The sequence below is a fragment of the Leptodactylus fuscus genome, chromosome 4 (assembly GCF_031893055.1).
Source record: "Leptodactylus fuscus isolate aLepFus1 chromosome 4, aLepFus1.hap2, whole genome shotgun sequence".
Classification (NCBI taxonomy): domain Eukaryota; kingdom Metazoa; phylum Chordata; class Amphibia; order Anura; family Leptodactylidae; genus Leptodactylus; species Leptodactylus fuscus.
The window spans coordinates 219,157,169-219,229,257 of record NC_134268.1 but is presented as its reverse complement, the minus strand read 5'-3'; the positions used below and the strand labels follow the sequence as shown (position 1 = coordinate 219,229,257).

The 72,089-nt window shown below is 44.6% G+C and overlaps 3 protein-coding genes across 3 annotated transcripts in view; 2 read left to right on the top strand and 1 right to left on the bottom strand.

The window, feature by feature from the left end:
• LOC142199964 (anterior gradient protein 3-like) overlaps window positions 1-9,537 on the top strand; it is a 13,160-nt gene extending 3,623 nt beyond the window's left edge. The window contains exons 2-8 of the mRNA XM_075269901.1: window positions 1-116; window positions 225-288; window positions 5,384-5,436; window positions 7,381-7,457; window positions 7,790-7,853; window positions 8,397-8,480; window positions 9,110-9,537. The exon at window positions 1-116 is cut by the window's left edge and continues 20 nt beyond it. Of these exons, the coding sequence (XP_075126002.1) occupies window positions 11-116; window positions 225-288; window positions 5,384-5,436; window positions 7,381-7,457; window positions 7,790-7,853; window positions 8,397-8,480; window positions 9,110-9,159 (498 nt within the window). The 5' untranslated portion in view covers window positions 1-10 and the 3' untranslated portion in view covers window positions 9,160-9,537. The remainder of the gene's footprint in view (window positions 117-224; window positions 289-5,383; window positions 5,437-7,380; window positions 7,458-7,789; window positions 7,854-8,396; window positions 8,481-9,109) is intronic.
• Window positions 9,538-31,424: 21,887 nt separating this feature from the next.
• Window positions 31,425-36,959, top strand: LOC142201018 (anterior gradient protein 2-A-like). The gene is made up of 8 exons (XM_075271824.1): window positions 31,425-31,497; window positions 33,421-33,546; window positions 34,260-34,323; window positions 34,479-34,531; window positions 34,786-34,859; window positions 35,429-35,492; window positions 36,400-36,483; window positions 36,798-36,959. The coding sequence occupies exons 2-8, from the start codon at window positions 33,429-33,431 to the stop codon at window positions 36,845-36,847; spliced, it is 507 nt and encodes a 168-aa protein (XP_075127925.1). The 5' UTR covers window positions 31,425-31,497; window positions 33,421-33,428; the 3' UTR covers window positions 36,848-36,959.
• Window positions 36,960-38,352: 1,393 nt separating this feature from the next.
• On the bottom strand, window positions 38,353-64,514 carry TSPAN13 (tetraspanin 13). Its single transcript, XM_075271823.1, has 6 exons — window positions 64,334-64,514; window positions 44,618-44,785; window positions 42,036-42,116; window positions 41,387-41,500; window positions 41,101-41,211; window positions 38,353-40,818 (listed from the first exon to the last, which is right to left on the bottom strand). The coding sequence occupies exons 1-6, from the start codon at window positions 64,394-64,396 to the stop codon at window positions 40,744-40,746; spliced, it is 612 nt and encodes a 203-aa protein (XP_075127924.1). The 5' UTR covers window positions 64,397-64,514; the 3' UTR covers window positions 38,353-40,743.
• Window positions 64,515-72,089: the final 7,575 nt, after the last annotated feature.

Below are 72,089 nucleotides of genomic sequence, written 5' to 3'. Positions count from 1 at the left end.
AGAAGCCATAATGTATCTGTCAGCGCTGGCCATGTCACTCGTCCTTCTTGCCTTCACCTCCAACCTGGCCATGGCGGTGAAGAAGGAGATCCGCTCACCGCAGACACTCTCCAGAGGTCCTCTGTCTCCAGACTCTACTGTCTGGGAATGAAAGGGTTAACATTAGCGGGAAATACGGAAACCTGAAACGTTCAGCAAAAGTGTTTATTATCTTTTTTTTTTAGGCTGGGGAGACGAGATCTCCTGGGTGCAGACTTATGAGGAGGGATTGTACAACGCAAAGAAGAGGTAGGGGGCGCCACTGTCATGGCAAGTCTGCTTATAGTAACTGTGAACTGTAAATACAAACTTAAAGGGAGTGTCACCAGAACCAGCAGATAGATAGGTTACTGTCACCAGAACCAGCATATCACCCCAGCCCTGCAGATAGATAGGTTACTGTCACCAGAACCAGCATATCACCCCAGCCCTGCAGATAGATAGGTTACTGTCACCAGACCCAGCATATCACCCCAGCCCTGCAGATAGATAGGTTACTGTCACCAGAACCAGCATATCACCCCAGCCCTGCAGATAGATAGGTTACTGTCACCAGACCCAGCATATCACCCCAGCCCTGCAGATAGATAGGTTACTGTCACCAGAACCAGTATATCACCCCAGCCCTGCAGATAGATAGGTTACTGTCACCAGAACCAGCATGTCACCCCAGCCCTGCAGATAGATAGGTTAGTGTCACCAGAACCAGCATATCACCCCAGCCCTGCAGATAGATAGGTTACTGTCACCAGAACCAGCATATCACCCCAGCCCTGCAGATAGATAGGTTACTGTCACCAGAACCAGTATATCACCCCAGCCCTGCAGATAGATAGGTTACTGTCACCAGACCCAGCATATCACCCCAGCCCTGCAGATAGATAGGTTACTGTCACCAGAACCAGCATATCACCCCAGCCCTGCAGATAGATAGGTTACTGTCACCAGAACCAGCATATCACCCCAGCCCTGCAGGTAGATAGGTTACTGTCACCAGAACCAGTATATCACCCCAGCCCTGCAGATAGATAGGTTACTGTCACCAGACCCAGCATATCACCCCAGCCCTGCAGATAGATAGGTTACTGTCACCAGGACCAGCATATCACCCCAGCCCTGCAGATAGATAGGTTAGTGTCACCAGACCCCAGTATATCACCCCAGCCCTGCAGATAGATAGGTTAGTGTCACCAGACCCAGCATATCACCCCAGCCCTGCAGATAGATAGGTTACTGTCACCAGACCCAGCATATCACCCCAGCCCTGCAGATAGATAGGTTACTGTCACCAGAACCAGCATATCACCCCAGCCCTGCAGATAGATAGGTTACTGTCACCAGAACCAGCATATCACCCAGCCCTGCAGATAGATAGGTTATACTGTCACCAGAACCAGCATATCACCCCAGCCCTGCAGATAGATAGGTTACTGTCACCAGAACCAGCATATCACCCCAGCCCTGCAGATAGATAGGTTACTGTCACCAGAACCAGCATATCACCCCAGCCCTGCAGATAGATAGGTTAGGGTCACCAGAACCAGCATATCACCCCAGCCCTGCAGATAGATAGGTTACTGTCACCAGAATCAGCATATCACCCCAGCCCTGCAGATAGATAGGTTACTGTCACCAGAACCAGTATATCACCCCAGTCCTGCAGATAGATAGGTTACTGTCACCAGACCCAGCATATCACCCCAGTCCTGCAGATAGATAGGTTACTGTCACCAGAACCAGTATATCACCCCAGTCCTGCAGATAGATAGGTTACTGTCACCAGAACCAGTATATCACCCCAGTCCTGCAGATAGATAGGTTACTGTCACCAGAACCAGCATATCACCCCAGCCCTGCAGATAGATAGGTTACTGTCACCAGAACCAGCATATTACCCCAGCCCTGCAGATAGATAGGTTACTGTCACCAGAACCAGCATATCACCCAGCCCTGCAGATAGATAGGTTATACTGTCACCAGACCCAGCATATCACCCCAGCCCTGCAGATAGATAGGTTACTGTCACCAGAACCAGCATATCACCCCAGCCCTGCAGATAGATAGGTTACTGTCACCAGAACCAGTATATCACCCCAGTCCTGCAGATAGATAGGTTAGTGTCACCAGAACCAGCATATCACCCCAGCCCTGCAGATAGATAGGTTACTGTCACCAGAACCAGCATATTACCCCAGCCCTGCAGATAGATAGGTTAGTGTCACCAGAACCAGCATATCACCCCAGCCCTGCAGATAGATAGGTTAGTGTCACCAGAACCAGCATATCACCCCAGCCCTGCAGATAGATAGGTTAGTGTCACCAGAACCAGCATATCACCCCAGCCCTGCAGATAGATAGGTTACTGTCACCAGACCCAGTATATCACCCCAGCCCTGCAGATAGATAGGTTAGTGTCACCAGAACCAGCATATCACCCCAGCCCTGCAGATAGATAGGTTAGTGTCACCAGACCCCAGTATATCACCCCAGCCCTGCAGATAGATAGGTTAGTGTCACCAGACCCAGCATATCACCCCAGCCCTGCAGATAGATAGGTTACTGTCACCAGAACCAGCATATCACCCCAGCCCTGCAGATAGATAGGTTACTGTCACCAGACCCAGCATATCACCCCAGCCCTGCAGATAGATAGGTTACTGTCACCAGAACCAGCATATCACCCCAGCCCTGCAGATAGATAGGTTACTGTCACCAGAACCAGCATATCACCCAGCCCTGCAGATAGATAGGTTATACTGTCACCAGAACCAGCATATCACCCCAGCCCTGCAGATAGATAGGTTACTGTCACCAGAACCAGCATATCACCCCAGCCCTGCAGATAGATAGGTTAGGGTCACCAGAACCAGCATATCACCCCAGCCCTGCAGATAGATAGGTTACTGTCACCAGAACCAGCATATCACCCCAGCCCTGCAGATAGATAGGTTACTGTCACCAGAACCAGCATATCACCCCAGCCCTGCAGATAGATAGGTTAGGGTCACCAGAACCAGTATATCACCCCAGCCCTGCAGATAGATAGGTTACTGTCACCAGAATCAGCATATCACCCAGCCCTGCAGATAGATAGGTTACTGTCACCAGAACCAGTATATCACCCCAGTCCTGCAGATAGATAGGTTACTGTCACCAGACCCAGCATATCACCCCAGTCCTGCAGATAGATAGGTTACTGTCACCAGAACCAGTATATCACCCCAGTCCTGCAGATAGATAGGTTACTGTCACCAGAACCAGTATATCACCCCAGTCCTGCAGATAGATAGGTTACTGTCACCAGAACCAGCATATCACCCCAGCCCTGCAGATAGATAGGTTACTGTCACCAGAACCAGCATATTACCCCAGCCCTGCAGATAGATAGGTTACTGTCACCAGAACCAGCATATCACCCAGCCCTGCAGATAGATAGGTTATACTGTCACCAGACCCAGCATATCACCCCAGCCCTGCAGATAGATAGGTTACTGTCACCAGAACCAGCATATCACCCCAGCCCTGCAGATAGATAGGTTACTGTCACCAGAACCAGTATATCACCCCAGTCCTGCAGATAGATAGGTTAGTGTCACCAGAACCAGTATATCACCCCAGCCCTGCAGATAGATAGGTTACTGTCACCAGAACCAGCATGTCACCCCAGCCCTGCAGATAGATAGGTTACTGCCACCAGATCCAGCATATCACCCCAGCCCTGCAGATAGATAGGTTACTGTCACCAGAACCAGTATATCACCCCAGCCCTGCAGATAGATAGGTTAGTGTCACCAGAACCAGCATATCACCCCAGTCCTGCAGATAGATAGGTTAGTGTCACCAGAACCAGCATATCACCCCAGCCCTGCAGATAGATAGGTTACTGTCACCAGAACCAGCATATCACCCCAGCCCTGCAGATAGATAGGTTACTGTCACCAGAACCAGCATATCACCCAGCCCTGCAGATAGATAGGTTAGTGTCACCAGAACCGCTTTAAAGGGGTGGCTTCAATTGGGCAATTGATACTGTGGGCTCTTGGAGACAAGACAAGTACAGGGAGATTAAATCTTCCACAATCACCTCTTGTTGGGTGCAGGTGTAACCATTGCTTAGTGTCCAATGACCCCCCAGAGCTGACATTACTCTCCAGGCCCGCCCCCTTACTTAGGCTCCTCCCGCACTAGCTACCTAATAATGTGATTATAATTGTTATGCCCTTGCTGTAATTATATCACCGAGCAGTGCTGCAGTGTAAAGCATAGCGGAGGAACCAAGCAGCAGCCTGAGCATCTGATGACACAGGAGGTGGTGGTCAAAATCTGTAAAAAAAAAAAAAAAAAAAAAAAAAAATATATATATTATATATATATATATATATATATATATATATATATATATATATATATATATATATAGTTTTATATAGGTAGGGGTGGGCGGGGGGACATTTGCACCAGGTACTGGGTGACAAGCCTTTGTTTAAAGTAGGAATTAGGTTCATAGTAGTTGTCACTCAGCTTTCCAGGTTGTAGTAGTTGTCAGGAGTGTAGTTAGCAGGTCATCCACCAGATGGCAACATTCTGCTGATTTTTACAGCAAACCAGTATATCTGGAAAAGTGACCGAAACTTCCAAATAAACTGGTTGTGACCTTATGTGATTGTTGTGTGCAGTCCTGGGAGCCGCCACCTCCCCTCGCTGATCTCAGAGCGAACTGTCATGTCACTAATATGGCCACCCCCGGTGATAACATCTGAAACCTACAGAAATACTTATAAAGCTCATCTCATGGATTTCCTAAGAAAAAGAGTTCCTTAAAATCAAGGATGTAGCCTCAAGTGAGGGGGGCACTTGGGTACACAATTATTCACTACATTGTCCCAGACCACCAAGGACGCTGTCATTAACCCCTTCACTAAAAAAAAAACCACTAAAAATAATTGAAATAATTATTGAAAATAAACCAAATTCAATTGTATTACCAATTATGACCATTAGGTGGTGACCAAGAAATAATAAACATTAATAATATTGTGTAAACAAGTCAACAAGATATTTTCTATTAGTTCTGGATACCAGACAGGAGGACAAGGACCCCCCCCCCCCCCCCCTCCCATTGCCAAATACATGACTGGTACAAACCATAGACACAGCAAAGATATAAATGGATACATGACAAGTTCTACTGAATCTTCTCCCCATATAACTGTATATAAATGCTCAGTAGATCCATATCCTGCTGTCTACAATTTCTGCAGCATTTGTGTCCGGATCCTATTAATTGTGGCTGGAGAGAAGTTATCCCTATAATACTGCACTTACCTGTTCTGTTCTCTTATAGTAACAAACCCCTCATGGTGATCCATCACCTGGAAGACTGTCAGTATTGTCAAGGTAAGTCACATAGGAAGTCGTCACCATACTGTACTGATCCTGAGTTATATCCTGTATTATACTCCAGAGCTGCGCTCACTATTCTGCTGGTGCAGTCACTGTGTACATACATTACATTACTTATCCTGTATTATATTCCAGAGCTGCGCTCACTATTCTGCTGGTACAGTCACTGTGTACATACATTACATTACTTATCCTGTATTATACTCCAGAGCTGCGCTCACTATTCTGCTGGTACAGTCACTGTGTACATACATTACATTACTTATCCTGTATTATACTCCAGAGCTGCGCTCACTATTCTGCTGGTACAGTCACTGTGTACATACATTACATTATTTATCCTGTATTATACTCCAGAGCTGCGCTCACTATTCTGCTGGTACAGTCACTGTGTACATACATTACATTACTTATCCTGTATTATACCCCAGAGCTGCGCTCACTATTCTGCTGGTACAGTCACTGTGTACATTACATTACTTATCCTGTATTATACCCCAGAGCTGCGCTCACTATTCTGCTGGTACAGTCACTGTGTACATACATTACATTACTTATCCTGTATTATTCTCCAGAGCTGTGCTCACTATTCTGCTGGTGCAGTCACTGTGTACATACATTACATTACTTATCCTGTATTATACTCCAGAGCTGCGCTCACTATTCTGCTGGTGCAGTCACTGTGTACATACATTACATTACTTATCCTGTATTACACTCCAGAGCTGCGCTCACTATTCTGCTGGTACAGTCACTGTGCACATACATTACATTACTTATCCTGTATTATACTCCAGAGCTGCGCTCACTATTCTGCTGGTGCAGTCACTGTGTACATACATTACATTACTTATCCTGTATTATACTCCAGAGCTGCGCTCACTATTCTGCTGGTGCAGTCACTGTGTACATACATTACATTACTTATCCTGTATTATACTCCAGAGCTGCGCTCACTATTCTGCTGGTGCAGTCACTGTGTACATACATTACATTACTTATCCTGTATTATACTCCAGAGCTGCGCTCACTATTCTGCTGGTGCAGTCACTGTGTACATACATTACATTACTTATCCTGTATTATACTCCAGAGCTGCGCTCACTATTCTGCTGGTACAGTCACTGTGTACATACATTACATTACTTATCCTGTATTATACTCCAGAGCTGCGCTCACTATTCTGCTGGTACAGTCACTGTGTACATACATTACATTACTTATGCTGTATTATACTCCAGAGCTGCGCTCACTATTCTGCTGGTACAGTCACTGTGTACATACATTACATTACTTATCCTGTATTGTACTCCAGAGCTGCACTCACTATTCTGCTGGTGCAGTCACTGTGTACATACATTACATTACTTATCCTATATTATACTCCAGAGCTGCGCTCACTATTCTGCTGGTACAGTCACTGTGTACATACATTACATTACTTATGCTGTATTATACTCCAGAGCTGCGCTCACTATTCTGCTGGTACAGTCACTGTGTACATACATTACATTACTTATTCTGTATTGTACTCCAGAGCTGCACTCACTATTCTGCTGGTGCAGTCACTGTGTACATACATTACATTACTTATCCTATATTATACTCCAGAGCTGCGCTCACTATTCTGCTGGTACAGTCACTGTGTACATACATTACATTACTTATCCTATATTATACACCAGAGCTGCGCTCACTATTCTGCTGGTGCAGTCACTGTGTACATACATTACATTACTTATCCTATATTATACACCAGAGCTGCGCTCACTATTCTGCTGGTGCAGTCACTGTGTACATACATTACATTACTTATCCTATATTATACTCCAGAGCTGCGCTCACTATTCTACTGTTACAGTCACTTTTGGGGTAACAAGCTGGTGGAATTATGTTAACCCTTTGTGTGACGTTATATTTGGCACATCTTGTCCTCAGCTCTGAAGAAGGCTTTTTCTTCAAGTCCAGAAGTGCAGGAACTGGCTAAAGATAAGTTCATCATGCTGAATCTCATGGTAGGTGGATCTCTGGGTCACTCTGGTGTGGAGGATCGGAGTTGTACATGACGTATTGCTTGTATATAACGCTGCTGATAATGGCGCCACCCTCTGCTTGTCACATCCTTTGATCTGCATTACATATAACATGTCACTTATATAGATATATATAGAGAGAGCGATAGATATACCATCACTTAGTATACGCTGTGTATATAGATATATACTGTATATAGAGAGCGATAGCTATACCATCACTTAGTATACAGGGTATATATACATATATATGTCACATTTGCTCCTGTGATGGAAACATTAAATAACATTCCCTATAAAATTCTATTTTCCAGCATGAAACAACAGATAAGAACTTGGCTCCGGATGGTCAGTACGTGCCCAGGATCTTGTTTGTTGGTGAGCAGGGCTCGGGGCTTCCTATTACACTAGCCACATTAGTCTTGGGCTATCCCGGCTCATGTATCCGGTGTCAGCCTGAGGTTTCTTGGGGCCACCAGATAAGATGATGCTGGGACCGACCCTCCAACAACCCCTTGGAAACAACCATTGTACCCTTCAAATTTGGGTGTTTTCTTCTGGACCCCTTTCCCCCTCCCTCATCCCTCTAATGGGCCAATCCGACACTCCGCATATCAATCACATCACATATGACTGACTCTGTGTATGCTGTGGGGCCGATGGATACATTTGTTGCACTATTGTTGATACATTTGTTACAATATTGTTGCAACTTTCTAGCCACTCCCCTTTTGTTTACAAATAGAAGTATTTAAAGGGCCAGCACCAGGAGTGATTTCTATCTCAGATGGATCCCTGAGCCTTGTGGTATCTGTATCCAGCTCAGGGGACCAGGGGTGTATATAGAGGGGCCCCACACAAGAAATAAAATTTAGGCCCCTTTCAATTGATTAATTGATTGCTCCTTTCTTCTTTTACCAGATCCCTCCCTCACGGTCAGAGCTGACATCACTGGACGTTACTCCAATCGCCTCTATACCTATGAGCCGCAGGATATATCATTGTGTAAGTCGTATCCTCTCCTATATCCTACGTGCACAACCCAAATTTACCCATAGAACACTGGGCCCGATGTTACTGTATAATACTCCAGAGCTGCATTCACAAATCTGCTGGAAACAGTCAACAAGCTTGTGGACAGACACCCCACTAACAGCCTGGCGGTGTTGGGGGAGGGGTAGTTACTCACGTCAGAGCTTTACCGTATGGGACAAATATTCCAGTATTCAATGGGCCCCTGCACCATATAGATGGGTCCGGAAGAATATTTTTTTGGAATATTTTTCATAATTTTTTGCCCAAGACAGAGGACACCTTAAAGGGGTTGTCCAGGGATGACTGGAGTGAGTGTAAAGCAAGAAAAAAAAAGTCATACTGTGCTGTGTGCAGAGTCTCCAGTGTATTGCACAGTTCTGGACTCCTTTCCCTCCCGTGCTGGGACTCGCCGGGACAGAATTGGGGAGGGTCACATGATCGCTGAGGGTGTAAGTAATGGGCAGTGACAACTTCTCCAAACACATCTTCCTCTGAATAAGTTGTCATTTGCTAAATCCTCAGCGATTGTCCTCTGTCCCCCCGATGGGCATTGGACAAGTATCCAAAAACTGTATCTAAATTTTTTTCTTTTTTCCTAGTGAATGAAAACATGAAGAAAGCGTTACACCTTGTTCAGACTGAGCTATGAACCACCACACGGGGGAGCAGCGTCCAAGGGCCCGCACCGTGATGGGCCACCATTATGGCCAAAATTCCTCCATATTGGATTTGGGGGTCATGTATGAGCCACTGGTGGGGAAAGCAATCTGAGGACTAGGGCCGGCAACGACACAAATCATATCCATGAATCTGATCACTCAGACAACACAAATGACTTTCCATACAAGACTTTGCTCATGTGGGTGTCGAACCTTCAAAAATCAGAATAGTTGTCAGGGCCAAATCTGGACACGTCCGGCCCTAAATAATCGGATTGTCCCGGTGGAGATCTCTGCATAGTCTAGACCTTATATCTTAGACTGCACCCCGTAGATTCTTTGCACCACTCGTAAGGGGGTTTAGAATAAAAGGAAAAAAAAATTAAGAAAAACAAAAATAAATAAATACAATTATATAAAAAAATCTACAAATGATTAGAACTGTTGGTTTTGCTTTTCCATCTTGATATCAGTCTCAGTTTTCATGGCCGGAGTTCTGGATTTCTTCTACAATTTACTTTCAAAAATTTGCTTTTGTTGAAGTGAATGGTTTTGGATTCGCTGCTGGATTCAGAACTGGGATCAAAGCAGAGGGGTCACTTGTAGGTCCTGGGCCCCAGTGCCAAATCTGTAGCAGGACCCCACCTAGGGTTTAGTATAATAGTGGGGACTTCTCTTCTAGAACCAAGTCCTGGCTGCCACTATGGGTTTCTTCCACATTAAATGAACACTAGAGTAAACTTTTTGTACATGCCATAGAATAATATCTCACCTGCAATATTGTAGCGTGGCAATCTGTTTCTCCCCACCTCACGTGTTCATTTCAACCACTTATTATGGGTAGAAAGGTCATGTGATCCCAGTCTGAGCCCCCGACAATCATAATAACTCACCTGACACAAACTACCTCTCTATACTATCTATGTGTGCTGTGTGCAGAATCTCCAGTGTATCCTGTTTTGCAGCTTCACACTGCTCTCCAGTGACTGACACTACATGTCCCCGTCTTTACAGTGTGTACGGTGTGCAGAATCCCGAGTGAATCTCGTTTTTGCAGCTTCACACTGCTCTCCAGTGACTCACACTGTCTGTCTATACCATATGTATGTGCAGAATATTCAGTGTATCCTGTATTATGCATTTTCACACTGCTCTCCAGTGACTCACACTATATGTCCCCGTCTTTACAGTGTGTACGGTATGCAAAATCCCCAGTAAAAATCCCATTTTTGAAGCTTCACACTGCTCTCCAGTGACTCACAATGTCTGTCTATACTATAAATGTGTGCTGTGTACAGAATATTCAGTGTATCCTGTGTTATGCAGCTATACACTGCTCTACAGTGACACACTGCTTGCCTAGACTATCTATAAGTACCATGTACACATTTTCCAGTATATCTTATGAGATGTTGCTTTGCATTACTCTCCCCTGCCTCTATATTATCTGTGTGCACTGTGTGCAGAGTCTCCAGTGGATTTATAGTTTTCCAAGTCCCCCGAACATTAAAATTTTCCCAGTTCTACAGTGATGCATATCCTATTACTACAGAATTAAGCTCAATATCCTTTCAGGTGTCTTGACAAGCTTAGTGACAACCCCCCCTTGGACCTGTAGACTGGCCATGTTGGTCGTCACCGTTTTCCCAGAACCAGATATAAGTAATTAATATCAGAATTGTAATCCCTGTAAATCTGAGCAGAATGTAGTTAATCTATGGACCAGTAAACTGGCGGAACAGGATCTCTGTCAGTATCCGCCTCGGCAGGACAACTGGGTGTTGGCCGCCCCAGCAGATGTTAACTCTGACAAACTCTATATATTTCCTATTAGGACACAGGCAAATATTTGTACAAGATGAGAACAAAGGAAATATTACCGGGGTGAGAGAGCCGTGCGGGGAGCGGAGTTTAGGACACCTCAGCACTCAGGCATAGACACGACACTCGGAGACTTCGGAACAATAACTTCGAGTCAGCATAGAAGGTTCAGGAATGTGATTTAGTAAAGCCGAGGTGTGCCAGGTCACTTCACCGCACCAACATCGCCTGCCGGTGCCAGCTATATACAGACGGGCATTGGCAGAATACAGGCTGTCATAAATAGTGCCTGCATTCTGCTGCCTGTAGGGCGGCGACAGGAGGCTTCCCACAACCCTGCTCTTGAGTCTAGACAATAGATGAGAGTGAGTCCATTTAAAGTCACCATTGGGGTGCAGAACATTTTGCGGGTGCATGGGGGGGGGGGAATCAGCAGCCCCCGCTAAAGGAGACACCCCAGAAAACCTGCCGCCCTAGTCTTGTGGCTACCACAATCCTCTATAATATTGGTATAGCCATATTATTAAAACGATGAATGACTTTATGTATGAACGTGTTGGTCACAGTATGGTGGTGTTATGTGAGTGCTGCATGGGGGTATTTACATTTTGTGGTACTGTTACATACAAGTCATACTGTGTATTATTTAGGGTTTCCGCACTGTAACTGATTTTAAGTGGTATGTAAGTGTAATTTGACCAATAATAGGCGGTTTTATTTATGGCTATTTCTGTGTTCTGATAGATTGCAACAATGTATCAGTTTGTTGTCCGGGATTCTCTAGGCCATATACAAATAAATGAAGCCGACTCTCACCACAGACCTTGTGTCATCTACTGGGCCAGGGAGAGAATCTGATAAGAGATCAATAATGGGCGAAGGAAATATCCACTGAACACCCCGTAATGTCACCACAGGATCTGATACATAAAACACACATATAGATTTCAGTATAAACTGCGCTGTGTTTGGCCAGAATCTTGTTAATCTCTGAAAAAGTTGTCAGAATTCAGCCAAAGTACACGATCAGTATCTAAGACAAATATAGTCAGGGCCCGAACTGTAATACAGCCATATCATATACCGCAAAGAGACCCATCACTGCCAGAGCAACCACATATTATAGCCATATTATATAAAATAACTAGCTGGTACCCGCGACTTCGTCTGCGGTGATTGTAGCAGTGGGTATATACAGGCGTGGGTAAGGTTTTCGTACTGTGTATAAGGTATGGGGTATGAAATGTAACTGTGTATCTTGTTGTTGCTGTAATTCTGAGAGCACATGAGACTTTTGTGTTGAATGTAATTTGTATTTCAGCCGCTATACGGTGTTGGTATAAACTGTACATAGTGACTTTGGGACAGAGGTATTTCAGGTTAATATACTTCGATATACGACATTGTATGATTTGTTATTTTCCGCCAGTACATGTAAGTTTTGGGCACAGGATACTCTTGAGCAAGCCACATAAAGTCTGGCCCTGTACATGACAGTTTAGTAACTCCATGCGCCTCTTATTAATAGCAATTAACCCCATCATGTCCCTCACATTAACCCCAGTGTAAGAGTTACTGATAGAGATGAGCGAGTACTGTTGGGATCAGCCGATCCGAACAACACGCTCGCATAGAAATGAATGGACGTAGCCGGCACGCGGCGGGTTAAGCGCGCTGGCTACGTCCAAGCGGAAGTACCAGGTGCATCCATTCATTTCTATGGAGCGTTCTGTTCAGATCGGCTGATCCCAACAGTACTCGCTCATCTCTAGTTACTGATATGTGAGAGACTTGGAGGTAATAATTAAGTATCTTCATTACTGAGGTCTTTTATTAGTACCTCCATATGTCTCACATAGTAGTAACCTTTATATGGGGCACACAGGGGTTAATATGAGGGACATGATGGGGTTTATTCCTATTAATGTGAGGCACATGGAGTTACTAACACTAAACTAATAACCCCATGCCTGACATTAATGAGAATAGGAAGTAAAGGAAGGTAGCTGCGTGTTTCTTACTTTCAGTTTGCAGGGTGCAGATGGCAGGAGCTATCACTATAGCAGGCAGAGACCTGAGCGACTAAGCTCCACCCCCTGGGTTTCCTGCACATCTCACAGGGGAGTGTCCTTATGCCTCAGCTCTAGCAGAGACTTCATTTAACTCTTGCAGGTCCTGTGCTGCTGGCATGCCAGTGAAATATGGCAGGAGTGCCACTCTTGGCATGTGTGCCAGGGGTTGCTGACCTCTGCTGTAGGGGGTAATATGAATTTTGTGGCTTGCTATGGTCCAAAGTGTGTGAGATTGCAGAGATAGTGATGTGAGTTTGGGTTTTGTGGGGGTCCTGGGAAAAACGTATGTGCGCTATTGTGACGAAAAGTAGCCTATTGTGCAATCGAGTGAAGGGACTATGTTTGTGGAAAATTTCAGCCAAATCGGGGTCCAAAGTGTGTGAGATTGCAGAGATGGTGATGTGAGTTTGGGGTTTGTGGGGGTCCTGGGAAAAACGTATGTGCGCTATTGTGACGAAAAGTAGCCTATTGCGCAATGGGGTGTATTAACTATGTTTGTGGAAAATTTCAGCCAAATCGGTCAAGCGGGTTTTGCGTGATTGACTAACAAACATCCGAACACACAAAGCCACAAACATCCAAACTCACAAACTTTCACATTTATAATATTAATAGGATACTAATCACAAACCGCATGGACTGATTGTACATAGGAGTAGTATTATAGTAGTTATATTCCTGTACATAGGAGGTAGTATTATAGTAGTTATATTCCTGTACATAGGAGTAGTATTATAGTAGTTATATTCTTGTACATAGGAGTAGTATTATAGTAGTTATATTCTTGTACATAGGAGCAGTATTATAGTAGTTATATTCTTGTACATAGGAGCAGTATTATAGTAGTTATATTCTTGTACATAGGAGCAGTATTATAGTAGTTATATTCTTGTACATAGGAGCAGTATTATAGTAGTTATATTCTTGTACATAGGAGTAGTATTATAGTAGTTATATTCTTGTACATAGGAGCAGTATTATAGTAGTTATATTCTTGTACATAGGAGTAGTATTATAGTAGTTATATTCCTGTACATAGGAGTAGTATTATAGTAGTTATATTCTTGTACATAGGAGCAGTATTATAGTAGTTATATTCTTGTACATAGGAGGTAGTATTATAGTAGTTATATTCCTGTACATAGGAGGTAGTATTATAGTAGTTATATTCCTGTACATAGGAGGTAGTATTATAGTAGTTATATTCTTGTACATAGGAGCAGTATTATAGTAGTTATATTCCTGTACATAGGAGTAGTATTATAGTAGTTATATTCCTGTACATAGGAGTAGTATTACAGTAGTTATATTCCTGTACATAGGAGGTAGTATTATAGTAGTTATATTCTTGTACATAGGAGCAGTATTATAGTAGTTATATTCTTGTACATAGGAGCAGTATTATAGTAGTTATATTCTTGTACATAGGAGCAGTATTATAGTAGTTATATTCTTGTACATAGGAGTAGTATTATAGTAGTTATATTCTTGTACATAGGAGCAGTATTATAGTAGTTATATTCTTGTACATAGGAGTAGTATTATAGTAGTTATATTCTTGTACATAGGAGCAGTATTATAGTAGTTATATTCTTGTACATAGGAGTAGTATTATAGTAGTTATATTCCTGTACATAGGAGTAGTATTATAGTAGTTATATTCTTGTACATAGGAGCAGTATTATAGTAGTTATATTCTTGTACATAGGAGGTAGTATTATAGTAGTTATATTCCTGTACATAGGAGGTAGTATTATAGTAGTTATATTCCTGTACATAGGAGGTAGTATTATAGTAGTTATATTCTTGTACATAGGAGCAGTATTATAGTAGTTATATTCCTGTACATAGGAGTAGTATTATAGTAGTTATATTCCTGTACATAGGAGTAGTATTACAGTAGTTATATTCCTGTACATAGGAGGTAGTATTATAGTAGTTATATTCTTGTACATAGGAGCAGTATTATAGTAGTTATATTCTTGTACATAGGAGCAGTATTATAGTAGTTATATTCTTGTACATAGGAGCAGTATTATAGTAGTTATATTCTTGTACATAGGAGTAGTATTATAGTAGTTATATTCTTGTACATAGGAGCAGTATTATAGTAGTTATATTCTTGTACATAGGAGTAGTATTACAGTAGTTATATTCCTGTACATAGGAGGTAGTATTATAGTAGTTATATTCTTGTACATAGGAGTAGTATTATAGTAGTTATATTCTTGTACATAGGAGTAGTATTATATTAGTTATATTCTTGTACATAGAAGTAGTATTATAGTAGTTATATTCTTGTATATAGGAGCAGTATTATAGTAGTTATATTCTTGTACATAGGAGTAGTATTATAGTAGTTATATTCCTGTACATAGGAGTAGTATTATAGTAGTTATATTCTTGTACATAGGAGGTAGTATTATAGTAGTTATATTCTTGTACATAGGAGTAGTATTATAGTAGTTATATTCTTGTATATAGGAGCAGTATTATAGTAGTTATATTCCTGTACATAGGAGTAGTATTATAGTAGTTATATTCTTGTACATAGGAGCAGTATTATAGTAGTTATATTCTTGTACATAGGAGAAGTATTATAGCAGTTATATTCTTGTACATAGGAGTAGTATTATAGCAGTTATATTCTTGTACATAGGAGTAGTATTATAGTAGTTATATTCTTGTACATAGGAGAAGTATTATAGCAGTTATATTCTTGTACATTGGAGTAGTATTATAGCAGTTATATTCTTGTACATAGGAGTAGTATTATAGTAGTTATATTCTTGTACATAGGAGTAGTATTATAGTAGTTATATTCTTGTACATAGGAGGTAGTATTATAGTAGTTATATTCTTGTACATAGGAGCAGTATTATAGTAGTTATATTCTTGTATATAGGAGCAGTATTATAGTAGTTATATTCTTGTACATAGGAGTAGTATTATAGTAGTTATATTCTTGTACATAGGAGTAGTATTATAGTAGTTATATTCTTGTATATAGGAGCAGTATTATAGTAGTTATATTCCTGTACATAGGAGTAGTATTATAGTAGTTATATTCTTGTATATAGGAGCAGTATTATAGTAGTTATATTCTTGTACATAGGAGCAGTATTATAGTAGTTATCCTATTAATATTATAAATGTGAAAGTTTGTGAGTTTGGATGTTTGTGGCTTTGTGTGTTCGGATGTTTGTTAGTCAATCACGCAAAACCTGCTTGACCGATTTGGCTGAGATTTTCCACAAACATAGTCCCTACACTCGATTGCGCAATAGGCTACTTTTCGTCACAATAGCGCACATACGTTTTTCCCAGGAGCCTTTGGATGTTCGGATCTTTGGCTGTCAATCACGCAAAAACCGCTCCACCGATTTGGCTGAAATTTTCCACAAACATAGTCCCTACACTCGATTGCGCAATAGGCTACTTTTCGTCACAATAGCGCACATACGTTTTTCCCAGGACCCCCACAAAACCCAAACTCACATCACTATCTCTGCAATCTCACACACTTTGGACCATAGCAAGCCACAAAATTCATATTACCCCCTACAGCAGAGGTCAGCAACCCCTGGCACACATGCCAAGAGTGGCACTCCTGCCATATTTCACTGGCACGCCAGCAGCACAGGACCTGCAAGAGTTAAATAAAGTCTCTGCTAGAGCTGAGGCATAAGGACACTCCCCTGTGAGATGTGCAGGAAACCCAGGGGGTGGAGCTTAGTCGCTCAAGTCTCTGCCTGCTATAGTGATAGCTCCTGCCATCTGCACCCTGCAAACTGAAAGTAAGAAACACGCAGCTACCTTCCTTTACTTCCTATTCTCATTAATGTCAGGCATGGGGTTATTAGTTTAGTGTTAGTAACTCCATGTGCCTCACATTAATAGGAATAAACCCCATCATGTCCCTCATATTAACCCCTGTGTGCCCCATATAAAGGTTACTACTATGTGAGACATATGGAGGTACTAATAAAAGACCTCAGTAATGAAGATACTTAATTATTACCTCCAAGTCTCTCACATATCAGTAACTAGAGATGAGCGAGTACTGTAGGGATCAGCCGATCTGAACAGCACGCTCCATAGAAATGAATGGATGCACCTGGTACTTCCGCTTGGACGTAGCCAGCGCGCTTAACCCGCCGCTTGCCGGCTACGTCCATTCATTTCTATGCGAGCGTGTTGTTCGGATCGGCTGATCCCAACAGTACTCGCTCATCTCTATCAGTAACTCTTACACTGGGGTTAATGTGAGGGACATGATGGGGTTAATTGCTATTAATAAGAGGCGCATGGAGTTACTAAACTGTCATGCACAGGGCCAGACTTTATGTGGCTTGCTCAAGAGTATCCTGTGCCCAAAACTTACATGTACTGGCGGAAAATAACAAATCATACAATGTCGTATATCGAAGTATATTAACCTGAAATACCTCTGTCCCAAAGTCACTATGTACAGTTTATACCAACACCGTATAGCGGCTGAAATACAAATTACATTCAACACAAAAGTCTCATGTGCTCTCAGAATTACAGCAACAACAAGATACACAGTTACATTTCATACCCCATACCTTATACACAGTACGAAAACCTTACCCACGCCTGTATATACCCACTGCTACAATCACCGCAGACCAAGTCGCGGGTACCAGCTAGTAGTAGTTATATTCTTGTACATAGAAGAAGTATTATAGTAGTTATATTCTTGTACATAGGAGAAGTATTATAGTAGTTATATTCTTGTATATAGGAGCAGTATTATAGTAGTTATATTCTTGTACATAGGAGCAGTATTATAGTAGTTATATTCTTGTATATAGGAGCAGTATTATAGTAGTTATATTCTTGTACATAGGAGCAGTATTATAGTAGTTATATTCTTGTGCATAGGAGCAGTATTATAGTAGTTATATTCTTGTATATAGGAGCAGTATTATAGTAGTTATATTCTTGTACATAGGAGCAGTATTATAGTAGTTATATTCTTGTACATAGGAGTAGTATTATAGTAGTTATATTCTTGTACATAGGAGTAGTATTATAGTAGTTATATTCTTGTACATAGGAGGTAGTATTATAGTAGTTATATTCTTGTACATAGGAGCAGTATTATAGTAGTTATATTTTTGTACATAGGAGAAGTATTATAGTAGTTATATTCTTGTATATAGGAGCAGTATTATAGTAGTTATATTCTTGTACATAGGAGCAGTATTATAGTAGTTATATTCTTGTGCATAGGAGCAGTATTATAGTAGTTATATTCTTGTATATAGGAGCAGTATTATAGTAGTTATATTCTTGTACATAGGAGCAGTATTATAGTAGTTATATTCTTGTACATAGGAGCGGTATTATAGTAGTTATAGTCTTGTACATAGGAGGTAGTATTATAGTAGTTATATTCTTGTACATAGGAGTGGTATTATAGTAGTTATATTCTTGTACATAGGAGTAGTATTATAGTAGTTATATTCTTGTACATAGGAGTAGTATTATAGTAGTTATATTCTTGTACATAGGAGTAGTATTATAGTAGTTATATTCTTGTACATAGGAGGTAGTGTTATAGTAGTTATATTGTTGTACATAGGAGTAGTATTATAGTAGTTATATTCTTGTACATAGGAGGTAGTATTATAGTAGTTATATTCTTGTACATAGGAGTAGTATTATAGTAGTTATATTCTTGTACATAGGAGGTAGTATTATAGTAGTTATATTCTTGTACATAGGAGTAGTATTATAGTAGTTATATTCTTGTACATAGGAGCAGTATTATAGTAGTTATATTCTTGTACATAGGAGCAGTATTATAGTAGTTATATTCTTGTACATAGGGGGCAGTATTATAGTCATTATATTCTTGTACATAGGAGTAGTATTATAGTAGTTATATTCTTGTACATAGCAGTAGTGTTATAGTAGTTATATTCTTGTACATAGGGGGCAGTATTATAGTCATTATATTCTTGTACATAGGAGTAGTATTATAGTAGTTATATTCTTGTACATAGCAGTAGTGTTATAGTAGTTATATTCTTGTACATAGGGGGCAGTATTATAGTCATTATATTCTTGTACATAGGAGTAGTATTATAGTAGTTATATTCTTGTACATAGGAGTAGTATTATAGTAGTTATATTCTTGTACATAGGAGTAGTATTATAGTCATTATATTCTTGTACATAGGAGGTAGTATTATAGTAGTTATATTCTTGTACATAGCAGTAGTATTATAGTAGTTATATTCTTGTACATAGGAGGTAGTATTATAGTAGTTATATTCTTGTACATAGGGGGCAGTATTATAGTCATTATATTCTTGTACATAGGAGCAGTATTATAGTAGTTATATTCTTGTACATAGGAGTAGTATTATAGTAGTTATATTCTTGTACATAGGAGTAGTATTATAGTCATTATATTCTTGTACATAGGAGGTAGTATTATAGTAGTTATATTCTTGTACATAGCAGTAGTATTATAGTAGTTATATTCTTGTACATAGGAGGTAGTATTATAGTAGTTATATTCTTGTACATAGGGGGCAGTATTATAGTCATTATATTCTTGTACATAGCAGTAGTATTATAGTAGTTATATTCTTGTACATAGGAGCAGTATTATAGTAGTTATATTCTTGTACATAGGAGCAGTATTATAGTAGTTATATTCTTGTACATAGGAGTAGTATTATAGTAATTATATATCCTATGTAAGCCACCTCTGTAGAAGTGATACAAATTAGCTAATGCTCCACCTTTATCACTATAGGATATCACTAAATCAATATCATGTTCCCGCACTATATAATATGATGCTGGAAATGCGCCAAAAAGCAGAAGTATATTCCACTGTATAGAAACCTCGGGGGGGGTGCACACCTTGAGGTCAAACCAATATGTATGCCTGCCCATAGAAATTATATATATGATCTGAGGAAGGAGTTACATTTTCTACAAATGTTACAAACTCCGAAACACGTTATCAGTAAAGTAATTGTTGTCGTTTCACCATTGGATTGGAGTTTTGGCTTTGAAGGTTTGACGGTGCGGTAAAGGAAAAAAGGGGGAAACGAACACACAAAATAGTGACAAAATAAAAACAATGTTCATAGAAATGAGTGGGTACACGTATCACTCACCCATACTCCAATTTCCCAAGGTATCAGACAAATCGCACGGACCTGGCATTCCTCTGGCTTGGAACGTATCAATCCACAGTAAGTGCAATAAAAACTTTGAGTCCAGCGTGTCCTTCTGTTAAAAAATTCTTCCTTTTATTAATTCCAAAAAGTTAAAAAAATTGTAGCATCAATCACAGACAGAGGAGGGTATAACAAGAAAAGTGGTAAATTCAACACTCTGCTGATGTGTTTTGAGAGGAAACCTCTCTTAGTTATCAGCTATGTCCACCATATAATAGTATATCACCCTGTAGGGTCCGCTGGAGATAACCCACCAAAGACAATGTTTTTGATTACTCAACAATGAAATTCTATCATAAATGAAATCTGTAAGATCTGCAAATCATGACAAACCCCCTAGCTCTAATCTGTGATATGTGGAGGGGCAAAAAAGCCAAACTGAAGCAAATTTTTCTACCCTCTTCAGTAGGGGGTTATGGAATGGAGGTCTATTCTCTTCAGTGATGTCCTGGAATGGAGGTCTATCCTCTTCAGTGATTGGATCTGGAATGGAGGTCTATCCTCTTCAGTGACGTGTCATGCTTTTGCATTTTCTGTTAGTTTTGTCACAAGAAATAACATTGATAAAATAGTAAAATAAACCAATATCAGTTAAATCTCAGAAGTCTATGTATTCTTATCTTTCCATGATCACATCATATCCATCTAAGTTACTTCTATAACCAATCCCTGACCTCAGCTGTTTTACATCCCAACAATCACCACATAATGTCAAAGACTGGAAAAGACCACCAGGGCGGCGCTATAAGATCAGTAAGATTGCTGCAAGTATTGAACGGTATTTTTTTTTTATTTGCTCATTATAGCCAAATTTGAAGCCAAAGTTAAATTTCTGGAAGCTTTCCTTCAAATAACATGTCTCAGCATTAAAAACCCAACTTATCTCTATATATTACACTAGCTAGAGGACTCGACTTCGCACAGGTATATTTAATTTTTGCGTATGTAGTGGCCCCATAAGAATTGCCCAGTTTTGCACTTGTGTATTTTGTATGTCCTTTGTGCATGTGATTATCTGTGTATCTAATTAGCTGTGTATCTAATCCCCTGATGTGTGATACTGTGCTGAGCTGTGTATCTAATCATCTAATGTATGCTGGTGTGTGCTGAGTTGTGTATCTGATCCTCTGATGTGTGATGCTGTGTGCTGAGCTGTATATCTAATCCTCTGATGTGTAGTAGTGTCTGCTGAGTTGTGTATCTAATCCTCTGATGTGTAGTAGTGTGTGCTGAGTTGTGTATCTAATACTCTGATGTGTGATACTGTGTGCTGAGCTGTGTATCTAATCCTCTGATGCATGTATCACAATTTGGACATCAATGTTGGTTATCAGTGTTGAATACACCTTTAGTAATACTGTGTGCATGTGGAGTGACCGTGTATATGGCAGTTGTAATATGAGTGAAAGACTTACAGGTTGGTTTGGAACTGTCAGCACCTATCTCTTCCCAGTGCCCCTGGTGATGGTACTGTATCTCAGGAAAGGTACATCTAAGAGAGCTGAGACCCGGTCTAAAACCTTACCGGACACCTGATATATCTATGTGCCAAATTTTGTGAAGATCGATCCAGTTGTTTGATTGTGTATGAAGAACAGACAGATAGAAGCTCATTTATATATAAGAGATAAGAGATTATTATATATACAGCTCATTCACAGGGAATTGTGCAATACTTCATTTTCCTCTGGAGCTGATGGCAGGGATCTTAGTAGTCAGATCTCAGTTATTATTGCTCTATTGGGAAGCAGACTTCTAAAGAGAAAAAGCGGCCAATTCCTTGAAGTATCCCAAAGTGATTTGTAGTCAGGTTATCATTTCTTCTCACTTTCTTCTCTCTTAAGTGTTTGTTTGAGAATCATTCCTCTTATTTACTCAGTTACTGTGAGCAGAAAATAGCCTCCCGGATGTGCTGGGGCCAGGATCTGTCCAGGAGTCTGCCGGGTGCAGCGCTGGAGACATCTACTGATGATTCAGCACTGGAGGAGCCGCTGTCCTAGTGATGACGAGACATTGGCCCAAGACTCTGCCAAACCTCACATGTACTGAAGTGGACCTCAGGCTCCTGATAGTATCAGGGGTCCACTGGTCTGGGACGGGTCCACTGGTCTGGGTCAGGTCCACTGGTCTGGGTCGGGTCCACTGGCTGGGTCAGGCCCACTGGTCTAGGTCGGGTCCACTGGTCTGGGTCAGGTCCACTGGTCTGGGTCGGGTCCACTGGTCTGGGTCGGGTCCACTGGTCTGGGTGGGGCACCCCCCCTCCCCTTCCCATCCAGGTTATCTTTTCACCTGTCCCAGTGATGTTCTATAGAAGATGATTATAAATGCATATATATATTTGTATACTGTAATCCCTTATGGGCAGAATTAGCAATTTTTATTTTGCAGTGTTTTTCTACTGTTATGGTTGTATTGATATAGGGCATGCCTAATTTTGGGGTGATCAAGGTGAGGGCTAGTCCTACATATTGGTCTATTTTTTAAATTTATCCGTACTGTTCAAAAAGAACCGGGCAGGGAGGTTGTTCCCACCGCCATCTTGGACAACTAAGCCCAGATCTTCTGCAGATGTTGCTTGCTCCAATCCTTCTGTCTCTTTATGTCATCCCAGACGGACTGGATGATGATGAGATCAGGGCTATATCTTTGGGGGCCATATCATCACATCCAGGACTCCTCCTCCAAAGGACAAAGGTCACACCAAATATTGATAGGATTTACATTTCTCCTGGGCCACAATGCATAATGCACAATAAGGCCCCCCACGTAGCCCTTATAATCCTGGGGACTTCACGTCATCTTAAGCCCCCTGTCCTGATACATCTGTTAGATCTGTGTCCTGGCACGTTTGTCCCTGCAGGGTCTTGTAAGACAGACTTGGGCAACAAGTGATCATTCAATATCCCGAGGTGTCTGGGGTAGATTTACTAAGCGAAATGCACCAGAACTCTAAATGAATTTGTGCAAAAGTAAATAAATAAAGATTTTTATACTTTCCAAAAATATTGACTGTTTTTGCTTGACAAAGAGGTGTGACTTAGTAGGAAGGGGTGTGGTTCAAGATGTAGCAGAAGACCCCAAAATCTGGGTGCACAATAAGCCAGGAAATAGACGATGTAAAGCTACAGATTGCTACAATTGTATCCAGTCCGCAGCCGCACAATCCTCTCTCCTGTCTTGTTACTTATTATATTCTACCTGCGCTGATACATTGTATCGTTCTGGATTCCAGGTCATGACCTCACAGAGGATTGGATACAGGTGCATACAGCCTCTGTAGTTGTATAGCATTGTTCACATTCACTGACCGCAAGCAGAGATCTTGAAACTGGTGAACAATTGTAAAGCTGCAGAACTTTCCATTATCAGGATCAGTCCATATAATAGATGTGGACCTGCCCTTTAAGTGGCTCTGGGTCTGCGCACTTCAGGCGTCGGCTGCACTTTGAACAATTTTTATGACTTGGCAATTATTAACCCCGTGTCAGGAACTACATGACAGCGCCCGGTAGTGGTGAAGGTGGGAGACTGGTGGCAGACATGATGTATTGGCATGTCCAGGGCTGCCAGGATTACCTGTCATAGGGTTACAGTCAGGTGGGGGAGGGGCAGACCCTGAGCCATTACAGGACATTCCCACAGTCCTCAGACACACTATAATGGGTGTATATAGTACAAGTATACATGGAAGGTCAGGATAATGAGGGGGTCCCCAATAGGGTATATAGACAGGGATTACCAGATCTACGCCGACCTCTCCCCTCTTAATACGTTCATGTAAAAACTGTTTACAAACCAGCAGAAAAACCCGGAGGCTGCGCTAATAAAATGTCATTATAACGCCGCATATTCAATATTTACCAAGACCAGTGCCAGGAACACCAAGAATAATGTAACCGCAATACGAGAGGCGACAACCCCGGAATTATGTCCTCTGTCATCACTGCAAACAAGTATGGAGATAGATAGATAGATAGATAGATAGATAGATAGATAGATAGATAGATAGATAGATAGATAGATAGATAATAGATAGGAGATAGATAGATAGATAGATAGATAGATAGATAGATAATAGATAGGAGATAGATAGATAGATAGATAGATAGATAGATAGATAGATAGATAGATAGATAGATAGGAGATAGATAGATAGATAGATAGATAGATAGATAGATAGATAGATAGATAGATAAATAGATAGATAGATAGATAGATAGATAGATAGATAGGAGATAGATAGATAGATAGATAGATAGATAGATAGATAGATAGGACATAGATAGATGGATAGATAGATAGATAGATAGATAGATAGATAGAAGATAGATAGATAGATAGATAGATAGATAGGAGATAGATAGATAGATAGATAGAAGATAGATAGATAGATAGATAGAGAGATAGATAGACAGATAGGAGATAGATAGATAGATAGATAGATAGATAGATAGATAGATAGATAGTAGAGATGAGCGAACACTAAAATGTTCGAGGTTCGAAATTCGATTCGAACAGCCGCTCACTGTTCGAGTGTTCGAATGGGTTTCGAACCCCATTATAGTCTATGGGGAACATAAACTCGTTAAGGGGGAAACCCAAATTCGTGTCTGGAGGGTCACCAAGTCCACTATGACACCCCAGGAAATGATACCAACACCCTGGAATGACACTGGGACAGCAGGGGAAGCATGTCTGGGGGCATAAAAGTCACTTTATTTCATGGAAATCCCTGTCAGTTTGCGATTTTCGCAAGCTAACTTTTCCCCATAGAAATGCATTGGCCAGTGCTGATTGGCCAGAGTACGGAACTCGACCAATCAGCGCTGGCTCTGCTGGAGGAGGCGGAGTCTAAGATCGCTCCACACCAGTCTCCATTCAGGTCCGACCTTAGACTCCGCCTCCTCCGGCAGAGCCAGCGCTGATTGGCCGAAGGCTGGCCAATGCATTCCTATGCGAATGCAGAGACTTAGCAGTGCTGAGTCAGTTTTGCTCAACTACACATCTGATGCACACTCGGCACTGCTACATCAGATGTAGCAATCTGATGTAGCAGAGCCGAGGGTGCACTAGAACCCCTGTGCAAACTCAGTTCACGCTAATAGAATGCATTGGCCAGCGCTGATTGGCCAATGCATTCTATTAGCCCGATGAAGTAGAGCTGAATGTGTGTGCTAAGCACACACATTCAGCACTGCTTCATCACGCCAATACAATGCATTAGCCAGTGCTGATTGGCCAGAGTACGGAATTCGGCCAATCAGCGCTGGCTCTGCTGGAGGAGGCGGAGTCTAAGGTCGGACCTGAATGGAGACTGGTGTGGAGCGATCTTAGACTCCGCCTCCTCCAGCAGAGCCAGCGCTGATTGGCCGAATTCCGTACTCTGGCCAATCAGCGCTGGCCAATGCATTCTATTAGCCCGATGAAGTAGAGCTGAATGTGTGTGCTTAGCACACACATTCAGCTCTACTTCATCAGGCTAATAGAATACATTGGCCAATCAGCGCTGGCCAATGCATTCTATTAGTTTGATGAAGCAGAGTGTGCACAAGGGTTCAAGCGCACCCTCGGCTCTGATGTAGCAGAGCTGAGGGTGCACAAGGGTTCAAGTGCACCCTCGGCTCTCCTACATCAGAGCCGAGGGTGCGCTTGAACCCTTGTGCACACTCTGCTTCATCAAGCTAATAGAATGCATTGGCCAGCACTGATTGGCCAGAGTACAGAATTCGGCCAATCAGCGCTGGCCAATGCATCCCTATGGGAAAAAGTTTATCTCACAAAAATCACAATTACACACTCGATAGAGCCCCAAAAAGTTATTTTTAATAACATTCCCCCCTAAATAAAGGTTCTCCCTAGCTATCCCTGCCTGTACAGCTATCCCTGTCTCTTAGTCACAAAGTTCACATTCTCATATGACCCGGATTTGAAATCCACTATTCGTCTAAAATGGAGGTCACCTGATTTCGGCAGCCAATGACTTTTTCCAATTTTTTTCAATGCCCCCGGTGTCGTAGTTCCTGTCTCACCTCCCCTGCGCTGTTATTGGTGCAAAAAAGGCGCCAGGGAAGGTGGGAGGGGAATCGAATTTTGGCGCACTTTACCACGCGGTGTTCGATTCGATTCGAACATGGCGAACACCCTGATATCCGATCGAACATGTGTTCGATAGAACACTGTTCGCTCATCTCTAATAGATAGGAGATAGATAGATAGATAGATAGATAGATAGATAGATAGATAGATAGGAGATAGATAGATAGATAGATAGATAGATAGATAGGAGATAGATAGATAGATAGATAGATAGATAGATAGATAGATAATAGATAGGAGATAGATAGATAGATAGATAGATAGATAGGAGATAGATAGATAGATAGATAGATAGATAGATAGATAGATAGATAGATAGATAGGACATAGATAGATGGATAGATAGATAGATAGATAGATAGATAGATAGATAGATAGATAGGAGATAGATAGATAGATAGATAGATAGATAGATAGATAGATAGATAGGACATAGATAGATGGATAGATAGATAGATAGATAGATAGATAGATAGGAGATAGATAGATAGATAGATAGATAGATAGGAGATAGATAGATAGATAGATAGATAGATAGATAGATAGATAGATAGGAGATAGATAGATAGATAGATAGATAGAGATAGATAGATAGATAGATAGATAGGAGATAGATAGATAGATAGATAGATAGATAGATAGATAGATAGATAGATAGATAGGAGATAGATAGATAGATAGATAGATAGATAGGAGATAGATAAATAGATAGATGGATAGATAGATAGATAGATAGATAGATAGATAGATAGATAGATAGATAGAAGATAGATAGATAAATAGATAGATAGATAGATAGTTAGATAGAAGATAGATAGATAGATAGATAGATAGATAGGAGATAGATAAATGGATAGATGGATAGATAGATAGATAGATAGATAGAAGATAGATAGATAGAAGATAGATAAATAGATAGATAGATGGATAGATAGATAGATAGATAGATAGATAGATAGATAGATAGATAGGAGATAGATAGATAGATAGAAGATGGATAGATAGATAGATAGATAGATAGATAGATAGATAGATAGATAGATAGGAGATAGATAAATAGATAGATGGATAGATAGATAGATAGATAGATAGGAGATAGATAAATAGATAGATGGATAGATAGATAGATAGATAGATAGATAGAAGATAGATAGATAGATAGATAGATAGATAGATAGGAGATAGATAAATAGATAGATGGATAGATAGATGGATAGATAGATAGAAGATAGATAGATAGATAGATAGATAGATAGATAGAAGATAGATAGATAAATAGATAGATGGATAGATAGATAGATAGATAGATAGATAGATAGATAGATAGGAGATATATAGATAGATAGGAGATAGATAGATAGGAGATAGATAGATAGATAGATAGATAGATAGATAGATAGATAGGAGATAGATAGATAGATAGATAGATAGATAGATAGATAGATAGATAGGAGATAGATAGGGGATCTCATTGGAAGGAAGGATAGGTAATACATGGGGTACCGCTATGGGTCTGTCACCTACCCCTGAACTTGTGACAATAAAATCTATTTTCTTATTCTCTTCAGTCCTGATTGAATTACTTGGACAATTCCTGTTACAATGCTATCATGGCTTCCTGCTCATACTCTGACTTACACGCACCTCTATATATTACACCCCTCTATATTTTAGGATCCTCTAGTTTATAAGGGAACTGCCCACGGAATAAACAGAAGGATTTGGCCCCCACACAGTTAGAGCCCCTCTTTGTACTGGTTCATCCTCTGTCTCACATTGGGGTTCCCAGACTATCCCCTCCCCCACATACAGTACTGCCTATAGATCCCCCCAGTTGTGGCCTCACCAATGATCATATTTCCATCTGACTCTTTGCCAGTGATCAATTGGTGCCAGTAACTTCCTCCTGTGGTCGCGTTTTGTTCTGTTGGTTTGTGTACAATCCGTGCACCTGATATACAATGGTGCAGAAAAGTTTGTGAACCCTTCAGAATTTTCTATTTTTCTGCTTAAACTTGACCTAAAACTACATGAGATGTTCCTAGAAGTCCTGAATGTAGATAAAGAGAAACCAATCAAAGAGAGGAGTCACAAATATCAGATAATACGATCCAATATCACGTCTGTGAGTGGCAGAAGTATGTGAACCTTTAGGGTGAAATTAGAGTCATGGGGTGACATCCGGGTGTGTCGGGGTGATAGAAAGAACAGGGATCTTCACAACACATGTGTAGAATCTTATTGGGGCAGGAACAAAGGAGATTTCTGAGGACCTCAGAAGAAGCTGCAATAAGTATAAGGCATAAAACATACTATGTATACAGGGTGCAGGGGGAGCAGTCACATCGGAGTCCTGGTGTCTGAGGGGTCACAAATGGCCAGGGGTGTTTCTAAATTTCAGCTAAATTTCAGTCACCAGCCATGACCCCCCATAACGTAGCTGAATGCTGCCAATGGTCCTTGTAAGTCTTTGTAGCTAGTGAGCAGGGTAGTTGGGAACGTGGGCACCGCACCCCCTAACCTGGGCAATATAGAACCACATATATATATATACACACTACCCATATATTAACTATAAAGCAGCCAGATATAAGGAACTACATAGAATCCAGGCAATTAGTATTAAACCGCCCCCAGGTATAGCACGTTACCTAGTGGTGTGGCGGGGAGGTGAAGGCGTTGATATCTGTGTCTAGGATGGTCTATTGCAGCCAAATTAATGCCTATATCTCTGGTGATCTTTGGCATCAAAGGGGTTAATGTGCATCTCTTTGGTGCTCTGGCATAATCAAGGGGTTACTGACAGAAACCCTGGTGGTCTAGAGCAGTAAAGAGGTCAATGTCAAAATACTTAACATAATATGAGAAGTCCTGGTATTCTAGGGGCTCTGCAAGGGTTAATGTTAAAATCCGTTTTTTTGACTTGGGCAGTGAAGTGGTTAATGTTAGTGCACTTGGCGGTCTTAGACAGTGAAGGGGTTAATGCATCCCTGGTGGGGTTTGGCAGTGGAAAGGTTGATTGATAGCTTGGTGGTGGTCAAGGTTAGTGAGTGGGGTTGATGTAAGGATGACTGGTGATCTGGGGCAGTAATGGGTGAATAGCTGTGTCTTGTGATCTAGGGAATTAGGGGTTAATTTCAACATCCCTGGTGGTCTAGTGCAGGCCAATGGTTAGTCCTAGCAGGGTACTCACCTCTCCGGGCTCCAGTTCACTGATTGTAGAGGTAAGTGCCAAGGAGGATAGAGAGAACTGTGCAGCTGTCACTGTAGGACTGTACGGGTCTCTCTAGGACTGGGCAGAGTGTCTAGGAGCGCTCTGCCTGATCATTAAATGGACAGTCAGTGTGTGGTGAAGGGGGTGTGCGGGTCTTGTGGCCACTACAACCCCCATAGACATAACACAGCACAGGCTGCACAGCCACATAACGGGGGCCACAAGTGGGGAGTCTGTATGTGTATGCAGTGGTGTGTATTCCCATGTGTGCAGGATATTCCATGTCCTGTGTGTGGTATGACATGTGTATGTTGTATGTGACTGTATATATACATATTATACACATTTTGCTGCTTGCCCCTGGCTCCAGTCACAGTTGGCGCCCCCTGTAGGTGCCCATGGACTATAATGAGCCCCTTTGTGCCCCTCCGCTGTGGTCTGGGGACATTACACTACCTGATCCTCTCTCCACTTTCCTCCCAGTCTCACCAGTACAGTCTGGTCACTTTCCAGTAACTTATCTGTAAACCATTTAATAAAGTAGAACAATGGCTGCAGTGACTCTGGGAAGGTAGGAGGTATACGCTGTATACAGACAGCTCAGTCTTACCGGTATATACAGTCACTTACTAAATAACAGACAGTGACTACAGTCATCACACAAGGAAACTGTCAACAAGCAGGCGCATTGATAAAAGGGGGAATCACTAGGAGCCGGACCCCGAGCCCATAAACCAGGGGGCCCCACAGGTCACCCCCACCACACTAGGACTGGATAAACCTCTCCCATCTCCTGATTCCCTGTGATGGGCGACAGTCTGTGCATTGTAAAGCCTTCCACTGTCAGAAAGGAGAAAATTACCCCTTTAATGGAAAATTAGGAGTTGGTCAGCAACGTGTAGTCAAGGAGGGATTCTGCAGGGGAGGCTGTGGCATAAAAGGGGGCACCGACAGGGGACGGGAAGCTTGTGGGGAAGTCGTCATTGTGGTCTGGGCCAGATGGAGAAGGTAAGATAGGACAAGACTGATGGTTATAAGGAGGAGATGGGCAGGGGCCCCAGGTGAGCCTTTAGTTACCCCCCAGGGTCTCCCCTCCTACACGCGGGGTCACTGCCCTCCTGGAGCCTCCATATAATACACTGCGGGGATGAACTCGTCTGACTTGTGTGTCCTGTAATGTAAGTACCTGGGCGCAGACACTTGGACTCCGCGCACCTTCTATATGTCTGACGTACATTACAAGGATCCTGGAGGTCACCGAGCAATTCCCAGGCTGTAAAGGTGCGGGCGCAGACCTTTAGTCCACATGGAAATCCCTTATAAGTGAGGGATCGGGTGCATTATAATACTGGAGGAGGACGGGGCGAGATAGGAGAAACCGCAGTTATATCTGCTTCTGGGAAAGCTGGGTGAATCCACATGGCTTCCATTGCAAGTGCTGCAGGTTTCCTCACCCAACTTTCCTGCTCTCAATGACAAGTTGCCTTTGGTCCTGGATTCCAGGATGACCCTTCCCATAATAGACCATGGTCTTGGTGTAACAACATTTAAAGGGGATGTTGGAAGTCTCCGCGGACAGAGAGTTGTTCTCACAGTCTCCCCCTGCTGGGGCCTTCAGCTGACTGCAGTATATGCATATATAATGTACACAGGGTATATAGACCGTGACCCAGTATACGGCTACTACGCTGTATCCAATCGCGCAGAGACAAATCAGCCTTGAGGCAAATCTCCATTGTGGTGTCCGCCCCCTGATAGTAATGAGATTAGAGGAGGCGGCACCTATTCATATGCAGATGAGGGGGCGTGGCTAGGTGTGCCCAGGTGTGTATATAGCCCAGGTGATCTCGGACAGGTAACTCACAGCTGAATCCTCCCCCCGGCACCGGACAGCAGGTGAGTAGTCGGGGACTTGTCGCATTCTTTGGGGACTTAGTATTGAGTTACTGCGATGATGGGATGAGACCTGATACACAGAGGCTTCTATTCATTAAGCCCAGGATTCCATGGAGAGCGGGTTTTAATTAGCGAGATCTTGTATTTACCCAGCAGGTGCGTTCACGGTGCGAGATGCCCGGAATTCGCTCCCCGTGCCAAGAGGGAAATTGCTCGTTACATCGAGTCCTCCAGCCGTCTCCTCTTCTGCCAGAAATTCCCAGTCTCATAACTTTCTAATTATTTGTAACTGTTTCTTCGTCTTATCTGTTTACTTAGAAAGCTGGGTGACAACGGATACAACCGTCCCCGGCTCGTGTAAGGGTTGTCCTCCAATGATATCTTCTATTTTGCCGTTTGTTTGACTGACTTGCTCTACAGGGGTCTGGAAAAGCTGGGTGACCATCCCTTCCTATGGAAGACCTAATGGTTGTCACCCAGCTTTCCTAGGCTCTGAACTGTACATTATGCAGAAAAGCTTTAATTTGTCTACACCGCTGGATAGATTACTGTTCCGTGGTCTGGAAAAGCTGGGTACTGTATAGTAATTAATTTCCTACACATTTCTATAGTGATGGAATTTCGATTTACTGCAGAAGTATACAGATTTACTTTTCAGGGTTCTGGAAAAGCTGGATGGCAATCTCTATGGTGGGTGTAATGATTGTCACTCAGCTTTCCTAGATGGTATGGTAAGACACTGACCTGTCACTGTATAGCTAGATGATTTGTCGTTCAGGGGTCTGGAAAAGCTGAATAATTTTCTCTGTGGCTTCTGCAGTGATTGTCATCCTTCTGTCCTGTGTAAAGTGCTGCATTTCCATGTCACTGCATGATTAGATGGCTTTGCCATTCAGGTGTCTGGAAAAGTTGAGTGTTCTATTGGATCTCCCATAGTTGTCACCCAGCTTTCCTGCACAGTGACACATTCTCATCTTGCTGCATAACTGCAGAGATTTGTCGTGTAAGAGATAGCCATGGCTGCTTGCATAGAGATTATCACCCAGCTTTCCTAGGCTCCTGACAGTCTATTATGCATGGTACATTCTCTCTGTGTGGTATAATTTGACACTTTCAAAATTCAGGGGACTGGAAAAGCTGGGTAATAATCCCTATGGAATCTGTAATGATTTTCACCCAGCTTTCCTAGACTCCTGCTAGTCCACTATAGTGTTACACTCTCACTGTTCTGCACAACTTGACACTTTCAAAATGTAGGCGTTTTTAGAGGCTGGGCAACAATATCCATTTGTAATGATCATCCAGCTTTCCTAGGCTCCTGATTGTCACTGTTTAACTAGACTGACCTGCCATTCAAGCGTCTAGCTGACTCTCCCTATCAGAGTTGTTGTATCACTTTACGTTGTGATTTGGGTTCAGTCTGGGAAGTAACATTGTATCAGAAGATAAGAATACAGTTGCTGATCTAAGTTCCTTGGGGGAGGAGCTTCCTTCCTCATGGGCGGGGACAAAGTTAGGTGGCAATCAGTGATTCATTCATTTTAGTATTGGAATCGCTCACAGACACGGCATCTTAGTTTAATATGACAGAGACCTAACACATAAAAATTCAAGGGGACCTAAACAAGAGTCCAAATGGGGCCCCTCCATGGTGCTGGTTCACATCACCGCAACATTACCAGACGGAAGATGTAAAGCTTTGAAGCCTATGTATACCTCTTCTTGGGTCAGAAGGAAATTTGGGCAGTTCATTTAACCCTTAATTATAATAAGTTGCCCCGCCCATGAGGAACTAGTATAAGTCTAAACTATGATAGATGACCACAGTACGGTCTATCCACGTAGAGCCGCAGATCCTGTGGAGCTTGGGGTATATGTGTACGGGCCATCCATGCTGACTGTCCCCTTTCTGTCTCCTCTCAGCAAACATCATGAAGACTGCACTGAAATCCGCCGTTCTTCTTATTCTGGCTACCTCATTGACTGTGGCCAAAGCCGCCACCCCCAAAACGAAGACCGAAACCGTCAAACCACAGACCCTGTCCAGAGGTAAAATACACAACAAGTGCAATGTCTTATGCCTGACAAATTCAGCTCTGCTACATCTGTGCATTCAGTTTCACCAGTAATCATCATACTGCTATGGGCCTGAGCTGCAATACCAGACACGACCTACAGGCAAGAGGGGCGCTGTGTCTGGGGATTACAGACCTTTTCCTAATCATATATTTCTCTTTATAGTCCTTCTTCTGCCTGTAGAGGCCTCCTTTATTATGCCCATGTCCAGCTCTTCTGCCTGTAGAGGCCTCCTTTATTACGCCCATGTCCCGCTCTTCTGCCTGTAGAGGCCTCCTTTATTACGTCCATGTCCCGCTCTTCTGCCTGTAGAGACCTCCTTTATTACGCCCATGTCCCGCTCTTCTGTGTTTAGAGGCCTCCTTTACTACGCCCATGTCCCGCTCTTCTGCCTGTAGAGGCCTCCTTTATTACGCCCATGTCCCGCTCTTCTGTGTGTAGAGGCCTCCTTTATTACGCCCATGTCCCGCTCTTCTGTGTGTAGAGGCCTCCTTTATTACGCCCATGTCCCGCTCTTCTGTGTGTAGAGGCCTCCTTTATTACCTCCATGTCCCGCTCTTCTTTGTGTAGAAGCCTCCTTTATTACCTCCATAGCGGCCTCCTTTATTACGCCCATGTCCCGCTCTTCTGTTCTTGTTTGCGATCACCACGAAGTCTCAGGTAACTCTACGTGCTTTCTCCTGCAGGGTGGGGCGACCACTTGGACTGGGCTCAGACATACGAGGAAGCGCTGTTCAAAGCCAAGAGCGGGTCAGTATCTGCACAGTCATAGGAGACGCCTGAGTAGCTCTTAGGTCTAGAGTGCCACCTAGTGGAACATTGTCATATTACACCATGTTCCAAGAGTATATGATTTATAATGTTTCCTCCTAATATATCACTTTTTTGTCCACTTTTTGTCACAGAAACAAACCCTTGATGGTCATTAACCACAGAGAAGACTGCCCGCACTCACAGGGTAAGGAGGCGTCCAGCAGTAATATAGAATATAACCAGACTATAATACCTGACTATGTATACTGTCCGCTCCTGAGCTCCCCCTAGTGGTGGCTGCAGGCAGCATGTAACCTCAGCCTATGCAGAGGGTTTGGAACTTTGTATCAGAATCACCGACCTCTGAAGATCTCCAATGACAAATCTCCGACTGGGAGGACATTATATGATCTGTACATCTATTTTATAGATAATCCCATGATCTGATCTTTCTCACAGCCCTGAAGAAGGCGTTCGCTGAACACAAGGGAATCCAGAAGCTCGCCGAACAATTCATCCTCCTCAATGTGATCGTAAGTGATGGAAACCAAGTGAAAAAATAAGACCTAAAGTTACAGAACATGGATCGCTATATACAGACCCCATATACAGCTGTACTGAGGAACCCCAATATATGGAGGGCGTCCCTTCATCTCAATGTATGGGGCAGTGAAGATCATGGATGACCGCCATATAATATGCCCCCTATTGTTCTGTATAATCTTATGGGGGGGGGGGGGCACAGTGTGCGGATACAAAGACAAAACCAATTTTTTAAAAAATTTCTATTAGTTGTTGCAGAGCTCAGTCGGTGCTGTTGTAGTGTCAGGACTCTATAGGGTTAATTCTTCCTCCCCTTTATAAGCTACAGACAGAAGAAAACAACAAGGTAATGGCCGGGACTGTAGAGTCGCTCTCTGCTGAGGGGATGTATAGACATTAGTAGTAGTATTAGTATTAGTATTAGTATTATTATTAAACAATATGGCAAAGCTGCTTTTATTTTATGTTCTAGACTCTCTGGAGAGATCAAAAATGTTTATCCCCCTATGAAAGCAAAGATTGTGTTACTGAAAGGGATTTTTTTTTTTTCTTCTTCTAGTATGATCCCACAGATAAGAACCTTCTACTGGATGGACAATATGTACCAAAGATTGTATTTGTAGGTGAGTAATGTGTGCAAGAAAAGAATAAGCCCCAAACCCTATGTGAGACCGCACTGTCTATCCAGTGCTTGTACTGATCCTGTATTATACTCCAGAGCTGCGCTCACTATTCTGCTGGTGCAGTCACTGTGTACATACATTACATTACTTATCCTGTATTATACTCCAGAGCTGCGCTCACTATTCTGCTGGTGCAGTCACTGTGTACATACATTACATTACTTATCCTGTATTATACTCCAGAGCTGCGCTCACTATTCTGCTGGTGCAGTCACTGTGTACATACATTACATTACTTATCCTGTATTATACTCCAGAGCTGCGCTCACTATTCTGCTGGTGCAGTCACTGTGTACATACATTACATTACTTATCCTGTATTATACTCCAGAGCTGCGCTCACTATTCTGCTGGTACAGTCACTGTGTACATACATTACATTACTTATCCTGTATTATTCTCCAGAGCTGCGCTCACTATTCTGCTGGTACAGTCACTGTGTACATACATTACATTACTTATCCTGTATTATACTCCAGAGCTGCGCTCACTATTCTGCTGGTGCAGTCACTGTGTACATACATTACATTACTTATCCTGTATTATACTCCAGAGCTGCGCTCACTATTCTGCTGGTGCAGTCACTGTGTACATACATTACATTACTTATCCTGTATTATACTCCAGAGCTGCGCTCACTATTCTGCTGGTACAGTCACTGTGTACATACATTACATTACTTATCCTGTATTATACTCCAGAGCTGCGCTCACTATTCTGCTGGTACAGTCACTGTGTACATACATTACATTACTTATCCTGTATTATACTCCAGAGCTGCGCTCACTATTCTGCTGGTACCATCACTGAGTATAATGTAATGTGATTGTATTTTTGTCTCTTTCAGACCCCTCTCTTGTAGTCAGAGCTGACATTCCCGGGAAATATTCCAACCACCGTTACACTTATGAACCTACTGACATTGAGCTCTGTGAGTATTATCCTCTTCTTGATCACTTTCTAGTTCGGTATTTTCTCCGTATTTGCTCCATCATTTCTAAAACTCAAAAAATTGCAATTTAAAAATTTGGAAATGCAACAGCTCCACCTAGTGGGGAAAAAAGAGAATTACAGGCCACCTCATCATGCTGCAGATTGGGAATAGAATTGTCTTCACTACATCTCATTCTCTGATATGTTATACACCCCACCCTCCAATGTAACCCATTTTTTTTGGCCCTGTAATTTATTTATTTTTTTTATAGACTGCTGTTTTATTTCATTGCTTTCCCTTTTCTCTTCTAGTGTTTGAGAACATGAAGAAGGCTCAGAAACTCCTGAAGACGGAGCTGTAGAGCGCCCCCCACTGTATATACCTAGATTAACTCTTCATTGCCTGGACATGGCAGACCTCCAGCGCTGTGTGAAGGATTTGCTGTTTTTGTAATATGTAATTTTATAAAAAATAAATCGTCCTGGGTTTATTTATGACGCGCGGTGATGTGTCCTGAGCGTAAAATATATATATATATATTATATATATATATATATATATATAGACACACAGTGTATATAATCGCAGGGCTTGGATTTTGTATTTTCTGTAACCGCTTTGGATTCTCTGTTGATTCTCATCCACAAGTGAGAAAAAAATAAACAGAAAATGAGTCCAAGGAGGCGATAGTGTAATAGGATTAGGAGAATCAGGCAGCTTTCTTCCAGGAACAGCACCCCCATTGGCTGTTTCTGGTATTGCAACTCTGCTTCTTTTAACTTGTGATACTGAGCTGAAAGCCGCCACTTCCTAATTTTTTCAGCTACTATAGAGTGGGTCTGTGTTACTGTCGTACCCCCCCCCCCCCCAACTTTCAAAAGGATAGAACAGAATTTGCGGGGTGCATATAGTTTATTGCAACAAATTTAGCTCCACCCAAGTCTACATTGACTCCGCCCATTTTTCTTTCTGCCCCCACATAGTATAATGCTCTCCTCCAATTGCCCCGCAGTATAAAGTCCCTCTCCTGGCGCCCCATAAGTTTTATATAATATGTCACCCCACTCAAATCACATCCCTGACTATAACCTACCCCTACACCGGCCATTACAGACCCCGCCAGTAGTTCTAAAACATCCATGACCTGACTGACTGCTTGTTACAGATCTACAAGTTATGTAGAATTGATACAAAGTATCTTTTCATTAAATGCCGGCCCAGTGGTGATCAGCTCATGATGGCATCCAAATATTTACCCGCTACATAGTGTTACATGGGGCTCTAAGTGGGTGTATATTGTATGGCCATGCAGTGCCTCCCTTTGCTTTATCCCGGCTCCTAGGGGGTGGATCTAAGTGAGGACCCACCCCCGCTTTAAAGCCTTAATATGAGATATGGAAATAGGTTATTTTTATGGGACGTCTTGTGCTGCCTTATAGTTATCAAGGACTGACAGATGGATGCTACGTGGACCCTATATAAGAATCGTAAGGACCCCAATGAAGACATAACACAGACTTATTATTTAGTTTATTTTGTAATCATTCCTAGAGTTAGAAACATATCCCTCCAGAGTGTTACCTGGTCAATTGCTTAGGAGGTCATGCAGAGTTCCCAAGACCAAAAGCCTCCCTTTGCTCCCTGTCCTGGCTCTTAGAGGGCGGAGCCAAGTGAGGATCCACCCCCGCAGTAATGACCTAACATAACATATAGAAATGGGTTTCATTGATGGGCCCTTTAAAGCCTTGCGCTTCCTTGTAGTTACCACCGGCTCTCACAGATGCTACAGTGACCCGATAACAGATACGGGCCCCAAAGAGGACACACAAGACAGATTTGATTTATCAATTTTTTTATTTTTTCTAGTCATTTCTGCAGTGCAAATCGAGAAATTCTGTAACTAAAAAAAAAAAAATAATTCCATGTTCACAGCATTAAAACTGGACAGAACACACAAAAATAGGCGAAGGAACTGAAATACAATCGAGAGACAAGACATGGATCCGTATAAAGATATTGCCGGAAAAACGGGAGTGAGGTTGGGGGGGTCAGTAATTGTGACGATTTTTGCGTTTTGTTTACCGACTGTCGTAAAACAAGCGACTGAGCGACCAAGGGCTCTTGTACATGTGATGTCCCGTCATTGCCCCTCTGTCCTGAGACCCATCAAATACAACAGATACAAGGGGGCAGGGCAGTGGTCTCCAACCTGTCACTACAACTCCCAGCACGATCGGACACCCTGGAGACCACCGATCTGGGGGCCACGTATTAAAGGGTGCCTTCTATTGTAATGTGTGGTCTAAGAATCCAGCAGTGGAAATAAAGGCAACTATTTTCCTAATATATTTAAGGTGCATTTGTTTAGGATACTGCCCCAATTCTCTGTCCTTATGCCCCATCCCCGATCCATACACACAATTGTATTTGCACATTATCACCACCAGAGGGAGGTCTAACTCTATATGTGAATAGATGCTGTTTACATGTCGCCCTCTGGTGGCAGCAACAAGTAGTCAAATTATTTACTGTTGTGTATGTAGAAGCGGGGGTGAGTGAAAGGGGTAGTTTACTTACAGAAACAGCGCCATACACAGTCTCAGGCCAAGTTGGGTATTGCAGCTCTGCCTGCAATACCAAATACAGCCTGGAGATAAGAGTGGCACTAATCCTTTAATCCTGTCTGCCCCATACACGTATACTGCTGCATTTGATACCAGTAGGCTGCAAAGGAGTCAAATCAGGGGGTCAATGAAATGCTATGAACCCCGAAACTGCTACAGATTAGAAAATGTTTTATTATTACAGCAATATGAGTAACACAAAATAAGGATCATGCCAAAAATAAGACCAAAAAAAAAAATTATATTTATTCCAGTCCTACTCTATTCACCTACTGCTCTACAGGGCAGGCGGTCTAAGATAATCATCGTCCCTTTATATAACGTGTGAGATTCCTTTAAGAAGGGGATGACACCTTCTTAAATAGCGAGTGCACATTTTCTATAAATATTAAACATACAGGCCTTAGTAAATCAGTGCAAAGTATTTCTAAGCCTAAACAGGTGAATTGTAGGTTATTCAATTAGTTGTGGGATCGGCTGAGATGTTAAGATAAGGATCCTCATGGGCGGGGCTACTAAGTCATTATGCTCCACCTCCTCAGATATAACAATGTATCAGTTTAAGCAGAGGTGGCGACATAGTTGAAGACAACTGGTCCCGAAAACCTGACGGCCCAACAAGAGTCAGGATCTCTGTGTGCCGGTTTATTGCACCTATACAATTGAATTTTTTTTTTTTTACAAAAATTATTTATGCAAATTTCTAAAGCGCAAATATCCTGAGCATATTTAATCAGTAGTACGGACAATTCTGTTCCATAAACTCCAGTGATGTCGCTGTAAGCAGCTGAAATGCCCTAGAAATGAGATTTTATTCCAGTTTCTCATCCACAAAAAACATAAAAATTTAGGGCCAAAATATATATATTTTTTTACTTCCATATTGACATATAGTTGCTTGGCCCCCTTGACATGGCCCCTTATTTTGGGAGAACTAAGAAGAGGGTCTCTATTTACAGGCAACACTAATGTCATCTGGTGGACGGAGACTCCCTCTTAGTACACAGAGGTCCTCAGGGGAGGGATCAACTAGAATGGGCAGTCCACAAAAAAGTAATAGACACCGATACTGCACAGGTAATACTAATTGCAGTTATTGCAGTGAGAAACAATTCTTAACTATTTACTTTGAAATGTAACGTACCAAACCAAATTCTTTTACAATATACAGCCCCGCCCCTGAACTGCAAAGGCTAAAAAGGGTGTGGCCTCAACAAGCCCTCCCACGCGGAGCGAGAGAGATTCTCCCCCTTAAAAAAAACATGAAAAAATATGATCTTAAAATAAAGAGGAATGACCGATAATCTCCTTATATCTGGTACTTAAAATCTACTGCAGTTTTTGATTTTTTTGTGTTTTTATTTTACCAGTGGCTTTTATGAATACCCGGAATTTAGAGGTTTTTTTGTATTCTTAGTGGGGGGTTTTCTCCTTCCTTCAAGCTTTTGACTTAAAAAATTGTCATTTTTATATTCCTTGTAAAAGGGTAAAACAGAAATAAAAAAGGTAAAAAAAAAAAAAAAAAAAAAAAGGAGAGGAATCCTTCAAACCAAACCAACCACAGCAATCAGAGGAGCTGCAGAGTCTTCAGCAGGGAAGGTGACGAGGAAAAGTCTTACAAAAGGGATTTCAATCAAAGAAAGGCGCTGGGGTTGGCCCGGGGATCCTTCTGGTTTCTGTATCTGTAAGTCAGCCAAACACCGAGGATCTAAAAAAAATAAAATGTAAAAAAATTGAAAATTTTATCATAAAGCGGTGTTTTCCGGGGCTATGATATCCAATACCAACTAAGCACAGCGCCACACACTGTATATAGGCTGTGCTTGGTATTGCGCACTCAGCCCCATTCACTTGAACGAAAGGCAGCACGGTCACATGACCAGTGGACGTGATGTCACTGGCCTGAGAAGAGGAAGTGGAGCTCAATATCAGAGTCCTGGACCACCCCTTTAAATATAGCGACCATCGGAACATACCACAATGTACCTACCTCAGTAAAGCTGAAGAAGAAGCCGACCCCTCCGACCACTCGCAGCACTTCCTGGGCGTGCTGCTCAATGATGGATCCGCACGTTCTACAATTAGGGGTTGGGTAACAAGACTGCAGGGAAAACAAACCAAAATAAGACAATATGGCCGCCATTAGAATATATTTTACCCAGACTCCATTTTCCTGCAGCTGGCTCAAACATTCAGGACACCGCATAGAAGCAGCAGGGCAATATGTCACCCTATGACCTTCCTTGCAGTTTGCAGGAAGTACGGTGTACACTTACCGCTGCACAAGATTCGTTCTTATCATAGTAGTGAAATCCGCAGCAGTCTAAGCTTTTCTCGATGTCGGCCTTGGCCGTGGCTGTGTGGTTCCACCCGACTTCCAGGAGCTCGTTCTGCACCAGAAACAAGAAATCAATATATTCTTCTAAGGCATAGTCCTCACTATGTGGAGGCTTAAAGGGATTGTCCATTTTATCCTCCGGCTCAAGGTCTCATCTATTAGTAGAGGATATGCTCTGACTTCAGGCAAGACCGAGCCATTACAGTACACAGGGGTTACCCTTAGGTGCGCTGCTATGCTACACATGACCTGTAGAGGGAGCTGAAGGCACAGAAGTACATTGCGTAAAATCTATTGTGTATTATGTGGAGGCCAAAATATGGCGGGACCCTGAAGGATCCTAATGGGGGGGGGGGGGGGGTATAACCATTAGCTTAGGGATTTTTTAATTTAATAAAAAATTGGATTTTAAAATATTTTAATTTTTAAAAAAAATTTAAAAAAAAAATTCTCAAAAGTTTGCACCATGTGATTGAAATTGGGAAGTGAATGGAAAAGCAAAAATTACATATAAATAGAAAAGTAATTTAAAGGATACCGGATGGGATACGGGGGGACGCAGGACGGGGGGGTGGGGGGACACTTACCTGCTGCTGGCTGTTTAATGCCAGAGACGCGCAGGACACAGAGAACTGGACGATAAACACCAGGAAGAGGATGATCATGTACTGCGGGGGCGGGTTAAGGAGGCCGCACACGTATCAGACTGCCGCCTAACTAACAGCCCCCCAAATCACAGACACCGCCATCCCCTGATCTCACCTGCACTCACATCTGGATCTCTCTTGTCAGAGTTTGTTACAATGTATCAGCACAGGTTACATTTATTCAATTATAGAGATTTGTCTAGATTGGATACAATTTTTAGCAATGAACTTTTTGCTGTGCGAGATGTCAGGTCTATACAAGAAGGTTTCTATTCCCTGCCGAGATCTTGATGGATCCATCCCATAGTAAATAGGTCTGCTAAATATATGAAGTCCAGGATTAGAAGAAACAGCCGCTTCTTTCTGAAAACAGCGCCACACCAGCCTAAAGGTTGTGTCTGGTATTGCAACTTGCCATGATTGTCTGCTTTAACCCCTTGCCTAATACGGCAGAGGTCTGTACTTTAAATATGGCACCCGCTCAGGATCACAAGCGTTAACCCTTCAGGTGCATCAGTTACATCTGTTGACAGACGGCGCATGAACGTCGCCATGTTCTTCCTGAGCGCTATCGCCCAGGGCAGCCGTCTGTCTCTATGACAGCTGGGAAGTTACTGAAGGCTTCCAGGTCAGACATTAACACACTATCACAGGCTGCCATACAAAATAATGGACTGTACAATATACCGCAACACTGTCGTACTGCAGTATATTGTACTGGTGATCAGACACCCTGGGGTGCAAGTCTCCTAGTGTGTGTGTGTGGGGGGGGGGGGGGGGGGGTGTCTAAAAAAAACAAAACACACAGCACAGAATATTAAATATAGCCTCTATAAAGAACAACCCAACCCGCAAAAAATAAGCCCTTATACAGCAAAGCGAATGGCAAAATAATAACATTAAAAAAGTGACGTCTTCTGGAAGGTGAGGAGTAAAAAACAAAAAGTAAGCTGTCATGTTCTGACTCCGCAGCCTTCCCCGGGCTCCACGTGGCGCTGTAATAACCCGTCCTGTCTGCATTGTCCCTGCAGCTGCTCCCACTAACCAAACACGGCTATTACATGACAAGGTGACTCAGGGCCACACCTGACGGCCGCACCGCCCGGGGCCAGTTACGACACGCCGCGTGACACACTGTAACCAGTCACTGGTGCTGCAAAGCGTCGCACTGGGAATAAACCCTGCCAGACAATTGTTGTAGAATCTCATTGTGGGATTGTCTGAGCGTGTGACAGTAAAGACAGCGGAATATACCGCCAAACCGCACCGACCGCAGAAGTGACGGAGTCAGGGCTTAGGTCACTAAACAATGGTGATCACTGGGACCCTGATGTCTCTAAGATGAGAAGTCAAGCGGATTTAGTTCAACATCCCCTTTAAGAGGAAGTCATCGCCGTTCTTCCTGCAGTGCTTTTTTTGCTGCGGCCTTACCCTTAAGGAAGATTCTGCACTGAATCCCTGCTGCAGGATTGGTGGGGTGCTAAAACCCCTTTAAGAACACCCCTTTAATTATTGTATAGCTCTGCAGTTTGCTAACAGACTTTAATGTACAATCCATCACACAATTCAAGATCTCTGCTTGCTGTCAGTGAATTGGAATATTCTTATGAATATCCAGAACCTGAAAACTTATAAGAGGGCCAGAGCTTCTCACAGCTGAGGGTTTGTTACAATAGTATCCAGAATAGACAATGCACAGCAGCAGCAGCAGCACCAATCTCTCTGCTACAATGTATCAGTCCGGGGTCCCGCTGTATCTAGACTGATACAAGTGTAACAAACCCTCCGCTGTGACAAGTATTAAGCTGGTACGGTTTCTAGCGTCTCTGGGGGGGGGGGGGAAGCAGAGGAAATGAAATAATGCATTGTAGGTAGAACTGTGGCTCATCCAACTTTTTTACATTCCTGAATGGCACATTTTCCTGTCAAATATTTATTAAAGGGGAAAGTCCAAGTATATGAACTGCTGACAAGTCACATGACCAGGCGAGGAGACGACATCGGCGGAGCCGTGAGCTGAGACGACCACTGATTTCCAGAATAGAAAGGGATCTATAGAGAGATCAAAGCCCTGGAAATCAGTAGGATCGACGGTCACAAATATATTATTAGATTTATTATCATCATTGAAATATTAATAATGATACAATAATTGTGATAATACATATTACTAGTAATCTAATAATACACAGCTATCACTAATAACACTATTCTATCTGCTTGTAGCCACCACTAGATGGCGCTCCCTACTTTCACATGTATGTGTTTCCTATGGCTCTCAGTCCTAGGTGTATGTACTTGGCTCCCCCTGGTGGCGGCTGCAGGTATCTGTTGTTTTGGTTTAGACCCAAGTTCCTGCGTAATCGTGTCCTGGGGAATCACCTGGAACTTTAGGACTTAGGTCGACAACTTGGTGGCAGATCTTCCCAATATACTGACATAGCAGATATGACAGATAATAGCGGTATAAAGTTTACCTGTCTTACGAAACCTGAACATGGCGAAGACTGTACAAAGGATACAAAGAATAGTAACACTTGGTGATGTTTAATGGCTCCAATTAACCCTACGAGGGCAATGAGGAACAGGAGGATCCCGACTGCGACAGCGACTCCGACCACACGGAAACTGGAGATGAGACCGAATCCGATGCCCCAGGCGGCAATGCCGATGAGCAGGAGGCTGACCATCTAGAAGAGAGCAGAAGGCAAAGTTATCCGTCATTTTCTTCTGTTTCTGGGAAAGCTGGGTGATGACAATTTGACCACCTTTAAGTCCTCCATCCAGCTTTTCTAGAGTTCTGCATGGCAAACTTCGTCATGATATTCTAGTTATACACAAATACATCCGACTGTGTACTAAGGAGTCTGGAGAAGGAGAGCGTTCACTGTCTTGCTAGATTTCTGCTTCTGGGAAAGCTGAGTGACAAGGAAATGGCCAGGCAAAAAGTCTAATGATTTGACATAAGAGGCACCCAGCTTTTCTGGAGTCCTGAAATTGACCTTATAATGTCGGGCGATTAAGCAGGGGTTGGCTATGCGTCACTTTGGATTCTAGGAAAGTTCTAAAATTCTACTCAGCTTTCCCAAGTAATGAATAACACACTAGAAATACTTTGGTGATGAGGACGGAGCCTCCACTGAAACTCGCCCATGTCCTGGATGGCCACATACGTGACTCAGAGGTTTCTGTGTAAGGGGATGACATCAGCACCGACTAGATCTAAAGCGTCACTCCGCTAATATACAGAAAATCTCCCCTACAGTCACTCACAGGGAAGGGAAGATAGGGGGCGCTGTGTGGAGGGCACAACCTACAGATGCCCAGGGGCGAACTAGTACCCCTCACCCTACTAACGCTGATCAGGCAGAGCTCTCCTGGAACACTCTGCCTGATCATGGGGCGAAGCGTAGTGTCTATCTGCTCCATCTAGGTCACATTGTAGCATTAACCCTTCCACCATGAATATTAAGACCACCCGGGATCCCAACATCAAACCCTTCCCTGCCTTAGTCCAAGTAGATGGACAAAAACCCCTTTACTGACCCAGCTCACCATTACCACCGGATACCGGAATTATCCCCCTCACTGTCCTAGCCCTCCAGGAATACTGACCCTTACCACTTACAGCCCTAGACCACCAGGGGTGCTGCCACTAATGCCTTTACTGTCATCGTCCACCAGCCTTACAGGTGTTATCTAACCCCCCTGATTCCCAAGACCACCAGGCATACAGACATTGTCCTAGACCACCAGTTTAACCCCATTCATGTCCTAGCCCACCAGGGCCAATAAGTATATAGCTACAGCCCCGCTGACACCAGTAAGGAACTAAAACAAGAAACAAAAAGGTTGTAAAACTTTCCACTGTAAAATCCCTTTGCAAACAATGAAATACCAACACACACTCGGCTCTGCTACATCTTTGAGAAACGTTTCCTCAAAGGAAAAAGTACATTCGTTTCCTGGTCTTGCTCGGAGCCCAGTGATGGATTGATGGGGTAGAGAACACGATGGCCTCGTATCCTCTTCTTCCTACAGACATTTCCAGGGCTTCCTTCCACGACTACAAGCTCTGACTACACAGGGTCGCTCTGCACATAGGTCTGCATAGGAGCTGCAAACACATCACTGCATTATTATGCATAACCGGCTGCAAAAGTATACACACCCTAAATCTGCAGAAATTCTTATCCCGATCTGCATTCTAATGATATATTGCTTTATCCTCTGCTCACACCGCAAGCTTAGATCAAGTACATGACTTGTCACAAACAAGAATCGGTCAGGTTCTCTCTTTGGGTGTGAATGGAGAAAACAAGGACAGAGATCGAAATCAGTGCAAAATACATAAAGGGAAGGATTTACAAGGTTGGTGAACTTTTATGTAAATTTTAGCTGTCAAATATGGCACGCAAGTGGACTTCCCCTTTAAGGCCAGGGTTCCATAAAAGTACAAAACGGTCTTAAAGGGAACCTCACCACAATAGAACATCAGCAGCTCCGTCCAATTCTGCAGGACAATGGACATTTGTGTCAGAACCCGGAATTAGAGCGACAGCGACAATAAAGCAGCTTAATCTCCGGCTTCGCCCACAAAGGTCACCGAGGCCCGATCTGCTGCAACGGCCACATTCCTGATACAGACCGCACCTCAGAGCGAAAATCCCCAAAATAAAAAGATTCAGGTCTCCCTCAGGGGGTTAATGAGATTTAGTCTTTTTTTTTTGTTTGCTTATATCTGTGTCTGGGAAAGCTGGATGTCAACCACTGTCCCCTATCTATAGCGTGTCCTTCAGCTTTCCAATGGCCCTGAAAGGAAAAAAGGATACGCCCCATGACAGATCTAGGGAATATTGCTATTCGGGACTCAAGGAAAGCTGAGTGATTGAGTCTAGTCACCATACGGTACCTACAGATGTGGTCACTCCGCTTTCCAATGTATTGGGGCTAATAGAGAAGCAAGTGAGGCAATGCTGGGTGGAATCGCTATTCTGGAGTATGGGAAAGCTGGGTGACACGCAAGAACGTTATTACATACGCTTCGTGACTCAGCTTTCCAATAGTCCTGAATGTGAAATGACTGAAAGAGCAGGAGGCCATGTATCATTACAAAACTAGGTCAAACGGATATTCAGGACTAGGAAAAGCTGGGTACAATCCCACTTGCCCACTCTCCAGGCATGTCTTGGCTAAATACTCCCCTCTCTTCAGTCCCTTCACCCACCGTAGAGAACATCTTCATTCCTGTACCAGTCTAGGCCTAGGGGCCCAGTTTAGGGGTTTTGGCCTGGGGTCTGTACCAGTCTAGGAGGTCCATACTAGCCTACTGGTTCCAGCCTGGGGCCCATGTCAGTCTAGGGGTTTGGCTTGGGGGTCCATACCAGTCTAGGGGGTCTGTACTGGTTTATTAGGTCCAACCCGATGTCTCTACCGTACCGGTCTAAGTGGTCCTTAGCAGTCTAGGAGTCCTGCCTGGGGTCCATACCGGTCTATATAGGGTATCGGGCAGGGGGTCTATACCAGTCTAGGGGGTCCGTACTAGTTTAGGGGGTCTGTACTGGTTTATTAGGTCCAACCCGATGTCTCTACCGTACCGGTCTAAGGGGTCCTTAGCAGTCTAGGGGTCCTGCCTGGGGTCCATACTGGTCTATATAGGGTATCGGGCTGGGGGTCTATACCAGTCTAGGAGGTCCATACTAGCCTACTGGTTCCAGCCTGGTGCCCATGTCAGTCTAGGGGTTTGGCTTGGGGGGTCCATACAGTCTAGGGGGTCTGTACTGGTTTATTAGGTCCATCCCGATGTCTCTACCGTACCGGTCTAAGTGGTCCTTAGCAGTCTAGGAGTCCTGCCTGGGGTCCATACTGGTCTATATAGGGTATCGGGCAGGGGGTCTATACCAGTCTAGGGGGTCCGTACTAGTTTAGGGGGTCTGTACTGGTTTATTAGGTCCATCCCGATGTCTCTACCGTACCGGTCTAAGTGGTCCTTAGCAGTCTAGGAGTCCTGCCTGGGGTCCATACTGGTCTACATAGGGTATCGGGCAGGGGGTCTATACCAGTCTAGGGGGTCCGTACTAGTTTAGGGGGTCTGTACTGGTTTATTAGGTCCATCCCGATGTCTCTACCGTACCGGTCTAAGTGGTCCTTAGCAGTCTAGGGGTCCTGCCTGGGGTCCATACAGGGTATCGGGCAGGGGGTCTATACCAGTCTACGAGGTCCACACTGGTTTAGGGGCTCAGGCCTGAGGTCCACGTCAGTTTATGAGATCCAAACCAGTCAGGGGGGCTTAGCTTTGGGTGGTATCACTTTAGGGGCCCGGCTTGGGGTCTGTTCTTGTTATGTAATGGAGGGGGTCTGGGTCATATTAGGTCAGGGGCCTACAGTATATAAACCTCATGCCACTTCTTACATGTCTCTATAGTAGTCGGTGAGTCTGGGGTATATGCCCTGGGCTGGGGGTAGTAATGGCCATACGGATATAAAGCTGCCCCAAACCCATGAGTGGCAACACGATTTGTGATTTGGGAGTCTGGGAAAGCTGGGTGATCTTGTCTTTGGGGACTCTGATGCTAAATGAAGAGTGAAGGACCCCGGAGAGACTGAGCATGGGTCCTGGGGTGTGCGGGATCCATGTTCCCAGGCCCGGCGCTCACACAGCGCCCCCTCCATCCACCAAGTGAAATGTGACACGGCTACTTAACCCCTTGTCAAAGCCATTAGTGAGTGGGCGACTGAATCTTTCAGAAGCCGCGACAATGGCTGAACGGTGCAGGCCGTCTCCATGGAAACAAGTGCGTGCGCATCCACACACAGATGATGCCTCAGAGCGGGCGGGCGACGCCAATGCAGTGGGAACAGAGGCGAGAGAATGGAGGACGCAGAAGAGATTCCCCTGTCTGTCCACGACCGGCGCGCGGAGGAAAGAGCTGCAGATAAAGCCGTAAATCTGATCACCCGTAGAGATGGTGTCGCCCATGCGCAACCAGAATGTCATCATAGAGATGTTACTATAGAGATGCCGACCCATTGCAGCCCCCAGACCTCAGGCCATTGCTGACCGCCCTCCGCCTTATGTCTCCGCTTTAGGTTATCGGGAACAGAAGCTGCCGGAACCTTCCAGAAGTGCGGATCATAAATCAGGTCAGGAATGAACATCACACCCTGGAAAAGGAGAAGACGCCACTGTGATGACACCGCAGCCGCCGCAGCAGTCACCATGTTCCTGAGATGTCACCAGCTTCTCATCACACCATGTGGCGGCGTTACAGGACCAGGCGGATTGTTTCCTCCCGGTTATCAGATATCCCGGGCGCTGGTATATTTCCATCTGTCACAGAACAGGAGACCGCGCACCGGCGCCAAGGAGGAAACCCCAAGAATCCAGGAAGGGACGCTCATGATTATTAATGCCACAGCCATACGGGGGCCCGTGCCCACCCGGTACTGACATCGGGGTATATATAATAGTGGTATCAGTGCCCACCCGGTAGTGACAGCTGTATATCAGGGTATATATAATAGTGGTATCAGTGCCCACCTGGTAGTGACAGCCGTATATCAGGGTATATATAATAGTGGTATCAGTGCCCACCTGGTAGTGACAGCCGTATATCAGGGTGTATATAATAGTGGTATCAGTGCCCACCCGGTACTGACATCGGGGTATATATAATAGTGGTATCAGTGCCCACCCGGTAGTGACAGCCGTATATCAGGGTATATATAATAGTGGTATCAGTGCCCACCCGGTAGTGACAGCCGTATATCAGGGTGTATATAATAGTGGTATCAGTGCCCACCCGGTAGTGACAGCCGTATATCAGGGTATATATAATAGTGGTATCAGTGCCCACCCGGTAGTGACAGCCGTATATCAGGGTATATATATATATATATATAATAGTGGTATCAGTGCCCACTCGGTAGTGACAGCCGTATATCAGGGTATATATAATAGTGGTATCAGTGCCCACCTGGTAGTGACAGCCGTATATCAGGGTGTATATAATAGTGGTATCAGTGCCCACCCGGTAGTGACAGCCGTATATCAGGGTGTATATAATAGTGGTATCAGTGCCCACCCGGTAGTGACAGCCGTATATCAGGGTATATATAATAGTGGTATCAGTGCCCACCCGGTAGTGACAGCCGTATATCAGGGTATATATAATAGTGGTATCAGTGCCCACCCAGTAGTGACAGCCGTATATCAGGGTGTATATAATAGTGGTATCAGTGCCCACCCGGTAGTGACAGCCGTATATCAGGGTGTATATAATAGTGGTATCAGTGCCCGCCCGGTAGTGACAGCCGTATATCAGGGTATATATATAATAGTGGTATCAGTGCCCACCCTGTACTGACAGCTGTATATCAGGGTGTATATAATAGTGGTATCAGTGCCCACCTGGTAGTGACAGCCGTATATCAGGGTGTATATAATAGTGGTATCAGTGCCCACTCGGTAGTGACAGCCGTATATCAGGGTGTATATAATAGTGGTATCAGTGCCCACCCGGTAGTGACAGCCGTATATCAGGGTGTATATAATAGTGGTATCAGTGCCCACCTGGTAGTGACAGCCGTATATCAGGGTGTATATAATAGTGGTATCAGTGCCCACCCGGTAGTGACAGCCGTATATCAGGGTATATATAATAGTGGTATCAGTGCCCACCCGGTAGTGACAGCCGTATATCAGGGTATATATAATAGTGGTATCAGTGCCCACCTGGTAGTGACAGCCGTATATCAGGGTGTATATAATAGTGGTATCAGTGCCCACCTGGTAGTGACAGCCGTATATCAGGGTGTATATAATAGTGGTATCAGTGCCCACCCGGTAGTGACAGCCGTATATCAGGGTATATATAATAGTGGTATCAGTGCCCACCCGGTAGTGACAGCCGTATATCAGGGTATATATATAATAGTGGTATCAGTGCCCACCCGGTAGTGACAGCCGTATATCAGGGTGTATATAATAGTGGTATCAGTGCCCACCTGGTAGTGACAGCCGTATATCAGGGTGTATATAATAGTGGTATCAGTGCCCACCTGGTAGTGACAGCCGTATATCAGGGTGTATATAATAGTGGTATCAGTGCCCACCCGGTAGTGACAGCCGTATATCAGGGTGTATATAATAGTGGTATCAGTGCCCACCTGGTAGTGACAGCCGTATATCAGGGTGTATATAATAGTGGTATCAGTGCCCACCTGGTAGTGACAGCCGTATATCAGGGTGTATATAATAGTGGTATCAGTGCCCGCCCTGTAGTGACAGCCGTATATCAGGGTGTATATAATAGTGGTATCAGTGCCCACCCGGTAGTGACAGCCGTATATCAGGGTATATATATAATAGTGGTATCAGTGCCCACTCGGTAGTGACAGCCGTATATCAGGGTGTATATAATAGTGGTATCAGTGCCCACCTGGTAGTGACAGCCGTATATCAGGGTGTATATAATAGTGGTATCAGTGCCCACCTGGTAGTGACAGCCGTATATCAGGGTGTATATAATAGTGGTATCAGTGCCCACCTGGTAGTGACAGCCGTATATCAGGGTGTATATAATAGTGGTATCAGTGCCCACCTGGTAGTGACAGCCGTATATCAGGGTGTATATAATAGTGGTATCAGTGCCCACCCGGTAGTGACAGCCGTATATCAGGGTATATATAATAGTGGTATCAGTGCCCACCCGGTAGTGACAGCCGTATATCAGGGTGTATATAATAGTGGTATCAGTGCCCACCCGGTAGTGACAGCCGTATATCAGGGTGTATATAATAGTGGTATCAGTGCCCACCCGGTAGTGACAGCCGTATATCAGGGTGTATATAATAGTGGTATCAGTGCCCACCTGGTAGTGACAGCCGTATATCAGGGTGTATATAATAGTGGTATCAGTGCCCACCCGGTAGTGACAGCCGTATATCAGGGTGTATATAATAGTGGTATCAGTGCCCACCCGGTAGTGACAGCCGTATATCAGGGTGTATATAATAGTGGTATCAGTGCCCACCCGGTAGTGACAGCCGTATATCAGGGCATATATAATAGTGGTATCAGTGCCCACTCGGTAGTGACAGCCGTATATCAGGGTGTATATAATAGTGGTATCAGTGCCCACCCGGTAGTGACAGCCGTATATCAGGGTATATATATAATAGTGGTATCAGTGCCCACTCGGTAGTGACAGCCGTATATCAGGGTGTATATAATAGTGGTATCAGTGCCCACTCGGTAGTGACAGCCGTATATCAGGGTGTATATAATAGTGGTATCAGTGCCCACCCGGTAGTGACAGCCGTATATCAGGGTGTATATAATAGTGGTATCAGTGCCCACCTGGTAGTGACAGCCGTATATCAGGGTATATACAATAGTGGTATCAGTGCCCACCTGGTAGTGACAGCCGTATATCAGGGTATATATATAATAGTGGTATCAGTGCCCACCCGGTAGTGACAGCCGTATATCAGGGTATATATAATAGTGGTATCAGTGCCCACCCGGTACTGACAGCCGTATATTAGGGTGTATATAATAGTGGTATCAGTGCCCACCTGGTAGTGACAGCCGTATATCAGGGTGTATATAATAGTGGTATCAGTGCCCACCTGGTAGTGACAGCCGTATATCAGGGCATATATAATAGTGGTATCAGTGCCCACCCGGTAGTGACAGCCGTATATCAGGGTGTATATAATAGTGGTATCAGTGCCCACCCGGTAGTGACAGCCGTATATCAGGGTATATACAATAGTGGTATCAGTGCCCACCTGGTAGTGACAGCCGTATATCAGGGTGTATATAATAGTGGTATCAGTGCCCGCCCTGTAGTGACAGCCGTATATCAGAGTGTATATAATAGTGGTATCAGTGCCCACCCGGTAGTGACAGCCGTATATCAGGGTATATATAATAGTGGTATCAGTGCCCACCTGGTAGTGACAGCCGTATATCAGGGCATATATAATAGTGGTATCAGTGCCCACCCGGTAGTGACAGCCGTATATCAGGGTGTATATAATAGTGGTATCAGTGCCCACCTGGTAGTGACAGCCGTATATCAGGGTGTATATAATAGTGGTATCAGTGCCCACCCGGTAGTGACAGCCGTATATCAGGGCGTATATAATAGTGGTATCAGTGCCCACCTGGTAGTGACAGCCGTATATCAGGGTATATATAATAGTGGTATCAGTGCCCACCTGGTAGTGACAGCCGTATATCAGGGCATATATAATAGTGGTATCAGTGCCCACCTGGTAGTGACAGCCGTATATCAGGGTGTATATCTATATGTACCAGCCACATCTAATAACAGTATAAGTGCCCACAGAGTATACAGCAGTTTAGGTTTCCCATTATGTCGCACCATCACAGCACAGACATTACTAGTCGATAGACCGACACTCCTATGACAGCCGCTCCGCTCTGACCTCGGCCCTATGAATCCGTTTTCCTTTCTGACCTTTCTCCATACAGTCAGTGATTTACAACCAGAGACTCAGAACCTGAGTCAGCACAAGACTGACAAGTACAAGGAGATATATATATATATATATATATATATATATATATATATATATATATATATATATATATATATATAGGCCGTCCTGTCAATGTCTGACGTCTCAGGAAAGCTGGGTGACACAATAACAGTACTGCTGCCTCCAGCTTTCCCAGAGCCCTGAATGGAAAATCTAGTCTAGTTAGGTAGATACATCCCATGGGGCTCCCATAGCAATACATTTAGAGGCAGACATGTCCATTCAGTCCATTCAAACCATTAGTCCCATAGTCTGAACCTGAAATACTCTGTGCTGCACTATACATTTCAACAGTTGAATGAAACATCCCACTCCGATTCTGGAATAGTCGAGTAATGGCTTCCAGGTACACACAAGGCTACAGATTCCCGGTAGTTTCTTAGCCGTTGGCTACAGCTAGTCTTATCTCTGCAGAACCGGTTTATAAAGCTACAAATACAAAGTGAGAAAGAAGCAAATGTATTACGGGCAGGTGCAGCCTATAGGACAACGCCACAGAGACACAGGCCCGGGGTCTGCTTATGGGGCCCTATGGACCCGATCAGGTGCTAGAAGCCAAGTGCATGAGCTACTACTGCACCCCCATAGACAGCAGGGGCCGTGCACTTCTAGGAAGCCTGGGTGACTCTGTGACGACATGGCTGCTCTATCTAGGAAGACGTCAGATAACTGCAGAGATCAGCGCCTATTCACACCAGTTCATACACTATACACTACTATAAGGCCAGGACTGGTATGGCAGTAATGTCACCAAACAGGCCAGACCGGGTGGACGACATACCGCAAAAACCCACAGCAGGGTACAGGATTATAGAAGCGGAAAAGTAAAACTTAATTGTAAAGTAAATACCCCCCCCCCTCTAAATCAAACAGTCACAGCCCTGCCACATGTCACCCTGCTGCCTCACAATGACACATATACAGATTATTGCCCCATGACGTGCCAGCACAAAGGTTACCAGGTGTGGCGCTGTATGAGGAGTATAGGAGTCCGGTATATTAACCCCATGGTGCTGTACATTATTATATTAATCCCATGGAGCTGCACATTATTATATTAATCCCATGGAGCTGCACATTATTATATTAATCCCATGGAGCTGCACATTATTATATTAATCCCATGGTGCTGTACATTATTATATTATTCCCATGGTGCTCTGTACATTATTATATTAATCCCATGGTGCTGTACATTATTATATTAATCCCATGGTGCTGTACATTATTATATTAGTTCCATGGTGCTGTACATTATTATATTAATCCCATGGTGCTCTGTACATTATATTAATCCCATGGTGCTGTACATTATTATATTAATCCCATGGTGCTCTCTACATTATTATATTAATCCCATGGTGCTCTGTACATTATTATATTAATCCCATGGTGCTGTACATTATTATATTAATCCCATGGTGCTCTCTACATTATTATATTAATCCCATGGTGCTCTGTACATTATTATATTAATTCCATGGTGCTGTACATTATTATATTAATCCCATGGTGCTCTGTACATTATTATATTAATTCCATGGTGCTCTGTACATTATTATATTAATCCCATGGTGCTGTACATTATTATATTAATCCCATGGTGCTGTACATTATTATATTAATCCCATGGTGCTGTACATTATTATATTAATCCCATGGTGCTCTCTACATTATTATATTAATCCCATGGTGCTCTGTACATTATTATATTAATCCCATGGTGCTCTGTACATTATTATATTAATCCCATGGTGCTGTACATTATTATATTAATCCCATGGTGCTCTCTACATTATTATATTAATCCCATGGTGCTCTATACATTATTATATTAATTCCATGGTGCTGTACATTATTATATTAATCCAATGTGCTCTGTACATTATTATATTAATCCCATGGTGCTGTACATTATTATATTAATCCCATGGTCCTATGTACATTATTATATTAATCCCATGGTGCTCTGTACATTATTATATTAATCCCATGGTGCTCTGTACATTATTATATTAATCCCATGGTGCTGTACATTATATATTAATCCCATGGTGCTCTGTACATTATTATATTAATTCCATGGTGCTGTACATTATTATATTTATCCCACTGTGATGTACATTATTATATTAATTCCATGGAGCTGTACATTATTATATTAATCCCATGGTGCTGTACATTATTATATTAATCCCATGGTGCTCTGTACATTATTATATTAATCCCATGGTGCTCTGTACATTATTATATTAATCCCATGGTGCTGTACATTATTATATTAATCCCATGGTGCTCTGTACATTATTATATTAATCCCATGGTGCTCTGTACATTATTATATTAATCCCATGGTGCTCTGTACATTATTATATTACTAGCTGGTACCCGCGACTTCGTCTGCGGTGATTGTAGCAGTGGGTATATACAGGCGCGGGTAAGGTTTTCGTACTGTGTATAAGGTATGGGATATGAAATGTAAGTTTGTATCTTGTTTTTGCTGTAATTCATACGTGAGACTTTTGTGTTGCAGTTACTTTGTATTTGAGCTGCTATATATACGGTGTTGTGAGAAACTGTACATAGTGACTTTGGGACAGAAGTATTTGAAGTTAACCCTTTCCCGCCGATGGCATTTTGTGATTTTCGTTTTTGACTCCCCTCCTTCTAAACCCCATAACTTTTTTATTTCTCCGCTCCCAGAGCCATATGAGGTCTTAATTTTTCCTGGGACAAATTTTTCTTCATGATGCCACCATTATTTATTCTATATAATGTACTGGGAAGCAGGGAAAAAATTCAGAATGGGGTGGATTTGAAGAAAAAATGCATTTCTGCGACTTTCTTACGGGCTTTGGTTTTACGGCGTTCACTGTGCAACCAAAATGACATGTCCCCTGTATTCTGTGTTTCGTTACGATTCCGGGGAGACCAAATTTATATGGTTTTATTTACATTTTGACCCCTTAAAAAAAATCCAAAACTGTGTTAAAAAATTATTTTTTGAAAACGCGCCATATTCCGACAGCCGTAACTTTTTTATACTTGCGTGTACGGGGATGTATAGGGCGTCTTTTTTTGCGGGAGCGGGTGTACTTTGTAGTTCTACCAGTTTTGGGAAATGTTATTGCTTTGATCACTTTTTATTCAAATTTTTAGCAGAATCAAAACAGTGAAAAAACGGCAGTTTGGCACTTTTGACCATTTTTCCCGCTACGGCGTTTACCGAACAGGAAAAATATTTGTATAGCTTTATAGAGCGGGTGATTTAGGACGCGCGGATACCTAACATGTATGTATTTCACAGTTTTTAACTACTTTTATGTGTGTTCTAGGGAAAGGGGGGTGATTTGAATTTTGAATCCTTTTTATTTATTTTTTGTATATTTTTTTTTTTACTTTTTTTAAAACTTTTTTTTTTGCATTTATTAGACCGCCTAGGGGTATTGACATGGGTGGGTGGTTTCGCGGATTGTCAGAGTAGTGGGGGCAAACATGGCTGCTCCGGAGCGTTAAAGAGCGCCTCGTAGAGAATCGTTAAGGTGAGGGGCAAAGTGGTAAAGTATATGTATATGAGATTGTGTGGGGTTAGGGGCGAGGCTGTAGAGGGCAATAGGAATTTTGTGGCTTGCTATGGTCCAAAGTGTGTGAGTGCAGAGATGGTGGTGTCAGTTTGGGTTTTGTGGGGGTCCTGGCACAAACATATGTGCGCTATTGTGACGAAAAGTAGCCTATTGTTTAATCGAGTGTATTAACTATGTTTGTGGAAAATTTCAGCCAAATTGGTGGAGCGGTTTTTGCGTGATTGACCGCCAAACATCCGAACATCCAAAGGGTCCTGGGAAAAACGTATGTGCGCTATTGTGACGAAAAGTAGCCTATTGCGCAATCGAGTGTAGGGACCATGTTTGTGGAAAATTTCAGCCAAATCGGGGTCCAAAGTGTGTGAGATTGCAGAGATAGTGGTGTGAGTTTGGGTTTTGTGGGGGTCCTGGGAAAAACGTATGTGCGATATTGTGACAAAAAGTAGCCTATTGTTTAATCGGGTGTATTAACTATGTTTGTGGAAAATTTCAGCCAAATCGGTGGAGCGGTTTTTCCGTGATTGAGGAACAAACATCCGAACATGCAAACATCCAAACACACAAACCCACAAACTCACAAACTTTCACATTTATAATATTAATAGGATTCCCATGGTGCTCTGTACATTATTATATTAATCCCATGGTGCTCTGTACATTATTATATTAATCCCATGGTGCTCTGTACATTATTATATTAATCCCATGGTGCTCTGTACATTATTATATTAATCCCATGGTGCTCTGTACATTATTATATTAATCCCATGGTGCTCTGTACATTATTATATTAATCCCATGGTGCTCTGTACATTATTATATTAATCCCATGGTGCTCTGTACATTATTATATTAATCCCATGGTGCTCTGTACATTATTATATTAATCCCATGGTGCTCTGTACATTATTATATTAATCCCATGGTGCTCTATACATTATTATATTAATCCCATGGTGCTCTGTACATTATTATATTAATCCCATGGTGCTCTGTACATTATTATATTAATCCCATGGTGCTCTGTACATTATTATATTAATCCCATGGTGCTCTGTACATTATTATATTAATCCCATGGTGCTCTATACATTATTATATTAATCCCATGGTGCTCTGTACATTATTATATTACTCCCATGGTGCTGTATATTTGGGGGTTTACATACAGTACACAGAATATACAGATATAATGTCCATGGAGAGGGGTGTTGCAGTAATCTAGGCAGGAGACTAGGAGGGCCTGGACGAGCATTTTAGCAGTTTCCGGGGTGAGGAAGGAGCAGATTCGATGGATGTTCTTGAGTTGGAGGCGGCAGGAGGTGCTGAGGGTTTGTGTGTGTGATTCCAAGGATTGGTCAGAGTCCAAGAGAACAGATCCATGGGACAGGGGTAAGTGCGGTTCCATTAACTTTGATGGATGGGTCAGGTAGAGGGGCTGTACGAGGTGGGGCGAATTGATAAGCGCTACACAGTATGTGCCCCTAATGGTGCCAGGTCAATGCCACGTCCATACGGCTGCCTGGATAATAGTGCTATATGGCTGTAATACCCCACAGTGGCGGCCGGTGCAGTGTAGTTGTGTCAGAAGGAACCGCCCAACACTCGTACACCGGTTGTAGAGATACATGACATTACAACACCCCATAGCACAGCGTTGGCACAAGGCGCCGGGTGTCATTCGTGCCTGCTCCGTACACAGCTCTCTGGTATGTTGTGACGCCATAGACTGCTTTCTGGGATGGTATGAACCGGACAGAAACGTCACATGGCCGGACCCCCAAACTCCGAGAGGGCACAAAAACTCCCCCTTAATGCCACAGCCATTGTGAAGTCATACCGCGGGACGTGCCGCCATAACTCTCCCTGTGGTACACTGAGACACAACCAACGTTCCGCCTCTCTCCTTGTACCAACAATGACCATAATGGGGGGAACTTACTGACATGAGCTGGGCAGTTCTCCGATGCAAAAGTGGTTGCGTTTTTGGTCTATGCCCAATTGTGCCAAAATATGAGCCAAACACTCCATTTACAGAATGGCCGCCACTTTGTAGGATGAGCACAAGGCGGATCGGGGGAACCTCGGCCGGTTACTTAAGCATCATTTACTCGGGGGTTAATGATAATATATTGTGATACCCCCACCACCTCCATATACCTATGCTATACTGTGCTGCCCCCACCACCTCCATATACCTATGCTATACTGTGCTGCCCCCACCACCTCCATATACCTATGCTATACTGTGCTGCCCCCACCACCTCCATATACCTATGCTATACTGTGCTGCCCCCACCACCTCCATACACCTATGCTACACTGTGCTGCCCCCACCACCTCCATACACCTATGCTATACTGTGCTGCCCCCACCACTTCCATATACCTATGCTATACTGTGCTGCCCCCACCACTTCTATATACCTATGCTATACTGTGCTGCCCCCACCACCTCCATATACCTATTCTATACTGTGCTGCCCCCACCACCTCCATATACCTATGCTATACTGTGCTGCCCCCACCACCTCCATACACCTATGCTATACTGTGCTGCCCTCACCACCTCCATATACCTATGCTATACTGTGCTGCCCCCACCACTTCCATATACCTATGCTACACTGTGCTACCCCCACCACCTCCATACACCTATGCTATACTATGCTGCCCCCACCACTTCCATATACCTATGCTACACTGTGCTACCCCCACCACCTCCATACACCTATGCTATACTGTGCTGCCCCCACCACTTCCATACACCTATGCTACACTGTGCTGCCCCCACCACTTCTATATACCTATGCTACACTGTGCTGCCCCCACCACCTCCATATACCTATGCTATACTGTGCTGCCCCCACCACCTCCATATACCTATGCTATACTGTGCTGCCCCCACCACCTCCATATACCTATGCTATACTGTGCTGCCCCCACCACCTCCATACACCTATGCTATACTGTGCTGCCCCCACCACCTCCATATACCTATGCTATACTGTGCTGCCCCCACCACCTCCATATACCTATGCTATACTGTGCTGCCCCCACCACCTCCATATACCTATGCTATACTGTGCTGCCCCCACCACCTCCATATACCTATGCTATACTGTGCTGCCCCCACCACCTCCATATACCTATGCTATACTGTGCTGCCCCCACCACCTCCATATACCTATGCTATACTGTGCTGCCCCCACCACCTCCATATACCTATGCTATACTGTGCTGCCCCCACCACCTCCATACACCTATGCTATACTATGCTGCCCCCACCACCTCCATACACCTATGCTATACTGTGCTGCCCCCACCACCTCCATATACCTATGCTATACTGTGCTGCCCCCACCACCTCCATATACCTATGCTATACTGTGCTGCCCCCACCACTTCTATATACCTATGCTATACTGTGCTGCCCCCACCACCTCCATATACCTATGCTATACTGTGCTGCCCCCACCACCTCCATATACCTATGCTATACTGTGCTGCCCCCACCACTTCCATATACCTATGCTACACTGTGCTGCCCCCACCACCTCCATATACCTATGCTATACTGTGCTGCCCCCACCACCTCCATATACCTATGCTATACTGTGCTGCCCCACCACCTCCATATACCTATGCTATACTGTGCTGCCCCCCACCACCTCCATATACCTATGCTATACTGTGCTGCCCCCACCACCTCCATATACCTATGCTATACTGTGCTGCCCCACCACCTCCATATACCTATGCTATACTGTGCTGCCCCCACCACCTCCATATACCTATGCTATACTGTGCTGCCCCCACCACCTCCATATACCTATGCTATACTGTGCTGCCCCCACCACCTCCATACACCTATGCTATACTGTGCTGCCCCCACCACCTCCATATACCTATGCTATACTGTGCTGCCCCCACCACTTCTATATACCTATGCTATACTGTGCTGCCCCCACCACCTCCATACACCTATGCTATACTGTGCTGCCCCCACCACCTCCATATACCTATGCTATACTGTGCTGCCCCCACCACCTCCATATACCTATGCTACACTGTGCTGCCCCCACCACCTCCATATACCTATGCTATACTGTGCTGCCCCCACCACTTCCATATACCTATGCTACACTGTGCTACCCCCACCACCTCCATACACCTATACTATACTGTGCTGCCCCCACCACCTCCATATACCTATGCTATACTGTGCTGCCCCCACCACTTCCATATACCTATGCTATACTGTGCTGCCCCCACCACTTCCATATACCTATGCTACACTGTGCTACCCCCACCACCTCCATACACCTATGCTATACTGTGCTGCCCCCACCACCTCCATATACCTATGCTATACTGTGCTGCCCCCACCACCCCCATATACCTATGCTATACTGTGCTGCCCCCACCACCTCCATACACCTATGCTATACTGTGCTGCCCCCACCACCTCCATATACCTATGCTATACTGTGCTGCCCCCACCACCCCCATATACCTATGCTATACTGTCCTGCCCCCACCACTTCCATACAGCTGTATAAATAATAGTGCTATACTGTGCTGCCCCCACCATACACTGCCATAATAATATACCAAACCACAGTAAGTGGAAGTGCCGCACAGTTGATAGATAAATACCGCCAAAAAACAACGCCAAACCTAAAGTAACCCAATGGCATACAAGGTAGGACAGACTATAAATAATGCTGTAATAGCAGCCGTCTGCTTGTTGATGGTTTCCAGGCACCAATAGATTTTATTACACTACTACTCCAGCTCTCGGCTTTCTCTTGTCATGTGAAAACTGGAGCAGGAGGCGAAGGAGACCTGAGAGGAGGAGGAGGAGAGGCCGCTGTGCTGAATTATTCAGGTGTAACACAAGCCATCCTGCTACATCCCAGCCCATACCAGGCCAAGAGCCCGAAATCACAGGAGAGGGAGGGGTGATGGCCGAAAGTGAACCAGACTGAACAGACCCCAGTAAAGCCAAATTATAGGGGGGGATATGAATATAAATCATATTATGTGCAGAGGTGATGCCGACTCCGCGGGGTCCTAGAATGAGAGCTTTACATGGCCCCTCCATGCTGACTGTTCTCCATATGTACAGCCTGTGTGTATGGGTCAGAAACATGAGACCTACTGTATAGAGGGCCATGTATGTGTATATCATGGCAGGTGTATATATTATAGGCACCTATGTATATAATGGCAGGTATAGATATTATAGGCACCTATGTTCGTATGCATGCATAGACATTATAAGGAGCTATATATGTGTATATAATGGCAGGTGTAGGTATTATAGGCACCTATGTATATGTATATAATGGCAGGTATAGATAGTATAGGCCATAGTCTCACATATATGATAGCCGGAACATATAACGCATCGGATAACCCAAGAGCTTGAATATTTCCCGCACAGACGCGTCAGACGGAGAATACTTATGCTGTATCTCGTGCCATAATGGACAACGTATATCCCCTATAGAGGACACTGTTCGCACATCTCAGGCCCCAGTCGCATTTTTATCTCACACCCACTGTTTAAAAACTACAAAAGTGAATTTGTTTCCCAAAATCCTGCCACCATAGGCCAACCCTGGTACTGCAGCTAGGTCTGACCTCAAGAATGCCAAGAGCCATGTGCACAAAGCCTGGAGGTCAACACATGGGGTCCCTATGGTTCTGTTTTATCAACCCATAGGCACGCCGCGTGCCGCCATATGGTGCCTGCATAGACGCAATGCTCCTAGAACACCGCGTGTAATGGAAACAGAATGAAGGTAGAAGGATATAAAGCGTGGATCTGTAACATGCCTGTGTGTACAAGGCCTTAAGGACAGCGATACAAATCTACCAGAGTGCTCCATGGACGCCTAAACATATCAATAAATGAAACCGCAACGTGAAAGATACAATGTGTCGAAACGTATCCAATAACAAGAATAGAAACCGATCCAATAATGACAATACAATAGAAATGTATCCAGTGATCCCAATATGTCACATGTGTAGAGCAAGGTGACAGTGCAGAGTATATAAGCTATATACACCCCACACTACATATATACAGTGTATATGAGCAGCAGCAGCAGCTCCTGGATCATGGCAGACGCCTCATCTCCCACAGCAGAGCTCTGCTCATCTAAAAATACCAGCCTGGTAAGAATATCCTGTTTATCAAGCAGGATATTGATCTGCCTCCTTCTTCTGATGCAACCCAATCCAGGCAGGCAGCACAGGGCAGCAGGCAGGCAGCACAAGGCAGGCAGGCAATACAGGGCAGCAGGCAGGCAGCACAGGGCAGGTAACACAGGGCAGCAGGCAGGCAATACAGGGCAGCAGGCAGCACAGGGAAGGTAACACAGGGCAGCAGGCAGGCAATACAGGGCAGGTAACACAGGGCAGCAGGCAGGCAATACAGGGCAGCAGGCAGGCAGCACAGGGCAGCAGGCAGGCAGCACAAGGCAGGCAGGCAATACAGGGCAGCAGGCAGGCAGCACAGGGCAGGTAACACAGGGCAGCAGGCAGGCAATACAGGGCAGCAGGCAGCACAGGGAAGGTAACACAGGGCAGCAGGCAGGCAATACAGGGCAGGTAACACAGGGCAGCAGGCAGGCAATACAGGGCAGCAGGCAGGCAGCACAAGGCAGGCAGCACAGGGCAGGTAACACAGGGCAGCAGGCAGCACAGGGAAGGTAACACAGGGCAGCACAAGGCAGGTAATACAGGGCAGCAGGCAGCACAAGGCAGGCAGCACAATGCAGGTAATACAGGGCAGCAGGCAGCACAATGCAGGTAATACAGGGCAGCAGGCAGCACAATGCAGGTAATACAGGGCAGCAGGCAGCACAATGCAGGTAATACAGGGCAGCAGGCAGCACAATGCAGGTAATACAGGGCAGCAGGCAGGCAGCACAAGGCAGCAAAGGGCAGGCAGGCAATACAGGGCTGGAACTTTCCCCCAGCAGCTGATGAATGGGGGCAGGTGCAGAGCAGGACTATGCTGACCAACCCCCCCTTATCTGACCAGTAGGGGGTGGACCCCAATACTTACAATGTACAGCAGGTTGAGGACACACAAGGAGTTCTTGGAGCAGGTGAAGCCTCCACACACCATCTTGGCTGCTTGCAAGTTTCAGGCTCCCCGGGTGCTGATGTCCTGGGCCAGGCAGGGGGCTGAGGGGCTGAGGAGCTGTGGGATGCGACAGCTGTGACCAATGTCTCCCCACCTCTTGTCTTAGGTGGAGAATAAAGGAGGAGGGAGGTTCTTTCTTACATATAGACCTATTATAATAGCAGGCTGTGGTGGGGGCGCCCTCTGCTGGGCGACTCAGGACCTGCAGCCTGTGCTGATAATGACTTGTTACAATGTAACTCCATAGGTTAACCCTTTCCTAAGCAGACAGACAAAGGTGTCCCCTGTCTATAGTTTGTGCCCTGCTAGGTCTCACATCCAGGAAGATGCTATTAGGGTATACAGGTTTAGGGGCTGCCAGGGTGACTTTTTGGAGCATCTGAGTATTTACTTTAAAGGTCCATAAACTTTTGCCACTATTATTGTATTGATCCAATGGGTCCCAGATAAATATCGATGTAATTCTCTGGCTACGGTTTGCGTCCACAGCTCTCGTGCAGGCCTTTGTGTCCCTATGGTTACAACACAACCCCTGTGTAGTCTGATCCTGCTGTCATAGTGCCCTTCATATGTCCTCTACATTTACCATTGTCATAGGTGTCCACAAGCAGCAAATCCCTGAGCAACCTGCAAGCACCCCAGCGTCAGCTGCAATATGGGGGGCACCTGGTGGTAGGGGTAGTTCTTTTCACCACCTGAAGGATCTCTGTAAATATTCAGAAAGGGAATTCCATCTATAGTAATAAAGTAAATAGTAGACAAAGAGGAGGGGGATGCAGCTGCAATGTCTCTCCACTCAGTGTCTGTATGATATGAGAGGGGCGGTACAGAATACAACAGTCATGTTTCACAATGGCTATATGATGTCCTGAGAGGGGAGAAGAGGGGGATGCAGCTGCAATGTCTCTCAATTTCTGTATGGTGCTGTGAGAGGGGAGAGGAGGTGATGCAGTTGCAGAGTCTCTCAATAGCTGTATGATATTCTGAGAGGGGAGTCGAGGGGGATGCAGCTTCAGTCTTTCTCTCTATGTCTGTGTAAAGGTGAGGCACAGGAGGGATATGCAGCTTCAATGTCTCAAATCCTATTAATATTATAAATTTGAATGTTTGTGTGTTTGGATGTTTGTCCCTCAATCACGCGAAATCTGCTGAACATATTGGGCTGAAATTTTCCACACATATAGTTTTTCATGTGGATTGACACATAGGCTACTTTGGATGTCACTAAATTACATGGGGGCTTGCCAGGAGTCTCACAAAAAAAACCCGGGGAACTTGCACACGCAAGTTAGGGTTACACAGTCCTGTAGCCTACCTCTCCCACGCTCCGGGGCCACCATCTTTGCTGAACAACTGCGAGCTATAGACCCGCGACACTGCGCGGCCAAGGAGAAGCACTACAGTTCAATAGTGAGCACACGCGCAGCCTTCCGACTGACACACATAACTGCGCCACTTTGCTGGAAATATGTGGACCGCGGCCACAAAACAGGTGATGAAGGGGAGGGGGCGTTTGGAGAGGAGGGAAGGGGGGGGCGTGAAGGGGGGGGGCGCCGAGACGGGAGGGTGCGCGGGACAGGGGGCCCACTGGAGGGTGGTTGGGCCCGTGAGGGTGTTAAAGGACATAGGCGCAAGGGGAGAAAGAGGGAATTGGCTAAGGGGTCCTGTGGCGCAGGGCGGGGGTAGAGGTGGTAGATAGGGGGCCCCCGGGAGCAAGTGGGGGGGGGGGGGAGGGAGCGGAGGCACGCAGGGGTACGGCGCCGGGGGCGCACGCCGAAAAACATAGACTACAGCGATTGGCTACCTCTACGCGGCTCAGCGCCAAAACCAACCTGCAGACAAAGTCGTGGGCAGATGCTAGTATTATATAATATTGTAGAGGGGAGTGGAGGGGGATGCAGCTGTAGTGTCTCAATGTTTGTATGATGCTGTGAGAGGGGACAGCACTGAACCTTGCACTTCTGACTACAGCACAGGCTTGGTCCTCTTCTCAGTTACATCTGTTTCCGGGAAAGCTGGGTGATAACCAACACAGCAGCCAACTCTCAGACTGCTGCCTGCTTGATAGTTTGTTACACTGTATCAATCTGGGGTCTGGGCTGTTTGCCTGGCCTGGAATTGTTTACACTGTAACAGACCCTCAGCTGTGATAAAGTATTAGGTCAGGATTCACTGACAGAAAGCAGAGATCAGATGAGGAAATACAAGTTATAAAGCAAGCGGGTATACAATGTGTGAGCTGTATTCAGAATAGCGCCACCCCCTGCCCTCCCCAGTGTCGCTCTGGTTTGGCAAGACACACAAATTCCACAAATTTAATGAGAGCCTTACCTGCAGTGGCCACTAGAGGGCGGTGTAACAGCACAGCAGGTATTCATAGCAAGGGAATCACAGGCAGGTAGGTGGCCCTGGGTCAGTAGGGGCTGTGGGCACTTAATGGGTAGAGGGTATGCAACTGGGCCAAGTTTGGCACTTTTGGGGCACTGTATGGTACTGGCTGTTATAGTATATGACTGTATGTAGGCACTGGCTATTATGTGGTTATATAGGGGCACTGGGTATTATATGGCAGTGTATAGGCACAGTATGGCATTAGGTATTATATGGCTGTATATGTGCACAGTATGGCACTATTTGTATCCATATTCTAGGTATTACTGGCTGAGGCCATTCCAATAAGAGTAGTATCGCTAGACCATTCAGGAGCCTGGGAAAGATGAGTAAGATGGCTCTGCCTGATACTACAGCTCCATAGGAAACATAATGACTGTCACACGAACAGAGCGCCCCCTGGCTGCTTCCACAGTTCGGGGGCACTATGTCACTAGTGTGTACCAGTTCAGCCGCCTTGTAGGAGGAGGAGGACAGGCCTCGCACCATCAATGTCTCCGTTCTGAGGATATCGCACATACATCAGTGATCATGATGGGCCAGGGGGTTTCTGAACTTCCCATCACTCCACATACTACAAGAAGCTTCTGTCCCCCCTGACATGGCAGATAACAGAGAACAATTGATGGCATTTCCCTGTGGAGCAATTAGAGAAGATATAGGCTATCGGTGTAGTGTCCCTTTAAATGTAAGCCCTGTGTTATATTGCACCATATGGGGTGACACCGATACACAGGGACATAGAGGACTCTCTCTACATGACAATGAATGGTGCAAAGAATGGGATCAAAGGCAATAGCGACCGCAGGATGGCGATGGGTTGTCACGACCACCAGGACCCACAAGGGGTTAATGATGGGACATGTCACACCCCAGATATGCCCTGTTATAGCAGCCCTGGAATCCCATGAACCTGACTGCTCGGGGTGCAGGATTCTTCCAGTTTTCCAGGGGGAGGGGTCACATGACCTCACTCTCATCTACTGATTGGTTGGAAGATTTTGCAGATGAGTAAGATTCCTATAAAACATTACGATATTCTCCGGCCCAATAAATCGCCACATTGGGACGCCCTATAAAGAGGTCACTAGAGGTTATTTGGTGCATAATCTGCAGTTCTGCCGCTTTCTATTTTCACAATCTCCGCTTGCTGTCAGTGAAAAGAAAATTTCTACGTGACCTGTCCGATGATGTCCAGCTGACCCTGGTGCCCTGACACACTGTAACAAGCCCACCCCTCTATCAAGGGATGTAGCACAACCTCAGAATACAAGCAGGAAGGTTTCCATTCCCTGACAGCAAGTGGAGATATTACAGATGGTGAAGAAGGGAACACAGTGTCTAAACATTACTGATATCGAAAAAACCAAGACGAATTCAACAAATGGTGGCGAATGTGCGATACCGAAAACTGACGGAATTTATTATCGTTTATTGTTTGGCGCACCTCCTGCGTTATAACTGTCTTTAATAGGTGCACCAAGTACATAATACCACTTTTTAGAAGTTTACACCAGGGCCGGGGTTGTGCGATTTTCTCCGCGATATGAAGGCCACGCCCACTGTGTTAGGAAATGACGTGAAAGAACGATGAATACGGTAAATGATTATTATGGATGAAATCAGGCGCAAGTTACATCTCCAATGCCGAACCTTCTCCTATAGATTATATACTGTAGGTATATATGTGTCCAGCTGGGCTGGGGGATGGGGCAGGGAAACTGACAGACTATAAACCCAGTATTCCCATTATAGTGATCGGGATTATCAGTCTCTGCAGTTATCATTGTCACATCAGATATAATGTCACTGGGGAGTCTATGGGCCCCCCAGGAGTAGGGGCCCTGTTACCGCTACAATCCTTCGACTTTACAATTACCAACACTCCTAAAATGTCCAGAAGACTCCTGGAAGATCTGCCACATCCTCCGGGGTCTTCTCATACCCTCCCCATTACTACACTTCGCTCAGATCCTTGGGCTCTGCTGTGGACCGGTCACGAGTCTGTATACGGGGCTGGTGTTGGACCTGTATACGGGGCTGGTGTTGGACCTGTATACGGGACTGGTGTTGGACCTGTATACAGGGGTGGACTAGGCCAGAGGCTGCACACAGAGGTGGTCTGGTGTTTGTAAAAAGGGATAGATCAGTCCAGAAGCTGTATACAGGAATGGTCTGGGGTCTGTATACAAGATGGGTCCATATATAGGGTATGGACTCGTCTACTGTCTGCATAAAGGGATGGAATAAGATCTGTATACAGGATGGCTAAGGCCTGGGTTCTGTATATAAGGTTGGACTGGTCCAAGGTTTGTGCATGGGGATGGCTTGGGGTCTGTATATGGGATACGCTTGACCTGGGCACTCTATAGAGGATGACTCTGGTTTGGTCCCTGTATAAAATATGGGTTTTGTCTAGGCCTGCGGGACTGATCTGGCCTGGGCTCTGTATACTGGATTGATCTGGCCTGGGCTCTGTATACTGGATTGATCTGGCCTGGGCTCTGTATACTGGATTGATCTGGCCTGGGCTCTGTATACAGGAGGGGTCTGATCTGGCCTGGGCTCTGTATACAGGAGGGGTCTGATCTGGCCTGGGCTCTGTATACCGGAGGGGTCTGATCTGGCCTGGGCTCTGTATATAGGAGGGGTCTGATCTGGGCTCTGTATACTGGATTGATCTGGCCTGGGCTCTGTATACAGGAGGGGTCTGATCTGTCCTGGGCTCTGTATACCGGAGGGGTCTGATCTGACCTGGGCTCTGTATACCGGAGGGGACTGATCTGGCCTGGGCTCTGTATACTGGATTGATCTGGCCTGGGCTCTGTATACAGGAGGGGTCTGATCTGGCCTGGGCTCTGTATACTGGATTGATCTGGACTGGAGTCAGTATACAGGATGGCCCTTGACTGCGCTCTGTATACAGGAGGGGTCTGATCTGGCCTGGGCTCTGTATACAGGAGGGGTCTGATCTGGCCTGGGCTCTGTATACAGGTGGGGTCTGATCTGGCCTGGGCTCTGTATACAGGAGGGGTCTGATCTGGCCTGGGCTCTGTATACAGGAGGGGTCTGATCTGGCCTGGGCTCTGTATACAGGAGGGGTCTGATCTGGCCTGGGCTCTGTATACAGGAGGGGTCTGATCTGACCTGGGCTCTGTATACAGGAGGGGTCTGATCTGGCCTGGGCTCTGTATACAGGAGGGGTCTGATCTGGCCTGGGATCTGTATACAGGAGGGGTCTGATCTGACCTGGGCTCTGTATACAGGAGGGGTCTGATCTGGCCTGGGCTCTGTATACAGGAGGGGTCTGATCTGGCCTGGGCTCCGTATACAGGAAGGGTCTGATCTGGCCTGGGCTCTGTATACAGGAGGGGTCTGATCTGGCCTGGGCTCCTTATACAGGAAGGGTCTGATCTGGCCTGGGCTCTGTATACAGGAGGGGTCTGATCTGGCCTGGGCTCCGTATACAGGAAGGGTCTGATCTGGGCTCTGTATACAGGAGGGGTCTGATCTGGCCTGGGCTCCGTATACAGGAAGGGTCTGATCTGGGCTCTGTATACAGGAGGGGTCTGATCTGGCCTGGGCTCCTTATACAGGAAGGGTCTGATCTGGCCTGGGCTCTGTATACAGGAAGGGTCTGATGTGGCCTGGGCTCTGTATACAGGAGGGGTCTGATCTGGCCTGGGCTCCTTATACAGGAAGGGTCTGATCTGGCCTGGGCTCTGTATACAGGAGGGGTCTGATCTGGCCTGGGCTCTGTATACAGGAGGGGTCTGATCTGGCCTGGGCTCTGTATACAGGAAGGGTCTGATGTGGCCTGGGCTCTGTATACAGGAGGGGTCTGATCTGACCTGGGCTCTGTATACAGGAAGGGTCTGATCTGGCCTGGGCTCTGTATACAGGAGGGGTCTGATCTGGCCTGGGCTCTGTATACAGGAGGGGTCTGATCTGGCCTGGGCTCTGTATACAGGAAGGGTCTGATGTGGCCTGGGCTCTGTATACAGGAGGGGTCTGATCTGGCCTGGGCTCTGTATACAGGAAGGGTCTGATCTGACCTGGGCTCTGTATACAGGAAGGGTCTGATCTGGCCCGGGCTCCGTATACAGGAAGGGTCTTATCTGGCCTGGGCTCTGTATACAGGAAGGGTCTGATCTGATCTGTGCTCTGTATACAGGAGGGGTCTGATCTGATCTGTGCTCTGTATACAGGAGGGGTCTGATCTGGCCTGGGCTCTGTATACAGGAGGGGTCTGATCTGGCCTGGGCTCTGTATACAGGAGGGGTCTGATCTGGCCTGGGCTCTGTATACAGGAGGGGTCTGATCTGACCTGGGCTCTGTATACAGGAAGGGTCTGATCTGGCCTGGGCTCTGTATACAGGAGGGGTCTGATCTGGCCTGGGCTCCTTATACAGGAAGGGTCTGATCTGGCCTGGGCTCTGTATACAGGAGGGGTCTGATCTGGCCTGGGCTCTGTATACAGGAGGGGTCTGATCTGGCCTGGGCTCTGTATACAGGAGGGGTCTGATCTGGCCTGGGCTCTGTATACAGGAGGGGTCTGATCTGGCCTGGGCTCTGTATACAGGAAGGGTCTGATGTGGCCTGGGCTCTGTATACAGGAGGGGTCTGATCTGGCCTGGGCTCTGTATACAGGAGGGGTCTGATCTGGCCTGTGCTCTGTATACAGGAAGGGTCTTATCTGGCCTGGGCTCTGTATACCGGAGGGGTCTGATCTGGCCTGGGCTCTGTATACCGGAGGGGTCTGATCTGGGCTCTGTATACAGGAGGGGTCTGATCTGGCCTGGGCTCTGTATACCGGAGGGGTCTGATCTGACCTGGGCTCTGTATACAGGAGGGGTCTGACCTGGGCTCTGTATACCGGAGGGGACTGATCTGGCCTGGGCTCTGTATACTGGATTGATCTGGCCTGGGCTCTGTATACAGGAGGGGTCTGATCTGGGCTCTGTATACCGGAGGGGACTGATCTGGCCTGGGCTCTGTATACTGGATTGATCTGGCCTGGGCTCTGTATACAGGAGGGGTCTGATCTGGCCTGGGCTCTGTATACTGGATTGATCTGGACTGGAGTCAGTATACAGGATGGCCCTTGACTGCGCTCTGTATACAGGAGGGGTCTGATCTGGCCTGGGCTAGGTATACAGGAGGGGTCTGATCTGGCCTGGGCTCTGTATACAGGAGGGGTCTGATCTGGCCTGGGCTCTGTATACAGGAGGGGTCTGATCTGGCCTGGGCTCTGTATACAGGAGGGGTCTGATCTGGCCTGGGC

Coding starts and splice junctions, on each gene's coding strand:
- LOC142201018 (XM_075271824.1), top strand. CDS start 33,429: ATGAAGACTGCACTGAAATCCGCCGTTCTTCTTATTCTGGCTACCTCA. Junction 33,547..34,259: donor ACCACAGACCCTGTCCAGAG/GTAAAATACACA, acceptor TTTCTCCTGCAG/GGTGGGGCGACCACTTGGAC. Junction 34,324..34,478: donor CTGTTCAAAGCCAAGAGCGG/GTCAGTATCTGC, acceptor TTTTTGTCACAG/AAACAAACCCTTGATGGTCA.
- TSPAN13 (XM_075271823.1), bottom strand. CDS start 64,396: ATGGTGTGTGGAGGCTTCACCTGCTCCAAGAACTCCTTGTGTGTCCTC. Junction 42,117..44,617: donor ACCAAGTGTTACTATTCTTT/GTATCCTTTGTA, acceptor CCGCCCCCGCAG/TACATGATCATCCTCTTCCT. Junction 41,501..42,035: donor CATTAAACAGCCAGCAGCAG/GTAAGTGTCCCC, acceptor TTTCTGGTGCAG/AACGAGCTCCTGGAAGTCGG.